Raw genomic sequence first — 72,089 nt, forward strand, 5'->3', positions numbered from 1 at the left:
ACTCACTTAGAAAACAAAGACTCTTATGTTAGAATGCTGTTCACTGACTTCAGCTCAGCATTCAATACATAATCCCACAACAGCTGATCAACAAACTAAACCTTCTGGGCCTTAACACCTCCCTCTGTAATTGGATCCTGGACTTCTTAACTGGAAGACCTCAGTCAGTCCGTGTCGGCCACAAAACCTCGAGCACTACCACACTGAGCACAGGTGCCCCACAGGGCTGTGTGCTCAGCCCGCTGCTCTTCACGCTGCTGACCCACGACTGCACTGCCAAGTTCAGCTCCAAGCACATCATCAAGTTTGCTGATGACACGACTGTGGTAGGTCTCATCAGCAGCAACGATGAAACACCCTACAGAGAGGAAGTGGCACAACTGGTTGAATGGTGTGGTGCAAACAACCTGTCCCTCAATGTGAGTAAGACAAAGGAGGTTGTGATGGACTTCAGGAGGAACTCTGCTGACCACCCCCCCACTGACCATCGACAGCTCAGTTGTGGAGAGAGTCAGCAGCACTAAATTCCTGGGGGTGCACATCACGGAGGATCTCACCTGGACCACCAACACCATGTCACTCTCCAAGAAGGCACAACAGCGCCTACACTTTCTCCGCTGGCTGAAAAGGGCAGGTCTCCCTCCACCCATCCTCACCACATTCTACAGGGGAACCATTGAGAGTGTGCTGACCAGCTGCATCACTGTCTGGTACGGGAACTGCAGTGCTGCTGACCGCAAGACCCTACAACGGGGACAGTGAACACAGCTGCAAAGATCATCGGTGCCCCTCTCCCCTCCCTTCTGGACATTTTTCTTGCACGATGCTCAGGTAAAGCCACCAGTATCGTGAAGGACTCCACCCACCCCTCCCATCATCTCTTCCAGCTCCTGCCATCAGGAAGACGCTACAGGAGCATCTGAGCCCGCTCTGCAAGACTGCTCAAAAGCTTTTCCCCCCAGGCTGTGAGAGCCCTCAATTCCAACCACCTCACCCCCCTCTGAAATCCTTATCCACAATGTAAACTGTTGAAAAACTCAAAACACAATTTTTGCAATTCTGAGTGTGCTACACACAGTTGAGTGGGCTGGACAAACCCACATTCTTTCATCTCTATATGCACCAGACACTTTCTTATTAACACTTATTAACATGTTACAAGGACATAATAAAGACTTAACAAATGTTTACTTGTCAACGCACCACAAATCATTTTGCACTATTTGCTTCTTAACCTTTACTGCACATTATCATGCACAGTTATTATGTAAACTACTTGTATAGTCTGTCTTACGTTATGTGTATGTATAGTCAATTATTTATAGTATATGTATAGTTACAAGTATAGGTTTAAAAAAATTGTTTCTACGTCTAGTGTATTTATGTTCATATTTATGTTTATTTATGTAGCACCGTGGTCCTGTGAGACACGACATTTCATTCCACTGTATGTCCACACATGTAGCGGAATGACAATAACTTCACTTGACTTGAAATATTATTACCGTTGGCTCTGAGAGCCATAAGACATCCTTATCTCAGCTTAGCTAAGCGTGAACTGAGAGAGGAAAGCGCGCCCAAAAGTTAAGTGTCTTCCAAAACTATGCATATCAGTGTAATTAATTCAAAAGAAAATACAATGAAATCAAGGAATTTAATACATTCAAATTAAAAGAATCAGAGATTTTTAAATACATTAAGGAAAAAAGGGGGATTTTGAGTGAAAATTATAATGCTGGTTTACACTTGTTACACCTAAAGATACAGAAATATGTTCATATATGTAATCAGCATCGTAAACTGTTGTTGTACTTGAATATGTCTTTAAAGTGCCATACTCTATTTAAGTTTTGCTTTTAAATAATTATGTCAACATTCAGTGATTATTTTGGGTTTATCTGGGACTCAGATGCAGGTTTATGTTATGAAGTAATGTTAATGATTTTTTTTAATATTAAACTAATGATGACATCAAGAAACACAAACTAGGCCCTAGGTGATGCATAACAATAACTGATTTAATAATTTATATTTTCTTGCTCAATATTTCAGGAATAGACTACATCAACAGCAGCACATAGATGTCTCCTGATGTTAGATCCAGTTCATCTGACGAGGATGACTTCTTCTCTGCCCTGCAGTCGTCTCAAGCACAAGATGGCTCCAAACAACTGGATCACATGGACTTGTTGAAATTCTTCCTAGCTGTGTGCAAGCTCTCTGTGTAGCTGAAGACACCTCTACCTGCTTCCGCAGACTGTGAAAGGCTATTTAGTATCGCAGGACTAGTCTTCAGCCCAAGCAGAGCAAGACTGGATTCTCACAATTTTGAAAACCAACTTCTGTTGAAAATGAACAGCAATTTTTCAGTTTCATGTAATGACTGGGTTTTACTGTAGGGAAGGGTGTGAGGAAGGAGAGAGAGACAGACAGATATATGAAGGAATGAGGGGGAAGATAAAACTGGATTTTGTAAGGAAGCTATTTGATAGTTCAGCGGACCCAGCTGCTTCGGAAGACGGTAAAGCCCCTTCCATTTTGGTGCTAACGTTGCACTAAATATGTGTTTTGCACTTGATTGTGGAAAATTTCGCAGCCATAGTCGGTCTTTGCTTTGAAATGTTAACTCTCTTCTCTTTTTGTTATAGTTCCTCAGTTGTCTCATCTTGGCTTTTTCACTACTTTATCACTTCCCTGTTGACTGGTGCGTTGCGGGGTCTCACTTGACTTTTAAGCGTTGCACTTCAAGATCGTCGAGTTTTAGTGAAGCCGTTCTCAAGACAAGTGATGGCTGCTTATCTCAGTGAGTAAGGGGCGAACGAAGACGAAGGTCAAAGATAAAGTCTTTTTTATAATCCAAAGGTAATTCCAAAACAGATAAATCCACAACAGGAGGGTCAAAACACACGTACACATTGACGAGACCGGATGACAAACACTGAACTAAAAGCAACTAATAAAGGGGTGCTAATGATACAAGGACAGGTGTGGTTGATTAACTAATAAGGACTTAACAATGACAGGAACAGGAAAAATCATGTATGGACACAGAAGGGAGAAACCAACATAAACAGTCCACAGGGGTGTGACAATTCCATGTTTCTTTCTTCCTTTTTTTCTCTATGGACAGTTTGTGAATGATTGTAGATGTGAATCTGCCAAATTGGAATCTTAAAACAGTGTGACAATTTCTACACAGATTTCAAACTTGAATTGAACTGAAGTGTTGAACTGATTTTCTTTTCGCTTGTTTTTTTATTTAATTTTTTTTTTTTGCTCCTTTTCAAACTATTTTTTAAATGGACTTTGGATTGTGGATTAAATCTTCCCTGGTGAACTGTGAACAGAGTTTTCCACATTTTTGTGATTTAATATAGAAACAGGTGTTTTTTTGTTTTTTTTGGCTATCCTGGTTTATTTTAAATTCGGACAGGATTAATCCTGGCTGGTGCCCAAACAAATTCTCCTTAAAAAGACTTTATTTATGCTTGGCCACCACCGTTACATGTATATTGTAGCGCTCATGCTCAGTTACTGATTATAATAGGATCTATGTGCTTTAACGCAATGTGTCGTGCCATTCGCGGCCAGTGTAGTATAGTGTTAGTGTTAGCTGCTAGTTTACACCATTATTTCCGGCTTCTAGACTAGACGGTGTATCATTTCCTTAGCAATGGCTTTTTCAGTGCCGGCCCATCCAAAAAGCGATACAGGCGGTCGCCTAGGGCCCTGCCTTAAGGGGAGGGCTGCAAGATTGTCAATTGGATTTTTAGGTGCGTTTGATTTGAAGAGGCACTGCGCAGAAAGATCCATTTTTAAAATCAAAGTTCTACAAGAACTGTAGACCGCAGACAGCTCTGCATGCTTTCAACTTGCTCTTGCGGTACTTTAGTGTCATCCGCCGATAGATTTGAAAAATATGGTCACAGCACTACAAAACGAAGAACATACTACAAGTCTTTAATGCACAATTATTAGCTCTCATTGTTTAATATTTAACATAACTGTTAATAATTATGGGATTCTTCAGTGGCACACCATCCAGTTTAATAGCTTTCCAAAGGAGGGTCACACCACTACAAAACAAGCGAACACAATTCTCATCTGGAACCAACAGAAGACATTAAAGCCCATTTTTTCCTGTTGTAACCTGTGTGTTTTGTTGTTTAATTGTGATAAAGAGATGTCTTGGACATGAATGGACTGCATATAAAAGATTTAGTTGTTTGTCATTTTCATTGAACATTAAACTCTCGCAATATCAACATCTCTGTGCATTGATTTATGTTTGCACTCTTGCAGAACAGTCCCTGTCCATGGTGCTGGATTCATGATATTGACTACTTTACATGCACACAAAAAAATACATTATTTACAATAATCAGAGTAAGGTCTTATTCACATTATGACGTTTACATGTCAAGAGAAAAGCTCTTCCCTCCCATTTACATGCAATTTCCATTCTATTCATATTATTCGCCTTGTGGTCATTTTTGTGTTACTGGCCACTATTTTAATTCCCCAGTAATGCAATGTTTTCTTCTCCGCCATCCTTTCTAATCAGCGTACTGCTGCTACTACTGCTGTCATTCATGTACGAGCAGAGCACATGCGCATTGATCCTTTCAGTGTGCACATGTACACTAAAACAGCCATTAACATTCTGCTACAACATCTACAGAAGAAGGCTCTCGTTACACTCTATCTGGATGCTACAGGCGGTCTGATGTCAAAACTCCCCTGTCAGCCTAAAAAGGTTTTGTATTACTCCCTTATGATTCCTTGAAGTGGTCGGGATGCACCTCCTCTCCTAGTTTGTGAAATGCTGTCCAATGAGCATTCTGTTCCACCAATCACATTCTGGTTGATGCAGTTTACACTGCAATTGTAAAAATACACCTGCACATCAAGGTTATTATAGTTTTGCATTTTTAAAGTTTTTATTATAATATCATTTTCAAATGTGCTGTAAATTTTAGTTTAGTTTTAGTTAGTTTCATTAATGGTTGTTAGTTTTAGTTTAGTTCTTATTTTGTGAAAACATTTCTATTTTGTTTTTATATATTTAGTTTCAGTTTTAGTTTTAGTAATTATAGTTTAGCACAGTGAACAGAACACTTCCTGTCACACTCACGCACACACAAGGGGATGGAAGAGACGAGAGATGAGTAGCAATATTATTCAGCCATTTATTAAACAACGTCTTATTTAAAAGACAAAGCATTAAACATGGAATGAGGTTCTTAACTGAAGGTTTAGGCAGATTGCAGAAGTCCCAAAGTCCAGTAGTTGAGCCACAGCATCGAAGGAGGGAGAGTCATATGCATGTGAACGGTAGGCCAGACAATGGGTAAGTGGCAGAGTGTCCTTTTTATAGGGCGTGGCTCAACGAGGAACAGGTGATCTGAGTTAGAACTCGGGTGACTGTGAACGAGTGGGTGGAGCTACCGGGTGTGTGTCAGATGAGGGTGGCAGTGGTGAATGCCTGACACTACCCCCTCCTCCAGGGGCGGCTCCCGACGCCCTAACACGACATCGAGGGCGACCTCGACCGCGAGGGGCAGGCTGATCCGGATGATCTCGATGGAAGTCAGAGCAAGGTGGGGTCTAGGATGTCGTCCCGTGCGACCCAGGATCGTTCTTCTGGGCCATACCCCTCCCAGTCGACGAGATATTCCAACCGGCCCCCTCGACGCCGAGAGCCCAGGATCTCGTGGACGGTGTATATGGAAGGTGGTTCCAGGATCTCCGGAGGAGGGGGCTCCACTTCAGCTCCCGGTTGTTCTGTGGCAGAGGGATAACAAGGTTTAAGAAGGGAGACGTGGAAAGTGGGATGAATACGATACCTTGGTGGGAGCTGAAGTTGGAACGTGACTTCGTTGATACGTCTCAGGATCTTGAATGGACCAATGTAGCGGGGACTCAGCTTACGACAGGGTTGACGGAGGCGGAGATCCCGTGTAGACAACCACACCTGGTCCCCTGGTTGGAATTCGGGGGCAGGTCTCCGTTGGACGTCTGCAAAGCGCTTATGTTGTCGTACAGCCCGCTGCAGATGGAGATGAGCTGAGTCCCACACTCTCTCGCTCTCTCGAAACCAGTGGTCTACCGCTGGAACATTTGAGGGTTCCTCCGTCCAGGGGAACAGCGGAGGCTGGTACCCGAGTACACACTGAAATGGTGTTAAGCCGTTGGTATCTTGGCGCAGGGAGTTCTGTGCGTACTCGGCCCACGGGAGGAACCTGTTCCAGCAGTGTTGGTCCGTGTGACAGTATGCCCGGAGGTAACGTCCAAGCTCCTGGATCTTTCTCTCTGTCTGGCCGTTGGTCTGTGGATGATATCCAGAAGATAAGTTAACTGTTACACCAAGTAATTTGAAGAAAGCTTTCCATACATGTGAGATGAATTGAGGTCCCCGGTCCGACACGATCTCCTTGGGCAAGCCGAAGTGGCGGAAGAGATGTTGGAACAGTGTTTCAGCAGTTTCCATCGCCGTAGGCAAACCCTTCAGGGGGAAAAACTTGCACATTTTAGAGAATCTATCCACCATGACCAGAATGCAAGTGTTACCTTCGGCTGCCGGGAGATCGGTCACAAAGTCCACTCCTATGTGGGACCAGGGCCTTTGTGGGATGGGTAGTGGAACCAGTTTGCCTGTAGGGAGTTGACGGGGAGAAGTAGACATGGCACAGACAGAGCAGCTCTGGACGTACCTGATGGTATCTCGGCGCATACTGGGCCATCAGTAACGAGATTGGATGAGCGAGAGGGTCCGTTGGCTGCCAGGGTGTCCAGAGCCCGGAGACCGATGAGCTGTGTCCAGAAGGTTTTGACGTAGGGCGAGAGGGACGTAGATCTTGCCTTCTGGACATTCCGGCGGAGCAGCTTCCTGGAGAGTGGCGCTACGGATGTCCTCGTCCATCTCCCAAACGATGGGGCTGATGATGAGGTTGGAGGGTACAATGGGTTCTGGCTCAACGGATTGTTCTGTGGAATGGAGTCGGGATAGAGCGTCCGCTAAGATGTTCTTAGAGCCAGGTCTATGGGTGATCTTGTAGTCGAATCGTGTGAAAAACAGAGCCCATCTGGCTTGGTGGGGTTTGAGTCTTTTGGCCTCTCGGATGTATTGAAGATTCTTATGATCAGTTATGATGGTGAATGAATGTTTTGCACCCTCCAACCAGTGGCGCCACTCCTCCAGAGCAAGCTTGATGGCGAGGAGCTCTCTATTACCCACGTCGTAATTCTGCTCCGCCGGAGACAGCTTTCGGGAAACGAAGGCACAGGGATGGAGGAGTGGAGGCTCACCGACCGCTTGGGACAGTACCGCACCGGCTCCAGTCTTGGATGTGTCGACCTCAACCGTAAAGGGGAGAAAGGCTTCGTGGGCAGAGGGGTTCCAGATGATGGACTAAGGCTTACCCCTCAGGAGGGAGGTTAACAGCGCAGTAATGGTGCTGTAATCCTTAATAAATCTACTGTAAAAGTTGGCAAATCCTAGGAAGCGCTGGAGCTCTTTGACGGTAAGAGGTTGAGGCCATTCCTGAATGAGAGACCTTTCCCTGATCCATTTGCATGCCCTCGGCCGATATGATGTAACCCAGGAAGTGTACAGATGGACAGTGGAACTCACATTTTTCCAGCTTGAGATAGAGGCGGTATTCTCTGAGTTTGTGGAGGACCTGCTGGACGTGGTGGCGATGTTCGGCCATGTTCCGGGAGTAAATCAAGATGTTGTCGATGTAGACAATCACGAACCGATGGAGGAACTCCCGGAACACCTCGTTCATAAACGTTTGGAAGACGGATGGGCTGATGGAGAGGCCATACGGCATTACCCGGTATTCATAATGGCCGGTAGGTGTCACGAATGCCGTCTTCCACTCGTCTCCCGCACGGATACGAACGAGGTTATACGCACTCCGCAGGTCCAGCTTCGTGAAGACTTGGGCTCCACGAAGCTCTTCGAGGGCGGCTGGGACCAGAGGGAGCGGATAGGGTTGCTGAATGACTTGGGAGTTGAGTTGACGGTAATCAATGCAGGGCCGTAACCCCCCATCCTTCTTGCCCACGAAGAAGAAGCTGGAAGCGGCCGGTGAGGTCGATGGTTGGATGAATCCTTGAGCTAGGGCCTCCGACATGTATTCCTCCATCGCCTGGCGTTCCGGGATGGACAGAGGGTAAACTCGCCCCTTGGGGAGCTGGGCCCCTGGCAGCAGATCGATGGCACAATCCCATGGCCGATGTGGTGGTAACTGGGTGGCTGCTTGTTTGCTGAACACATCCTGGAACGCCATGTACTCAGCTGGGACCTCAGGAACAGAGTCTTGATCCGGGCTCTCAATCCGAGTCGAAGAGAGGATGAGGGGACCTGCAGAAGGTCGGGGTACCTTGATCAAGCAGTGTTGATTACAGTAGTCACTCCAGTGCAGAACGTCACACGGGTCCCAGCTGAGCTCCGGATGGTGTTGTTGCAGCCATGGACGTCCCAGGATTATGCTGGCGGTGGAATCCTCCAGTACCAGAAATCTGATGTCCTCATAATGAAACAGACCAACTTGCAAGGTGATGATGGGTGATGAATGTCGTATTTTCCCACGCCCCAATGGTTTTCCTTGGATAGTTTTCACTGATAGAACTTGATGATGGGGTCGAGGAGTCAGTTGCAGTTGCTTCAGACAGTCTTGAGAGATGAAGTTGCCTGAAGAGCCGGAATCAACCAGCGCAGAAACACAGAGACATATTAGAAGTATGCAGCGTTACAGGTAACAGTGTGAGAGAAGATATTTCCACCTCTGTAAAGAGAGTACTCACCACGGGGCGTGGGGGTTTGATGGGACATTGACGGAGGTGATGACCAGGTTGTCCACAGTACAAACAGAGCCCGTTCATGATTCTGCGGTTCCGTTCGGTGCGTGACAAACGTGTGGAGTCGATTTGAATGGGTTCTAGTACTGGATGACAAGCAGCCACCGAGGCAGGCTGAGGAGCGGTAATAGGTGGCTGGCAGGCGGCTAGGTTTTGGGCGACCTTGGTGGTTCATTGTAGAAAGGCCTCTAATCCAATGCTGTCGTCATACAACGCCATCGCAGCTCGAAGATCGGGATTGAGGCCTTGTCTATAGGCTCCAAGCAGTGCTTTCTCATTCCAACCACTAGCCGCCGCCAGCGTACGGAAGTGAAGAGTGTAGTGATTCACCGAAGAAGTGCCCTGCTGTAGCCGGAAGAGTTGATCAGAGGTAGCGAGTTCTCCTGTAGTTGTACTGAAAACTTCAGCGAAATGATTAGTAAACTGTTCGTAGGAATGAATGATCGGATTCTCTGCGTTCCAAATAGCTTTAGCCCACAGCAGGGCCTTACCGGTCAGGAGGGAGATGAGAAATGCCACCTTGGTGTCTTCGGATGTAAACTGTTGTGGTTGCATCTTGATGAAGAGATCTACTTGAAGCAGAAAACCGCTACACTCAGCCGCCTCTCCCGCAAATGTTGCGGGCATGGCCATGGGAGATCCTGAGACGGATGGCGGCGTCGATGGACGTTGGAACGCCGCCTTCAAGGCATTCACCAACTCGGAGAAAGGGTTAGTAGCGGTGGGTGTTTCGGTGCTCATGCTGTGTATTTCTTGTTAGCGGTCTGGTCTTCTGTCACACTCACGCACACACAAGGGGATGGAAGAGACGAGAGATGAGTAGCAATACTATTCAACCATTTATTAAACAACGTCTTATTTAAAAGACAAAGCATTAAACATGGAATGAGGTTCTTAACTGAAGGTTTAGGCAGATTGCAGAAGTCCCAAAGTCCAGTAGTTGAGCCACGCCACAGCATCGAAGGAGGGAGAGTCATATGCATGTGAACGGTAGACCAGACAATGGGTAAGTGGCAGAGTGTCCTTTTTATAGGACGTGGCTCAACGAGGAACAGGTGATCTGAGTTAGAACTCGGGTGACTGTGAACGAGTGGGTGGAGCTACCGGGTGTGTGTCAGATGAGGGTGGCAGTGATGAATGCCTGACACTTCCAGAGTAGACCAAAGAAAGATATTTATTAAGGCAAAATTTAGTGTTTGCACAGTTAACATTTAACTCTGTGCTTAACTCTGAATAACAAAAATAACGTAAGTTTGAGATACAAAAAAGAACCAAACAAATGCAACTTAAAAGTATAAAAGAAAAGCATGAAAAAAACAGATAAGCACATAAGAATCATTACAATGAAATCTTAAATATGTCTATTTTCCTTTTTTTAGATGTACAGTATAGCAGTCGCAGTGTGACCACTGGTACTTCAATAAACATTTCAAGTCAGCTACAGCAAACAACCTGCTGTAAAGTGGAATTAAGTAATGAACAGTGTGTGCATTGTGTATTTATGTCTGTAGTGTGTTCGATATTACTTTAGCAAGAACAGACTAGAACACAACCTTCCGAAGTTTCAAATGCATGTATGCAGTTTTAATATTACTTGAACAGACTAGAACATGATCTTCAATTAAGTCAAGTATGTGTGTGTGTGTAAGTGTTTGATTTTACTCAAGCACAAATAACCAGAATACAATCTTCAGAATTTCTTCAGTTTTGCATAAGATGTATTGTGATTGGTGTTTTCTGATTGTATTTTAGTTACAGAATTTTCTGTTAACTTTTAAGAAGACTCTTTGCTCCAGGGAGGTGGTCATTCTGCTTCTCAGTCCAGATGAAAACTGTCCACAAACAGAAAATATTCTTTCTACAAAGGCTTGGGATGCAGGGGCACAGACCAAATCTATTGCAACAGGTGCAAGTTCTGGATACACAGTTACCCGTCCTTGCCAGTATTGTAGTGGCTTGACTCCAGTGTTGTCGTGCTTCACTTTGTCTTGGTACTTTTGCATTTCATGCACTGCATTAACTGGATTCACCTGGTTAGCAATGAAGATCTTTGTGGCGAGGAACGTGTATTTCTGAAGGGCTGTATTGGTGCCTCCAGAAGTTGATGGTATTTCACGTGCATCATATTCCATTGTGGCTGAAGTTTGGCTGTTTTCGCAGTGATTGCAGAGGGTAAGTACAGTCTACAGAGAGTCCTCATAATCCACATATGCTAGTTTGTGTGCAGGAAAGTTAAATATAAAATATAGGCCTTTGAATCATTCGTTCATTTGCCGCAAGACTTCCGTACAGCATGAACGATTGCCCTTGCCTTGCCTAGAATGATACTTGTTGTAACACCACGCCAGCAGAGGGAGCCCTCACCCATGGACTGACTGTTACCACTGCCTCTGTTGCATCTATGGTTACTTCCTGTTTGGCTGCCATATAAGGAGGGCCATGCCAAACAGGCATTGTGAAGTATTGTTTTGCCTGTGCGGACTCTACCAAGTGTTTTCCCTGTTTCCTTGCCTTGTTTTGTGATTTCCCCAGTTTTGTTTTGTTTCATAGTCATAGTTATACCTTGTTTCATTGCCATAGTTTTGTCTTGTTTCATTGCCTTGTTTATTTGTTACTTTGGACTGCTCTCTGGTATTTTGACCTTCTGCCTGTTTATTGGATTATGCTTTTGCCTTGCCCTGGATATTACTGTTTGTTGGAGATTGACTTTGCCTGTCTTGACTACAATCTGCATAGTAAAGCTCACACTTGGATCTATTCACACTTCCAACGAGTCCCGTTACAGCTAGTTACCTTAAATGAGACGATCAACAGCTGAATCGTAACTGGAACTATGGACTCGCACTGATGACATAACGTAAGGTAGGCACGCCCACAGCGGGTTATGATTGGTTGATCGACAGGCTCAAATCTGATTGGCTAAAGAGTACGAGTGACCCGCATGGGAGGAGTTCACTGCCAGGAAAGTCTCAAAAACACACACAAGTCTAAAAAATATACACGCAAAAAAGGCTATTCACACACTCACAGTCCGTGATACACTCGTGATTTTTAAACATTCAAAATTGTTGTACACAGTTGTAAATCTGTAAATTGTGTTTTGCAATTTGTGAAACGTATTTTATGAATTTTTATTCTTATTTTGTGCACGTGAACTGTTTTTTGTTAATATATATATATATATATATATATATATTTTTTTTTTTTTCGTGCACGTGAACTGGGACACGCACGCAAATATTGTTTTAAAGTCTTGCAAATTTGTGGCCCTTCACATTTTATGTGGTTAAATGTGGTCCCTTTGGCATCTGAACTTGAGTACCCCGTTCTAATGTATTGGAATTCAAATATTCCTAAGTGCTGCTTAAAGGAAAAGTTCACCTAAAACTGGACATTCTGTCATCTTGTACTCACCCTCATGTCAGTCCAAACCCACACACCTTTCGTTTCTTTTTGGAACAGTTGTGAGTCTATGGGGAGCACTTTTTAAGGTAAAGGCCTTAAAAAAAAAGTAAAGAGGAAAAGGGTATGTTTAGCATAGACTGCTCAGAAAAGACGAAGGATGCTTAGATCAAAAACCATGTATCTATGATTAAAGAATCTATACTTACCCAAAAAGTGCTTAAAGGGGTCATCGGATGCCCATTTTCCACAAGGTAATATGATTCTTTAGGGTCTTAATGAAAAGTCTCTAATATACTTCGATTAAAAATTCTCGATGGTTTTGTTAAACAACACCCTTTTTACCTTGCCAAAATCAGCTCTGCATAAATCACTTCATTCTAAGGGGTTGTTCCTTTAAATGCAAATGAGCTCTGCTCACCCCGCCCCTCTGTTCTCTCTGTGGAAAGACGGTCTTGTTTACTTTAGCCACATTTACCCGCTAAACTTCCTAACTACCACGTTATAAGGAAAGGCGATCGCAAAGATTCATAAAAAAACGCTTATACACACTTCTGCTGTAAGCGAAGCTGGATCATGAATCGACACCGACAGGCATCTGAGAACGGCTCGATTTGAAAAAGGGGATATTATTTTTACAGATTAATTAAAAACCACTGCATGGATTTTTATCATTATAGGGTAGATTTGTACATACACTGACAACACACATTAATGTTCAAACAACATGAAAGAGTGAACTTAGCATCTGATGACCCCTTTAAGTCATAACCCCAGTCATATGACAAACAAAAAAAAAACGGCCAGATCACTATAACCAATTACAGTGAAGAATGAGTGACATTGATTTTTATTCAACTACAAAGTATAAATGTTCATGTATCCTTCTGTTCAGAAGGTCTCTCTTGGGCTCCAGTGGGCTCCTGGCCATGAATAAAACTTTCATTCCTGCAAAGAGCAACTTGGGAGTGGTGTCATATGAGGAATAGAAGTACTAAAGATTCTATGCTCAAATCACCACTGCAAAGACATTAATAGTGTTGGAAGACTATAAGAGCCGTCCTCGGGCTGAGGCTTTAATATTCTGAGTTAGTAATAAAGAACCTGTGTCGGACCAGTGTGCAGCTGAGAGGGACCTGTGTGCTCATGTGTGACTGAGGTAGTAGCTTCTTGACGGGTCGCCGTCATCATACATCAGGGGAAGTACTGTATTATATTGTAAGTACTCAGTGAATTCAGAGAATTAGCTCGAGATACTGTAGTTATTATTTATTATATTAACAACTGGTAGTTGTTTGAATGGTCTGTGGTGAAGTCAGCTTAGTATTGGGAATCTTCATGACACCACCCAGTGAGAAGTTGGTAATTTTCCAAGTGGTAAACATAATATTTCACTATAGCTTTATATATTTACTTTTTAGTATATATTAATATGTGCGTTTTAATGGTCAATTACAGGCAATTTCTTCATTTTCCCTCTTCCTATAGCAGGGGTCACCAGATCCGGTCCTGGAGGGCCGGTGTCCCTGCAGAGTTTAGTTTCAACCCTAATTAAACACACCTGAACCAGGTAATCAAGGTCTTACTAGGTATACTTGAAACTTCCAGGCAGGTGTTTTGAGAAAAGTTGGAGGTAAACTCAGCAGGACACTGGCCCTTCAGGAACAAGTTTGGTGACCCCTGTCCTATAGGTTCAGACCAAATTGATTTGTCACGCTTACAATAAAAGGAAAAAATAGTGAAATGTATGCATTTGTGGACTTGAATTTGAAAATAGTAAAAAAAAATATCAATAATCAATCAATTATTTAAAAAGTATATACTAGATATTCTGGTAACACTTTATTTTGATGGTCCCTATTGAACATTCTGTTGACAATAAGTAACATTGCATTTACATGTCAACTAACTCTCATTAGAGTTTTAGTAGACTGTCTGCTTAATATCTGCTAACTCTTTATTATGATGGTCTACCAATCCAGAAAAAAAAAATTATAATATAAATTTATAAATTTATAAAATTTATAATATAAAATTATTTTCATTATTTGCTATTTTATCATTAAAATTGCAAATGCATAAATAATGTGATAAGATTAATGGTTTACTTTTTTAACATTAATGTAAAATGGGAAAAATGCAATGATACTTGCAACCAAACCACCAGTAGGTGGCGGCAAGTCACTGTCTTAATGAGTAAGTCTCTCAACCAATTACTTCAAACGGCTAATTCATTCAATAAATGACTGTCTTTATGAATTGCTCACTGAATCATTGACCGCTGGAGTGCTGCTTGGAGATGTGCTACTGTTCTGCTGTGGCTTTGCTTAGAACTATTTTCGTTAGCAAAAACGGTCAGTAATCTGTCTGAAAAATGAAAGTCAGTTACCATTACCTACTTGTTTATTGAACTACTGTTGTATAAAATCAATGTCAATTGTCAATGTCAATGATTTGCAATCGTGCTGGTGCTTGGTCGTGTAATGTTGCTTACCTATATTATGTTTTATACAATATTTATCTTTTTTTCTGCTGCAGTATGTTTGTTCATGTTTCATTGTGTGTGCTGACACAACCTGGATACTGTCCGTCCGTTATCCGTCACCGTTTACACTAAAAGTAATTAAATCAGAATCATTCTCACCAAAGTTTCGGTGCTGCCCTAGTTATTGTTTGTTATTGATGTTTTAATTAGGTTACTTGTTACTTGAAATTCTCTTTCACTTGCCCCTTCACAAAATCCACTTGTCCTGGACAAGGGTTAATGTCGAGCCCTGGGTACCATGTTCGATCTGTTAAATAGATGTGTCCACTGTGGAAAGAAACACATAACGTTGTGCTAGATACTCTTTTTCCAGAAGCTTCCACCACTTACCAAAGGATGAAATGTTACAAAATCTATGGGTTTGAACTGTGAGACATGAGAATTTGGTAATTAAGAAACTGGAAGCCTGTCTCCACGAAATCAAACTGTGGCTCACTAACAACTTTATATGCTACTTAATGATAATAAAACCCAAATCATCCAATTTTGCCAAAATGAGCACTCGGATGATAGCGGTATTGATCTTGGCACCCTCATGCATCATCTTACCGCAGACATTAAAGAACTAGGATTCTACAGAGACAATAGTAGTTAGTGCCAGTCTTTGTTAGTTTAAACTTACAGTAACTTGCTTAAAAATGAAAACAACTTTTGCTAGCCAGCAAAGATGGTAAACTATCATCTATGCTTTTATCTCTATAGGATTAGACTACTGTAATTCACTGTATGTCGGGTTACCTTTTTCCTTCATTTCTCCCCTTTAAATGGTGCAGAAAGCAGCATCCCATCCACTCACGGGAACGTGACCATATCACACCAATCCTACGCTTGGTTACCAGTCTGATACTGAACCGATTTAAAAATGCTGTTATTTGATTATAAAGCTGTTAATAATTTACCCTCTAAATAATCACACTGATCTGCTTGTTACAGCACTTACAATCCATCTAGATCACTTCAGTCTCCAAACAGCTGTCACCTCCTGTTTGTTCCATCATCAAACCTTCATAGAACAGCTTCTGCGTTTGCAGAATTAAAAATGTATCTATTTTATTGTAATTTTTCAAATCTATGTACAGCACTTTGGCCAACCAAGGCTGAGTTTAAATGTGCTTCATAAATAAACTGAATTTATTTAAAATTGAATTTTCAAAGTTTGTCTAACCATAATAAAAGGGCAGGAACTCTCAGACATTATTTTGTTGTGGAACAAATAAACTCTGTCCCCATCTAGCTTTCACCTTGTCAGGGAGATTAATTTGCATCTGTCGATCTCAATAAACCTGTTGATTTGTATAATATACCTCTGCTTCCTGGTGTGATTGCTGACACACCTTTAGTAAGATAAAAAATAAAATCTTATGAGATGTACACTAAACACCACAAAAGAACAGGCATTTGGTCAGGTTTTCATCAGACATCTGAACAGATGTCTGTGTATGTTTAACAAATCCACATTCCCAGACAACACAGTGTAAAGAAACAGAATGACAGCAAAAACACCAAGACTTTCGAGATTTAAAGTAGCCTTGTCAGATTTTATCATGAACACAACGTTTCAGTAATTGTAGTTACATCATCTGTTACTGAATTTGCTATATTAAATGATTCCAGAACCAGTACATGCATATATCTATATAATTGCTTGAGAATGTATAGTTAATGTATTGAACTGAAAAGCACTTGGTCATCCTTGGAGCTGAGCGATCCTGAAATGTTGATATTCATGGTCGTGCGGGTGAAGTTGGAGGGTTTGGCTCACTGGTAATCTTTAAATTACAGCAGAACAACACTGGTTCTTGACCAAGACACAGTTTGTGCTGCCACAGATAAAGAGACTCTTTTGGCTTCAGCTGAAAGTTGAGCAGTTCCTCCTCTTCAGTTGCTTCCTTCCAGCTTTCGTTTTCAGTGCCGACACGTGAACCTCCGTGTTCTGCAGAAAAGGAGAACTGCGACTTCGCAATTAACTTTGCAAGCTCTCCATATTCAATCGAGGCTGATGTTTCTTTCTTCCAGTTTTGAGTGATCTGGGTCATCTTCTCCTTATTGTATCCAACCTTTTTAGTGATCTTCTTTTGCCATGTCACTGGTACATTGCTGCCATTAGTTATAGTTTCAATATTCTCCCACATGCCAATGGCTGGGCCTTTAGTTACTGAGAGCCCACCAGGAAGGAAGTTAAGAACATTAGGATGAACAGCACAGACAGCAGTGTGCTCGTCGTTGCTGAGATCAACACCGGTGCAGAACTCAACTCCCCACTCTGAGGTGGGCTTGAGGAAGTAGCAGCCAGTTTTCTTGTAGTTTGCTGGGCCCCAGAAATACAGACCGTCACTGTAGTTGGGATGCAGGTCGAGTTCTTCAGAGTCTTTAGTCATGTTTGTTGTTCTTCGGTAGGTGCCTTTTTTTTGGAAGATGATGTAAAAATAGCCATGAGCTGCGAAGTAGTGATCTCCACCCTGGCAGCTGGGATGAAGGCTGTAAACTACAGTATTGTTTTCCGTCGTCAGGCTTGTGACTCTGCGGCAGGAATTGCCCTTGATGATGTGAAAGTAGCTATCTCCACCAATGTAATGGTCTCCATTTTGGCAGGCAGGGTGCAGACTGAAAATAAAGATATCTGAACCTTTACTCAAATCACTTGTTTGCATATAGCAGCCGAGGTCAGAGCGGATGATATAATACTTGTTGTTAAATGCACAGATGTCAGTGCCTTTTGCTTTGCTCCTGGGAATAATGCCGTTCATCGTGTCTGAACCTGCAACACAGAATAAGTCAAACATTCAGTCAACTGCACAGACCCGACGGAATACTGTTATTTTAGTCCTTCTATAGATTGGCTCTTAGAAATGCACTTTTGACTGGAGCTTGAGGATGCAGGATTACGTCTGTTAGATGTAAATTCATGTTCATTATCAAAAACCGTAACATCTGTAAATTTTAACAACCTAATTTTTATGTGGTGAAATGTAATTATGCTGACTGTTTGACTGTTTTGAGTTAATTAAAATTAACCCTTGGTCTTCCATAGTAGCATATATCATGATAACCAGTAAAAACACACATAGGCCTATGGTATAAAAATTACCTACATGGTTTCTACTGTAGGTATATGTCTGATCTATTTCTACCTTGCAAGGAATGCCGCTAAATGCTTTCACAAGTGTTTGCTCATTTTGCACAACTTCCAGAGGTGAAATATAGACTTGTTTTGTGACAGTTTCTTAGTTAATAAAATCAAAGTTGAATAAAGATGAATATTGTCTGTGCTTCTTACCTACAGGACTACAGAATGTTATCAGTATGTTTTGGCAATCTTTCCTGTTTATAGCTAAAGCTCGGGGTGTTTTTTTTTTTTTTTTTATTACCTTGTAGTAGTTGTGAACCTGGTGTATTTGTTTATGTGTGCTAATGTTGTGTGCAGGTTCTGGTGGACCACTGGCATTCTGCATGAGACCTGTGGACGCCTCTCCATGACCTATAAGGTCACCCTGTGCCTAAATCCATTGTCCAAGCATCAGAAACGTGATGGATGGAGGTATGAGTTCATGTGTGGAAAATTACGGTAACACTTTATAATAAAATTTCGTTAATAAATTATTAATAAACATTATGTTATGCTTAACGGATTGTTAGTTCATATATTTTCACATATCTAGAAACATGAAATAATGTGCTTGTTAATGTTCACTAATAAATGTATTAAACATTACTTAAAAATTAACATTTTTGTAAATTAAAATGCTTACAAATGTCGTTAAACTTCTAATTCATATAATCATGTACATCTTGAAAATCTACAAATGACTTTAACAGATGATATACAACGATTAAAAGCTTTTGGTTATGCACAACACATCTGCTGCTGTTGATGTGTGATATGGGTAGGGTTAGGGACAGGTTTGGTGGTATGGGCAGAGGCATATCAAAGGGGCAAGCAAGGCAGGAAAATGCCTGGGGCCCGTAATTTTCCATCGGGGCCCCTGATAGCCAACCATATAAACCAACAGGAATGTTATACTGTAGATATAACACGCAGCGACATCTCTCCATCCCCCCTATGGGACCCCCTCTTTCGTTATACTGGGTACGCTTTTGCCGCCTCGGCCGCCGGTTTCAAACAGGTGCAGCACATCCTCGCGATGCCGTAGATGAGAAAATGCACGAGACCTGAACGTTTTTTATCCATTCCTATGGAAGTTGCATTTGCGCAATTTAGGAATAAACTGAAAAGGTTCGCAGACACGCAAAAACATGCATGTTAAACATAAAGTGAAAAAATCTGTCAGGCAGCCTGAAGCGGAAAATAAAGGAGGAAACAGGACAACTGTAAGCATAGGTACAAATGTATGTTTCTGCCCACACTCTATTCCACTCCAAACCGAATATGAAACATTCTATTCATCACTGTTTCCATGAGCAGCCTAATTAATTAAAAATGAAATATATTTTTCTGATTGTTTTTTTGAAAGGTACTCTCTGTGTTATTTCATCAGTCAGTCATGGAGGTCTGGTGGTTGATAGGCTTCTGGCAATATTAATTCCAGGAGAGAAGACAGTTCTATAGATTTGAGTGCATAGGTTTGATTTTGAGTGAGAAAGAGTGTGCATCCTCTTTTGTGCATTTATATATTGTTAGGTGAGTTTTGTCCATATTTCATTTGTTGTATAATTACAGTCAAAAATATCGGCACCCTTGCAATTCTCTCAGAAAATTGTTCCAATTGTTTTGGTATTCACGTGCTTATTGTTTTAGTTTGCACTGCAACAACACAAAAAAACAGAGAAGAAAAGTCAAACTTGATAAAATTTCACACAGAACTCAAAAATGGACTGGAAAAAAAATATTAATTTGTATTTCGACACGCCTGTGGCAAGTAACAGGTGTGGGTAAGATAGTAATCACACTATCAAAAAATTCCAGTAGAGAGGTGTAAGAAACTCATTCATGGTTACAGGAAGCTACAGGTTACAGGATTGATTTCAGTTATTTTTTCCAAAGGAGGTGCTACCAATATTAAGTTAAGGGTGTCCATAATTTTGTCCGGTGCATTTTTTGGGTTCTGTGTGGAATTGTATCATTGTATTTAACTTTTTCTTCTGTTTTTTGTTTTTTGTGTGTGTGTGTGTGTGTTCCAATACAAACAAAAAATAAATAAATAAATAAATAAACATGTGAGTACCAAAACATTTGCAACTGCAACAATTTTCTGAGAGAAGGGTTGCATTTTCTGACAGAATTGCAAGGGTGCCGATATTTTTGGCCATGACTGTATATCACTAGGTAACAAAGATACACTAACAAAAAAAAAATACTTTAAAAGGCCCTCACTGATTAATTTTGCCTGGGGCCCCCACTTCATGTAGGAACGCCTCTGGTTACTGGTAGGTTTAAGGTTGGGTAAGGGGCCAACAAGTGTACAAGGGCCAGTTTGATTACTATAAGGGAACACAATTCAATTTGTTTATATTGCAATGTTTTGAAAAATTATAAATGAAGTGTTCCCCTTTGAGGAACTCGAACCTTTTCGGGGAATCTGGCGCATGGGCGGAGCATGTTAAACTCCCAAGGGAGCTGAATACATGCTACATGTTGCGGTTGTGGTGTTTATTTTCTGCCAGTAATCGGGTTTATGGACAGAAAATAAAAAGGGGACCTTCTTAGTATAGCCATCTGAGGGTGGTTATAGTTCAGCGTGATTATGTGATTAAGCACAGCTATCTGAAGCTAGGTTGTGTTAAGCTGCCTCCTCCTGGAAACATAGCTGTCTGAGGATAGCTATGTGTTGGCTGGGGCTGTGTGTGTGGTGGTTGCGTCTGATTGTTTGCACAGCCTTAGTGCTAGTTAAGACCCTTGTTTGGTGTTCTTAAAAGTAGCTTCCTGGAGCCTGCCGAGATGGTGCTGTCTTCCCTTATTGGGTTCATAGTTTGACGGGCCACTGCTGGTGGTTCTGGCAGTTGCATGGTCCCCTCTCCTAGAGCCAGCAATCTGAGAATAGCTATGTGTTAGCTTGGTGATCGCTCCCTTTTCTAAGTTTTCTAAGTAGCGGTCTCTTTGAGCTCTCACCCAGACAGTGCTGTCTCCCCTGCTAGGGTTATAAGTAGACAGCCCACTCTTTGTGGTCAGGTTAATCTCTGCTGGTTCCCTTCTGGTAGTCTTCCTATGCACATTGTTTAAGATATCCTTTTGCTAACATTGTGATTGCTCCCCTCTTAGAGTATTTAAGCAGCGGTCTCTCTGGGCTCCTGCCTAGATGGTGCCATCTCCCCTGCTAGGGTTGTAAGTAGATGGCCCACTATCGTGGTCGGGGCAGCTTCACAAGTAGGTCTACCTAAAGCCTAACTGGAGTCATGTGCGGGAACCACAGTGTGTGAGTACGACCCTGTTATTGTGTGTCTAGCCTCTTCTGCTGTATTTCTAGGACCTGTCTGTTGCTTTTCTCTTTCTTTAGGTAGGTCCTCTTCCAGAACTCCCTCTCTTTTGACTATGGTTATGGTCTGCTTGTCTAATTGGATCCGCCTTTGTTATATCCACCTGAAAACGATCTCTTGGCCTTCAGGTCCCCTCTACAGCACTTCATCTGGGGCTTCGGTCCTCTTAGCAGGTAAGCTCTTCGGAAATTATTTCTCGCAGGATGCTCCTGGACAACCCTGGCTGGACACACATGCCTTAGAGGCCTACTAAGACACTCTGTCTGCATTCTGCCCTGAGGGGCTTCCTGTTTCAGGGTATCCACCCAGTCATCATTCAGATCCATGATGCATTTGGTTAGTTCTACATTTATAGAACAACCTACTGAGAGTCCGGACAACCAGCGACGACCCGGATCCATGGTTTTGTGAGTTTGATCCATTCTCATCTTTTATTATTAGTTATGTTGTTCACTAACTATTCTTTTTCCGCAGCACTTCTTGGACCTGTTTCGGACTCTTAGGGCTAGGATCCTGACAAGCATCTACCTTCTGCAGTTGGAACCTCTTGCTGTCACTGGCTGGTTGACGATCTCACCTCATCAATATTAGATCCAGGTTGAAGATGGCCCATTTCTTCGGCTTCATACCTACTGGACTAGGCAGCTGAGTGGCTGGGCCTCTGCAGGGTCCCTTAGCCATCAGGTCCTCATTATTATGCTGCGATTTTGGGATGTGTGGTTCCCCCATTTGGTTCCCTGGCTGATATTGCTGTATACCAGTCGGGTTACGTTACTCAGGTCTCACCCCGAGGGGTTTGAGCCATTCACAGTGACGCTGCGGCGCTCCACCTAACATTTAATTGAGTAACCTGCCAGTCTGCTGCTGCCGCCGTCTGGTTGAGCTTGGAAGTGCTCCTCTTTTTGTAAGGGTTTGTCATGAGCATATTCCTCTCATTGTGCCAGGGGGATTCATCTCAGCTATGTGACTAAGAATTCTGAGCCTCCTAGACTATTCGTCCATTAAGCTCCTTATCAGGTAGTTTGGCCGCTTGCTGCCTCCCCCGATAAGTTGCCTCTATCTGGCCGAGCCTAGCTATGAAAGGTCCCCTCACCTTTGAGGGTCACCTTTGAGCATGACTGCTCCCAACTAAAGGGCTAGAGATCACCTCTTACTAGTGAGCTCTTCTAGGTAACAGTTGCAGGTTGTTAGGCCTCCTCCGGCCTCCCTGCTATGCTGGTCTCCTTGAGCCTGAGCAATGCTCCTCTCACTTTTGAGGGTCACTTAAAAACCTCCATGGAGAGTTGTCTTGGTGCACTTAGAGCACTTTATCTCACATGAGTAGTTTTTAACTAATTTCTCTAAGAACGACTCGATTCACCTCGATGTTGGATCTCGTTCTAATACGTTCTAATACCCCTTCTGGATGCTCATCTCAGGATATGGTAGTGCTCACCTCGCGAAGACAGGGTTTTTGAAGCACGCCCTCCTTCACTGTAGAGGGTAGGTCCTCCTCCTCTCCTGGGGGGTTAGGTACCTACCTTACAGCTGCTGATGCTCTATGACAACCTCATCGGATAAGTTGGCCGCTTGCTGCCACCCGATGTGTTTCTCCTTCCATCACATTAGGTGTGTATGGAAGATGCCCTATGTGGGTACTTGAGGCCTTGGCCTCCTGGAGCTTCATAGGATCAGCAGCCTAGGTCATTATTCCTCTTCTCTGCCCTTGTGATGTCTCTCCTGACATGAGATGAGCAGGGCTGTGCTCCCCTCACTTATGCAGGGTCATTAAAGCAAGCCATTTTTGGGCAGAAAGGGTTGTTCCTTCTCTCTATGTTAGGTTACGTACCTAGCCTTCAGCTGCTGTGCGTTCCATGGCTGTCACATTGGATAAGTCGACCGCTTGCTGCCGCCTGATGTGTCTCTGCTTCTGTCACATTAGTGTGTACAGAAGTTGTACTACCCCATTTGGGTATTGAAGGCCTCTGGCCTCCTGGAGCTTCTTAGAATCAGCAGCCTAGGTCACTAGATCTCGTTTCTGACCTTATATTTCTCCTGTCAGGAGATGAGCGTGGCAGTGCTTCCCTCACCATGTAGGGTCATTTAAGCACACTATTCTTGGGCAGAACGAACAGGTTCTCCCCACTGTTGGCAAGGTATCTACCCTGTGGCTGCTAAATGCTCGCCTTGGTTATTAGGACTGAGCTTTTGTTACAATCTCATCTGATAAATCGGCCGCTTGCTGCAGCCCGATGTGTTTTGCCTGTGCGGAGGCTGCACTGACCCGTTAGGGCTTTATAGGCCTTGGTCTCCTGGAAGCTCCATAGACAGCAGCCTAGGTCTTTAGGCCTCTTTCTCTGCCCCTGTGATGTCTCTCCCCTGACATTGCATGAGCTTGGTAATGCTCCCCTCACTGGGGTCTTCTGTGAACATGTCACTCCTAATTGGAGCTCATAGGTACCTCTCTATATCGAAAGAAGGGCCTTCGCTCCCTATGGCTCTGGCTCTTCCAGGTGGTAGCCTCTGGTGGGATGATGTTAAACCAGCCTTCTTTCACTCCTCTCAAAGTATGAGAGTCTCTTGTGAGCATGCTGTACCCTGTTGAGCAACTAAGATTCCTCTTGTCCTAAGAGAAGTTTACTTCCTTTGCTCCAGGGCAACCCATTCAGGTCGCTCAATATTGAGCTTTGCAGTGCTCCCCTCTTACAGAAGGGTCACTTTGAGCACGATTCTGCTCCCTGAGAGCTTAGAACCTCCCTAATTTGGGATTCGTGTTCTCTGCTTCCCAGAGCCTCTTTTTGTGAACGGTATTTCGGAGTCGAGGCTTGCCGGGCACATTCTAAAATCCATGTTGTGGTAAGAACGCACGCTACCTTCTTGTGTTCTTTCTAAAATTCTGTATGGTGGGGATCACGCTTTTAGCTTCGTACCCTTTCTTTCTTTGGCCCCGGAACCTTGGGCCACACTCGACTTATGTATCTTATCAATACCTCTGAACAGGGTGCCGATGACCTGCCCGACCAGCTCCTCAAGCTAGGTCACGCAGAGCAGTAGGTAAACCCCCTGTTGACAAGCCGAGGTCTAGGAACTGTCCTAGACTATAGGCTATATCCCTTAAAGGAATCTCTTTTCTGATTCGAAGTCTGAGCTCTGCTCTACGGTCAGGCATCTTTAGCCCTTCCCTTACAGGTAAGTTCTTGGGTATGCAGCTCAGGTCTTTGGCTGAAGAGATTAAGTCACTGACAGCCGCCTGGACGTCTTTGGGGCAGCTCCTTCTACTTGGGTGGAGCTGGTACTTAGTGCTCGCTTTGGTGTCTGGCTTCTAAATGCGCCCAATGGAATCAGTGTCCTTACTAGGGGGCTTTGGACACTGAACTTCACAACAGAGTGTTTTTAGGCTGCCGCAACATGTCAGGCTCGGTCTGCCGATCCTTTTCCCACTCCACCATCATATGCCCCTTTATCAACCCATCCATTCCCCCCTGCCCCGAACCATCTTAGCCCCAATCCACCAGCTACGTCCCTTGCCTTCTAAATACCTCATCCAACCAGCAAATGTTTCTTGTTTCAGAACTGCTTTATCACCCTGACTCTCATTTCACTGATTATGTACTATCAGGTCTCTCCCACAGCTTTCACCCCGGTGTCAGAAATCTCCTCTCCCAAAGCCTCATCTGCCCCAATCTTCAGTCCGCTGAACCTCTAACAGTCTATAGTGCTCTAATCTAGCTCCAAATCGATTTGAGAAAGAATCGCGATGTGTTCGGAAAATCTCGAGTCATTTCTCAATTCGCTTTGCAACGATTTATCATCACATCCCTAGTTAACAGCGTCATTCCGCTCTAAGTATTTTCTCTCAACCATCATTACATCGACCAAGCCATTATAGATGCGGGTCGCTGCGCTTGGCTAGAAGCCACATTCCCCTTCCGGATGTTGCAGCTGTACCCACTCCCGCAGGAGCCTTATTCGCTTCCAGATGCTGCAGCAGAGCAGTGCCGCTACTACAAGCAATGTCCAGCATCCCTTCTGCCCTAAGCTATGCAAGGTTTGGGGAGGATTATCAAGCCCCACTCTGGCTTCTGTCCTGCACTTTTATTCAAATTCTGAATATGTATTATATGGATTATATGTAGCCTAGAAGTGAGCAAATAGCCCTTCCTTGATAATCACTAAAAAGGTGTCACTTCAGTTCATCGTGATCTCACAAAGTTCCTTTATAATCAATGAACCTCTTATTTACAGTGAGAGGACTGGCAAGTGTACAGGGAAAGAAATCAGGCATTTAGAGTTCAGTGAATTCAGACAGACTTGAATGGAATGGCCCATCACAGGTGTTCAAGAAATTAACAAATATGTCTGTGACTGGCTACATTGCTCAGCGCTACGAAAACACATTGTAAATTGAATCTTTTGGTGATTTCCAGAGCACAAACACAAATATGCACTGGAGGCTTTACCAAATCTGTTTTGCCAGTATCTTATTATTACAGTTGTAACTGAGGGTGCTTTTGACTGCATGAGAAAATGGATTTGTGGCGTGAGAGTGTGACAAAAGTGACAATTGCGCGAATCTCACGCTAAGCTTTATCTGTACATCACAAGCAACAAGAGAATTATGGATTCTAATGTCATGTTTTTTACAAAAAAAATGGCTGAATAATGGCACTCCACTAAAGCTAACTTAGGCTAGTTAGCTGGTTTTAGCTGGTTTTAGCTGGAAGTAGCTGGTTTTAGCTGGTCTCCTAGCCTGGCCAGGCTGGTTTAAGCTGGTTAAGCTGGAAGTAGCTGGTTTTAGCTGGTCTCCCAGCCTGACCAAGCTAGTGTCCATTTGACCCAATTACAAATTAATCAGTTTGTTTCACTTACTGACAAGTTTCAATTCAAGGTAAGTTTAGTATCATAATCAGGTAGGCTAGATGATGCATCTTAACGTCCTGGGGCCGGCTAAGGCACCGGCGGGAGCACTCGCATATTTTCCAGATGTTAGCAAAAAGAACTTGAATTGCTCCCTCAATTTTAATTGGACACATAAAAGTAATACATCACCTGAATCTGTAGAAAGTTTACTTTTATTTGTGTATGCTCAACATATCAACAAATGTTTGTGGTTTTTGTAAATAAAGAAAATATACAGGGTGTCATTTCAGTCTTCTCAGTCCCAGTGAATATCCAGTTGAAATGCGTCACTAAAATGAACTGAAACTCAGCGAATACATGACACACAAACACCAGAGATATGTCTATAGAAAGCTTGAAATGTCTACTTTTAAATGGAGTACGTTTAATCGAAAACATATTCTATGTTTAAGTAATCCGTATGAAAACAATACCATGTCCTGTTTTTCCCATCTGACCTCATTACCGCTAATTAGATTATGCGCTGTGCGGCGCTATTGTTATTACAAACATCCACGTGAAAGATGCGCGAAATGACCGCCCACATCAACTCGTAAACAAAGCAGCAACGTATTTGTGTTGGATACTTTCGTTTTAGGAAGAAAGCGCTGAGTGTCACGGATTGGCCAGGCTCTTCCACCATTCACACCCAGCGATCTCAATCACCGGAATTCTAACTCACAGCATCTGCACCTAATCACCAGTCAACCTACTTAAGCACACACCACACTTCAGTCTCTGTCTGGGCTCGTTTATACGAAGCGGACTCATTGTGCCTATCGTCAAGAAGTCACAAACTATACCTACCTGTGAATACTTACCTGTTTTCTCTTGTGTTCTAGTCCTGTCGTCCTTGTCTCTCCAGTTCAGTCAGCAGTGTGTGTGTGTTCGATCAGCCATCGGATCCAGTCCAGTCATCCTGCAACAAAGTATCGAGTATCATCATTCTATCATCATTCAAGTCAAAGTCAAGTCCTACCAGATCCACTCACCTCTGCTTCACGTTTTGCTCTGCTGTGATTAAATAAACATACCTTTGTTGAAATACCTGTCTTGCCCGTTTGTGTCCGTGATACTGAGAGGAAAAATCCTTGTATTTACTCTGGATGAGGACGCGCTGAGAGGAACAGGCTGAGCTTGTTTATCTCACAAACAGAACGCGAGCGCGGCTACAGGCAGCTGACGAGAGGATCTTATACAGTGTAAGTAACGTTTCTTTTTGGCATTAGATAATGTGTTGTTGAGACATAAACTTGAATGCATTTACTAGTTGGACTTTTTCCAAAACTATAATTCCTGACTAAAATGTGTGAAATTGAGTGCAACATTTTGAAATATCATAGGTAACTTTTCAGGAATGATTTATATTTAATAAACAAATTGACATTAAAGTAGGGCTAATGTTTAGACGATATGAAAGTAATATCTAAGAATATCTAGACCAGTCTTTACTGTTGAATACTCTGCAAATATCTAATCAAACGTGTACATAATGTGCTTAATAATAAATTAGTTTCTCAGATGTTGTTTTTGTACTGTATAATAATAATAAATACAAAGCATGTGTGCATATGATAGCTATAAAATCACATGGGCAATATTAGTGATTGCTGAAGTAACAATATAGTTGCTCCAGGCCTATCAACATGCGCACTGATTTATTCATTTATTTATGTTAGTGACTAGATACCTATATGAATATTTTTTTTTGGGATAGAAATTATAGAACTAATGTTTTTATTTAGCAAAGATGCTTTAAATTGCTCCTGATATGAACATGCTCACATATGTTTTTTTGTTTTGCTTTAGTTGTTTGTGATCTGATACCTGCACAACAGATGAATCCTGCAAACTTTTCCTCTGAGAACACTGTACCAACATCAGATCTTCAACTACACTGATTTTCTATTGGTAAAACAAGTTCCTTGACTACTGATGATGAGTTTTGCAAGCACTTAAATATCAGGTATGATTTGCTTGTGCTACTTGTTGAACAGAATTCAGAAAACAGTTTTCAGGAATTACAGGAATGTATGTTTATATTATACTGTGTTGTAAATAAAATGCAGATAATCTAAAACCCCAATCTCTAAATCTTCTCACATTGTTTCTTACCTGACAGTCACAGTCTCATTGATGGGCCATTAGAGGAGGGCCTTTTGTCTCTCAGGTGTGAATCCCTAAATATTCAGTGCCTATTGTCACTCCCTTGCATATTCCCTTTCGATCACAAAACATGTCTTAGAAAATTTAAAGAAGTATATTGTTTTTTGTGAACGACTGTATGAGATGATTTTCACATCATTTCGTAGAAAAAACTCTAGCCTACCACATACAGTTCTCAAAAGTCTTGTGCTCAAATGTTCTGAATGCGTTTCTTGGTCTTATTTCAGTGACTTAAAAAAAAATAGATTTTTACTAACCACGCATAAACATTGTTTTCTCAAAAACACAAACATGTACATTCATGTTGCTTACATATTTTTGTAGCCCAGTTTGTGCTGATTACAGTGTAACCAGACTTTAGCCAATAATATGTTTTTAAGATACTGAAAAAAACACAAATATCAGGGCATGTCAAAACTTCTCCAGGGCCCCAAAACACCCTCAGACCCCAGAGGGTTAAATTATTCTAGTTGTTAATGATAACCCTGCTGAAAAAAACAGCTAAAACCAGCCTGATACATTATGTATCTGGTTAAGCTGGAAGTAGCTGGTTTTAGCTGGTCTCCCAGCCTGACCAAGCTGGTGTCCATTTGACCTAATTACAAATTAATCAGTTTGTTTCACTTACTGACAAGGTTCAATTCAAGGTAAGTTTAGTATCATAATCAGGTAGGCTAGATGATACATCTTAAATTATTCTAGTTGTTAATGATAATATATCTGAGAAGAGTCTAAAATAAATTGTAGTATAAAATATAGCATAAAATCAAGCTAGCACTCAAAAAATCAGCATAGAACTCAAATCAGATTAAATTATTGTCTGAAGAAATACATTCACCATAGTTATAGTCAAATATAGTCAGCTGTTTTATTTTTAAGGAGTGTTTCGGTATTAGATAGACTTTTACACAGAATATAAATGAAACAAACACAGTCTTTATATAACAAATGACAATCACCTGCAATTAAAAAACAATAGGAGAAAAAAAAAAACCCAATATCTTTAACAAGAAGTGCTTAAAGCATAATCTGATCACGTGGTGGTTTGACGCAAAAGTGCAGCATATTGCTGTAAATTTTAAATCTACAGAGGCGGGATTTTCTTCAACGGTCGACATTCGGGAGCAGCAGTAAGTACGATTCACAACTGCGGTAAGTGACTTATTTTACTTTTAATTTTTCATGCTTGGTAACTGCAGTAGTGTATTAAGGTGTCTACATTCGCGGTAACCGCAGATTAACGAATCCTCGGTCCGCGGGGCACGAGGGAGACTTGTGCCGGGTTTAAGAAGCGCGGTCGCGGGAGGATTTCAGTTGTGAAAATCTATATGTAACAGTTGTGATTCACGGGAACGTCGTGTTGTTCAGCACACTTTCTCGTGATTATTTTATGATGTAAATCAAATTTGCACAAGCAGTCATCTGTTACAGGGGCGCTGAAATGAAACTTTGGTTTAAAGAATGAGTTAATTCAGCCCATCTTCCTGTCTGGCCTTTTCGCAGCATATATTCACTCCGGAGTAACCTTACCAGGAGACAGACGAAGATTTGGAGTTCATTCAAAGGTAATGGTTGCATTCTAAGAACTTGAATACCTGAATTTTACATGTAGATGTGTTAGAAGATCTTTCTCAACTCCAGAAGAGAGATGATTTTTAAGGGAGAATGATTCAGATATCTCAAAAGCTAAAACTAATGTGAATTACATATTTCCTGACTGATTTGTAGATATTTAAGAGGAACAAAGAAGTCGAAAGGAAAAGTGCCATCTAAAACAACAGGACAAATGGTACAGAAGAAACCGGTTGAAGTGAACTCAAGTTGCCACTCTTATTTGCAAAGTGAAGGATTGTCAGCAGAATTTCTGAAATGTAAGACATATACACATACCAAGATCTCCTTTTTCCTTTTAATATATTCTTTTATTATCTACATTGCCGTTCAATAGTTTGGGATTAGTACGATTTTTTTTTTGTTTTTTTATTAAATAAGTCTCTTCTGTTAATCAAAGCTGCATTTAATTGATTAAAAATACAGAAAATTGAATTTTTTTTTAAAAAAGGTAATGTTGTGAAATATTATTGCAATTTAAATTATTGTTTTTTTTAAATGTAATTTATTTCTAAGTTTTCAGCATCATTACTCTAGTCTTTTCATTACTCCAGTGTCACATGATCCTTTATAAATCATTGTAATATGTTGATTTATTATCAGTTGTGTTTTTTATATATATATATATATATATATATATAATATATTTGTATGTGTGTGTGTGTGTGTACATACATACATACATACATACATACATACAAACAAATATATATGCATACATACAAATATATATATATATATATATATATACATATATATATATACACATATATATATATAATATATATTTGTATGTACGTATATTTGGGTATGTATGTAACCCTAACACACACAAACACACACACTTTAGCAACACACACACACACACTTTAGCAACACACACACACACACACACACACACACACTTTAGCAATAAAAGGAACAACTATCAGGGGCATGTTTCTAAATTATTGCAGGCTATGTCTGGAAAAAAAAGGAAAATTTGCAACAAAGACATTACACTATAGTTTGTTTGTTAAAGTAGTTTTACTTGTTGTTAAGTCTGTTTCAATGACTGGTGGAAACAAAAGGAGCCCGAAAGAAGAGAGAGAGAAGAGAGAGAAACAAACATTACATATCCCAAAAAAATACATTATATAATAAAAAAAGAAAAGAAAAATGAGAATGTATAATATATTTAGAATTCTGTTATTGTTCATCTTCACCATTAATTGTTAATACAGTTTTAGAATTGTAATCATTCCAATTATTTTGTAAATATTTGTTATTAAAGGGGCTGTAAGATCAAATAAAAATTGTTTTAATGGTTCCTTGTGGTCCTGCAGATTATTAAAGGTAAACATATTACTTATTTGTCGCATTATTTGTCAGGAAAATTGGGGCAGACACTATGTAATCAATCAATCATCAAACAAACATTTTTACCAGCTAAGACCAGCCTGGCTGACCAGCTTAAACCAGCTAAGACCAGCCTGACCAGCTAAAGCCAGCTAAGACCAGCCTGGCTGACCAGCTAAGAACAGTTTAAACCAGCTAAGACCAGCCTGACCAGCTTAAACCAGCTAAGACCAGCCTGACCAGCTAAGACCAGCCTGGCTGACCAGCTAAGACCAGCTTAAACCAGCTAAGACCAGCCTGACCAGCTAAAACCAGCTAAGACCATGTAGGGTATCAGAGCGAATCAGACAAATGGAAGATTCGATCAGAACATTTGGTTGAAACCAAAGAGCCAAATTCCACAAAGAGGCCCAGGACCACGTCATAAATCTGTCCAGGATACCCTGGCGCCAGCCAGCCTGAAGTAAGCCTAACCAACCAACTTTCACAGCTTTGAACAACTTGCAACATTAAAACAAATGAACACAATTATTGATAATCCCAACTCAGGAAGGAGATTGTCAATTTTGGGGCAAGAAACCCAAGATTAATGGTCAAAGATACAGCACATCAGGACCATCACATGAAGAAACTTTGTTGGGTGGTGCTCCCCCACCGAGTTCCTTCTAAATTCCTTTGTTCCTTGGAACATGCCCTTAGTTCACAGAATGGCAGAGAGACTGTCCCTTTTACCTAAATATGCACCAAAATTATGCTTAAAAGGACTTATGAATGAACATCAGACCATTGCATAACTCCCTACTGTGTATGTTACCCACACATTTGTCTGTTATGTTCTAATCACTCATTGTGTATGTCCTTTTTAATAACTATTGAATAGCTTAAGGGTTTATATTCGTGTTTGGTATGTATGAGTTTGAAAATTCATGCTTTGAATGTTTCCACCGATCAATTCATTGTCAAATGCATTGTATTCATGTTATAGGAATCATGGCCAAATTATACTTTGCAAGAGCGGGAAAATTCTGACCATGTGACTGATAAGATAACATGCCGATTTATGTTTTGGGAGGAGAAACATAGCAATATCCCGAGTTAAGACAACATCTAATTGGTCAAGACACCATTTTGGGATGTGTCCAAAACTGAGTTTAAAACCACAGGACACCATCAAATTTTGCTTTTAGCTATTTCCATTGCTCCTAGCCATGCTTTTAGCCTTTGCTTTTGGCTTTTAGCTATTGGTTGTAACCATTGCTTTTAGTCATGCTTTTAGTTTGTGCTTCGTGCCATCTCTTTTAGCCATGCTTTTTGCCATCATTTTTTGCCGCTGCTTTTTGGGTTCTTTGAACGTTTCCTGGCTTGCACGCCAGCCACTCCTCTAAACGAAAACATGAGGAGATCGTCACATTTCTTTCTTTTACTTTAATCTTTTCTTTCCGTTGAGAGTTTCGTGTTCTAAGTTAAGTTTTGCCGCTAAGCCGTGTCACAGACTTCGTGCCCGCCTCAAAACTTCAACCAGCGTACACGACTCCATCCTCCGGCCAACGCCCAAGACATCACTTGCAATGACCACGGACTTCCAACCAATCAGCAACCTTGGGGAACCCCTTTCTGCAACGACGTCATCAAAGGAAACCCCTTAACACAAAGGCAACGCAAGTACAACCTCCAGATTCTAGCTGAACTGGTGCATTTTATATAAAGTTTAATAACCTCATTGAGAAACTCAACGCGAGGGTTAATTAAATGATTGATGGTTGTTCAGGTCTAAGCAATTGCTTATTCTTTCCTCTTCTCTCTCTCTTTCTGCAACTTGTATGAATGTGTGAATGTGCATCTATGTGTTAGATTAGTTTATATGTCTTAGGTTTATCCAATAAATTCCTATTCATATTGAAAAGAGAAGTATCTTGTGTTTTGTGCTTATAAATAAATGTCTTAAACTGCCGACCTTGTTACCGTGCTAATAAATAGTGTTTTCACTATATTTTGGATATTAGTATCTGGTACAGAATTGATGTTATACGGCTCGCTCAATGAATCACTGGCCGGTTCATTGATCCGCTGTAAGACGGAGATTCTGTTCAGTCTTAAATGATTCCCTTTGAGCTAAATTGACTTCTGTAGATCCCCTACAACCAGCTTAAACCAGCTAAGACCAGCCTGCTAAAACCAGCTAAAACCAGCTTAAACCAGCTAAGACCAGCTAAAACCAGCTAAGACCAGCCTGGCTGACCAGCTAAGACCAGCTTAAACCAGCTAAGACCAGCCTGACCAGCTAAAACCAGCTAAGACCAGGCTGACAAGCTAAAACCAGCTTGACCAGCTAAAAAAAGTGGTCAAAACCCCTCTAAAACCAGCTTGATAAACCAGCTATGACTAGCCTGGGAGACCAGCTTAAACCAGCTTGACCAGCTTAAGATAGTTTAGGCTGTTTTTTTCAGCAGGGAGTGCTATTGAGTTAGCTGAACGCTACATTTTCCGGGCCAGGGTTGCCAGGTCTCAGAAAAATTTCCAGCTCAAAGCTTACTCAAAATATGCCCAAAAGGAATAAAAACTAGCCCGATTATTTTCCAGCTGGTTTATTCCATTAATTCCCTTTTAAAATGACCATTTTGATTTTATTTATTCTATGTTTTGAATCTTAGCAAGACTTGTTTATATGTAGTATGTGCATATTTGTTTTTTTTGTTTTTTTTTTCTTTTACCCTTTCTTTCATTTTAATTGTCAGTACTTTTAAAACTAGGGCTGGGTGGTATAGCCAGAAATATTATGATATTATATTTCTTTTCAATATCATATCAATATTTATCACAATATTCTTTTACCGTTATTATAGAAGGAAATGCTTTCCGTGTGTTTGTTAGACTTTGAGAATGCATGTAAACATAAATTCTTTTTTTTGTTGTTGTTGTTTTCAGGTTTTCTACAGATATGAACAAGTGAAACTTAAGACTTTTAAAGACTTTTTTAATACCACCTGGAAATGAAATTTAAGACCTAAACCTGTAATGGCAGTACACATTATATTACACACATATATGTAATATTTAATATGTTTCAAAACGCTGAATCATTTAGTAGCAAAACACTGCTGTGAGAATGTAATTGTAATAAAATTAAACTTAATAACTCACTCAAACTACAAGTTTATTGAACTAAAAATCAATAACATTTGCAATTGTGAGAATATTCAGCAAAATAGCTCAATTGGTATGTTACTGAACTACATCATGTTATAAATAAACTATACATTTAGAATTTTTACCTCAGTGTGTTTCTGAAGAGTTTCTTTATGTATGCTCTTTCACTCATTTGTTTTGAAGTCTCTCACAAAGAGACAGGCAGCGCGATTTTGATAACAGAAATACACTATCCATTTTCAGTCGCTGCTTACATTGAATGTATTAAAATCAGAAGAATCATTCTTCCATTTCGATGTTTTGCTTGTTATTTTTGTCTTTAGTTAGGTAGTAGTTAGTTTTAATCAGGCTGTATGTCCAGTTGGGGAAATAAAAAATAAATAAATAAATTAAACTAGCTTGAAGGCTGGTGGTCAGCTAGCTGTAGCTCGACCTATATTTATTATAATCATTATTGAGTACATTATATACAGAAAAAAGGTGGTTCGACCTATATTCTGCTACTGCGATTCTGTCTGATGATGACACAGTAATCACCGCAGAGGGAGAAAGAAAAATCTTCGGTCTGTCCAATGATTGTTAACAGTAATTAGGTGTCACGTATCGTGCAAGGAAGGGGCGAACAAAGATGAAGGTCAAAGATGAAGTCTTTATTATATTCCACAGGTAATTCCAAAACCGGTAAATCCACAGGAGGAGAGTAGATACAAGCATACATTGATGAGACCGGACACCAAACACTGAACAGAATGCAACTTATAAAGACAGGTGATAACGATGAACTTAATTAAGGCACAGGTGACACAAGGAAAACTAAAGATGATTAAACGAGGACAGGAAACAGGAACAACCAAATATGGGCACAAGAGGGAAAAACCAACATAAACAGTCCACAGAGGTGTGACATTACTCCCCCTCTTGGAAGGCACGTCTTGCGCCGTAACATATCCACCGGGGAGGGGGGGTGGACGCCCTGGAGGCTGGTGCAGGGCAGACAGGGCGGAGAGAAGGAAGGCCACCAGGATGGATCAGGGAGCTCAGGAAGCCATGGTGAAGCACACAGTCCAGGAAGCCATGGCGGATCAGGGAGCTCAGGGAGCCATGGTGGAGCACACAGTTTGGAAGGCCATGGCGGAGCAGTGAGCCATGGCGGAGCACACAGTCCGGGAAGCCATGGCGTAGCAGGCAGTTCAGGCATATGGTCCAAGTTCAGTGTGCACAATAATCACAACTGATTTTGCCAAAGCCTTCGATGCTGTGGTCATACAGTAGCAGTGCAGTGCCTGGACCTTGGAGTGAGACCTAGCCATATTCCATGGATTTGTCATTTTATGTCTAATCGTCGTCAAAGAGTGCGTTATCGGGGTTGACCACTGGAAGTACGTATATGAGCATGGCCCAGAGGTGGAGTTCTCATCAGCCCTGTACTCTCCAGCAGACATTACATGATCTTGGCAACTGGGTGGAGAAACATAAAATGAAACTCAACTAAAAAAAAATGTAATATCCTACATACATGTTACCCGCATGAAACCGAGACCAACCTGGCCATCACTTTCTATAGATCAGAACACAAATATGTGACTCTGTTAAAGTTTTAGGGGTTACCATCCAAGGATATTCCAATGCCTTCTCCCTTCTTGGATTGTGTCCACTAGCAGAGAGACGAGTCTTGATTTTGTTAGGAAGTTATACAGGTCTAGTTTTAGAAACTGGTTACCACCGCTCAGGGAGCAGTGGACTGGAAGCCAGACGAGAAACTCAGATAAACTGACAATCCCCAGGTGTCAAACAGAAAAATACAGGAGATCACCTATTCTCTATATGTGCAGACTTTTAAATGTCTATGGACTTTAAAAAAAAAAAAACGTGTGTATTTCTATGATGTATTTTAGTATCTTCTCTTTTTTAAATTTCCCATTTTAGTATGGAGTAAATTGGTATTGACATTTGTGACAAGTGGGGCGGGGCTGAGAGCCGTGGGAATGGAACGAGGCCGGTGGAGTATAATGATAATGAGCGACACCTGTGCCACTCACCAGTCTCGAGTCCCACAAAGGAGCTCCGGAAGGATAAAAGGAGGAGCGACGACAGGGGAAGACAAGAGAGGACCAGGCCTGGACTTTATTTTGTGTTTTGTGTGCAGCAGTCGTCCGTGAGGGGCTGCCGCTTTACTTTTGTGTTTGTTTATTTTATTATTAAAGTGTCTGAATGTTCGCCGGTTCCCGCCTCCTTCTTTCTGTTCTACGAACTTCGTTATATTGGTGCCAAAACCTGGGAGGAAGGAGGGACACACTGTCAGAAGAGCCCTCGTTGCTGAGCGGGATCGTGGTGCTAAGGAGGTCGGTGGTGCTGGAACAATTGTACAATAGGTGGGACGGAAGGCTCGCTGCCGTGCTCCGAGATCGAGTAGGGGTGGCTGCCCTCCGAGAGGGAGCGGAGGAGTCTGCGCCATTCGCCATGTTGGGGAGGAGCAGGGAACAGGGGGCCTCTCTGCCGGAGGAGCCATCGCCATCTGCTGGGAGGCGGAGGACTTTTGAGCCGTCCAGTACCATCGCATGGCACCGTAACTCAGAGACGCTCAGCTGGTTGAGGACCAGTGTGCGGCAGTGTGTCCGGGAACCGGACCAAGAGTTTTTTTTTTTTTTTTCCCCTCTTTACCTCTCTCCCCTCTCTCGCCTCTGTCTCTCCTCATCCTTCTGTCTCCTTTTCTCTCGCCTCATCTGTCCTTATGGATGGATGAAAAATATTTGGTTTTAATGATATTCCTTACAAGTAATAGTAAAAATAGTATTAATTTTGGTGCAACTGCACCACATGACGGTGCACTGCCCACAAGGCTATTGGCGCTGACATAAGCGACATCCTTTGACTGGCTGTTGTCGTGTTCATTTCTGCTGTGTAAAAGCCTTAACATCTATGCTCTGGGTGAAACTCAAAGATACTTTGTGACATCCGTCTCTCTGTTCTTAAATTGGCAAGTATAATCCAAGTATTATTCACATTAGTAAAAGGATTGTCATTTTTATTTGTTTATAGATACACTTTAGGCGACCGCAGTATATTATAAAAGTAGTCAAAAAAAAAAAAAAAAACAGCCCGCAGCTCTGTAATTTCTTGCACTTTCAACTGCATTTTCAAAATAGCCCAACTGTGCGGGAAAACCCCAACCCTGGTAACACTGCTTCAGGCAGACAGGATGACTGAAGGCTGTTCTCACTGGATACCCAACCTGGAATTTCTCATGGTTAAATGCAGACCATTTTATATGCCCAGAGAATTTACATCTATAATAGTTTCTGCAGTTTACATTCCACCAGACACTAATAGCAAAGAAAGAACTACATGCAGCCCCCTTTATTAAAACACTTGGAGGTGAGGAATAATACCAAAACTGACATAAATCACTCATTATTACTTAATTCACAAATATCTCAATTATAATTAAAGAGAAATTAATTGTATTCAGTTGTGTTTTAGGCACAGTCCAGTACTTTATAGTCAACACACATTTCTATAGCCTATTGAAATAATGAAGATTTCTGTGCCATCCCAGACGGGTTGCTGGCCCCACCCTGGCCACCCCTATGAAAACATCTTGGCTCTTGCACTGCATGTTGTGCTCACATCCTAATCCAAACTCTGCAGTGCAGCATCATCAAAATAGCACAACCTGCTTAATTTATTTCTTCATTATCTTAATAAGCCACATCACACGTTTTAAACGTTTTAGAATGTCTATTAACATAGCTTAATGACCTGCACGATTATGCACAACCTAAAAAAAAAACCAAATCAATAACAACAAATATTCTGAATATTGAAAAAGAACCTTTTAGCTATGTTCTGGGAATGATCTGACAAAATTAACATTCCCGATAGAAAAATGTATTGTTGTGGTTTGATTAAAATGTGTGCCAAGTGAATAAATGAAAACGTAAAGAAAAAGTCAAACCTTAGGGAGCTGACTTCCAAACAGCAAGCTGAAGTTTTCTGTATCGCAGTTGTCTTGTTTTCTTGAATTTCTTTGCTATATTCTTTTGTCACTGCATTGCCCATTTATAAAGGACAGTACATGATTATGCAAGACGTAATCCAATCAGAATGGATCAGAAGGTTACGGTGACGTCAGATTGCAGCTCTTTTTTTTCAGCAAATCACATGATCTTAAACAAACCTGCAAAGTCATGGGTCTGGATGGGGCTCAGATAAACGGGGGTGGGAGGGGCTTTCTAGCAAATTACACTGAGCCTTAGGGGAATGGAATACCCATACACTCTCAGTCTGCAATAGTTACGAATCTATTTATTAAAAAATAGGAAATAATTATAGGAAATCCAAATATATAAATGAAAATCCAAATATGTAGTGTAGAATTATAACTCTGAATATAAACTGGAAACACTGAACAGTTATATCCTACACTGTTTTAAAATAAGAAAAGAATTTTTACAGAGAAAATGTAGTATAATGTTACAGTAATTTGACATTTTTCTAGAAGTGTGTATTTCCATAAAAATACATACATTTGCTCCAAATTTAAATAATTGACAATTATTTAACTGATTGTGTGAGTTAAGGCATCTTTACACAGCCGATTTAAGGCTGCTCTAAAGCGGGTCTGTGTCTGCTCAGAAGTCAGTATAAAGAGGCAATGCCGCAGACCTAATTAAAGCAGACCTAAAATACGCCGGGTCTGACCCACCTCAGTCCCTAGTATCAAAGGCGACGCAATGCTGTCACAGCAGCAAGTCACCATCTGAAATCAATTGGCTTTCGCCAGTTTGCAACCTGCTTTTGGAGAGCTGGTTTGAGTTCATTAGCCAAAGACATGAAAGTATCTCGACACAACCTAAAATGCTTAACCCAGTCAGCATCACTGTAATTCTCCTTGCGGATGACATTTCACCCACACATGACGGTCTAGCGACATCTGCTGTCTTCCCTGAAAAGCTAACGCAAGTATCAATTTTCGTTTGTTGTGTCTACGCCTAAGTAACTTACTGGCTCTCTGAAACAAATTTCAGCCTCTTTTAATCGTGCGGCGATGCACCCGATGTAGTAATTCATAATTTCTTTTAAGTGTTCTTCCCAATTTTGTTAAGAAAAAGAAAATAACTGGTCAGTACCACAGAAGCTAACAATGTGACAAACCGTCCAGCGCAAATACACTGTAGCACGCACAGGAAATTTAAATTTAATGCCGTTACATTTTAAAATGTTGTATTTTTATTTATTTCGTATTTTATATTATTTGTTATTTTTTTATATTTGTTATTTAATTTTACAGCATTCATTTTTGTTAAAACTAATTTTAAAATTGTCGTTATTTTAAAAGATGTACATTTCCCACTATTTTAATTCCTGTGTAAATGCATTTATGCCGCTTCAGAACAGCATTAAACAGTTTGTGTAAATGCACAAATTTGCGGTTTTATGCCACTTCAGTTTTGGTTTCTGGGCCACCTTTGCTGTCTAAGGATGCCATTACTGAAAAAAGCAGGTATTTTGCTTAATATACAGGTGTAAGGATGCTTTGATCTCCTCATGAAGCTGACACTCAGGAACTCTCACAACACACATGCCATGAAACAAAACAATAAATTTGTATATATATTATATATTTATTTATTTATTTATTTATTTATATTTATATTTCGGGTGAAGAGAAATGGGTGGGATCAGCAAAGGACCTCAAGACAGGAATCAAACTCAGGTCAGCTTGAGCACAATTGCACTGCATGTGGGTGCACTAACCACTAGGCTATCAGCACCGACAGGTCACTGAAAGTAGACTTAGAAATGCGAAGAGCTCAAGTTGCTATACTTATATAATGCATTTCCTATATCTTCAGAATTCATGATCATAACCCTTTCATGTTTAGTATCTTTTTTACGGTCTCATTGTGGTTGAAAATGTGATCTCAGTCCCACATCAGTAGAACAGACCAAAAATAAAGATCTCAGATGTGAGGAAAATTCTGTTTCACTGGTGTGGGGAGTGCCCCTGATAAGGTCTTTGCCAGATGCTGTTTTTCTACCCCAGGTTAGATATGGATTTCAGGTCACCTCATGTCCCTGGAAAAGTCCTGTAAAGTTTTTTATGAATGAATGAATGAATGAATCCTTCTGATTTCCGTTTATCACTGATGTTAGGAAGTTGTACAGGAAAAGACTAAATAAACTACACTTTTTATCATGAGCAAGCAGTAGGCGGCAGACAAAACAGGTGTTAGTCAACCTATAACTCAGACTGGCGAATTTGTGAGTGAGACCTGCACGCAAAGCTAAAGGCAGGATTCAAACTTGTGACACCTAAGGCGCAACTGCACCATAAGGCTATTGGCACTGACAACTAACAATTGTGTTCAGTTTTAACTTCTTCCATGTTGTATTTTTGGGTAAGAATAAAAAGCACTTCATTCGGTACTAACAATAAGAAAACGTTTCTGGAATCTACATCTGAAATAGCATTAAGATTTACAGTTTTTATTTACAGTTTAATGTATCTCAGAGGGGACATGGATGCATTTAAAAAGCAGTTACAGACACATAAATAGGCCTAATGTTTTGTTTTTAATATATAACATTGAATACTGATACTTAAAACAATTTAAGACATGAAAAAAATAGTTGAAATGTGAATTAAAACCACCAGTAAGTGTCAGTTAATGAGGGAGTCATTGAGATTCAATCGATTCATTCAGGAACAAAGCATTTGACTGTGTTAAAGAGTGAATCACTGAATAATTTTTATTAACCGATTCATTCAAAAAAGCTGATTCATTCACTAATTAAACACTGTCCGTTGCCCAAAGTATTATTTTGCCTGTGCTGACTTTTTTCCTTGTTTCATTGAGTTATTTCCATGGTCATTGTTCTTGTTTTTGCCATTGTTCTTGTCATAGTTTCATAGCCTTGTTTATTTTGATACTTTGGACTGCTCTCTGGTATTTTGACCTTCTGCCTGTTTATTGGATTACGCTTTTGTCTTGCCCTGGATGTTACTGTTTGCTGGTGTCTGACCCTGCCTGTCTTGACCACGATCTGTACAATAAAGCTTGCACTTGGATCTATCCACGCTTTTGTCCCGTTACAGAATACTTCGCCACCCACAGATCCAGCGGCTTCTAGAATACAGATCAACCATGGATCCTGCATCACGCCTCTTCTGCCTCCATCAAGGTAACCATTGTATTGAAGATTATATCATGGACTTTTGTGGACTTGGTGGCTTTCAATGATGTGGCGCTTTAGGACATTTTTCGCCATGGATTAAATGAACCCATTCATTCCCAGTTACCTGGAGGAAAAATTCAATGGTCTCCTGAACAATACATTGACTTTGCACTCCGGTTGGCTGGTTCACCATTTACTGTGGGGTTTGCTGATGAGGAACCCTGCTATCCCCCCATATCTGCCAAACCTGGGAATTTTTCTGTCATGTCTGGAATTATTCAAGTCGCGTCAGAGCCCTCTCACGTCATGTCTGCCAAGCCAAGGCCTGCTGACTTCATGCCAGTCAAGCCATAGCCTGCACCCGTCACGTCTGCCAAGCCACAGCCTGCACCCGTCTCGTCTGCCACTCCAGGGCCTGTTCACTTCATGCCTGCCACTCCAGGGCCTGCTCACTTCATGGCCGCCCTTCCAGAGTCTGCACCTGTCATGGCGGCCGTTCCAGAGCCAGTTCACAAGATGACTGCCATCCCTAAGCCAGTTCACAAGATGGCCACCATCCAAAGGCAGTTCACAAAATGGCCACCATCCCCAGGACAGTTCACAAGACGGCCGCCCCATCTAAGTCCCCGGCCAAGATGGCTGCCACGCCTGAGCCTCACCATGCCAAGGTCATCTCATCCTAATCTTGTCCCGTCATGTCTGCCATACCCAAAACAAGTCAGGTGATGGCTGATCCTCTGGTGTCAAATCAAGTCAGGGCTGCACTTTCAGTGCCAAGTCAAGTTACAGCTGCTGTTCCTGAGTCAAGTCAAGTCACTGCTGATTTTCCTGAGTCAAGTCAAGTCATGGGAGACCTCCCGGAGTCAAGTCAAGTCACGGCAGACCTCCCGGAGTCAAGTCAAGTCACGGCAGACCTCCCTGAGTCAAGTCAAGACACAGCTGCACTCCTAACAGAGACTCTTCATGACATGGCTGCTATCATAGAGCCTCGCCGAGCCACGGCTGTCCTGCCAAAGCCTCTCCAGGTCCCGTCTGACCTTCCAAAGCCACGTCACGTCGCAGCTGTTCAACCAGAGCCTCATCACATCTCAGCTGGCCTCCCAGAGCCTCCCCAGTCTCATGTCACCTACCAGAGCCTTGCCAGGTCTCGTCTCATCTTCCAAGCCACACCGAGCCTACGCTCCCAAGCCACGCAGTCTTGACGCTCTCTAACCTCACAGCCTCCACACCCTCAAACCCGGCAAGCATCCCACTATCTACTGTGCTGCCTGTAATGGCGGTCGCAATTTTGAGCGTGTGGGCTGCGTGCTGCACTCCAAAGGACTTATCTGTCCACTGCCTGTCATATCATTGCCAAGAAGGCCAGTCCCATACTCTCCTGCCCAGTCACGTTCAAAGGGACTACCCCCTTGGGCTCTCTCTGCTCTGCCATGGGTATTTCGTACTGTCCTCTGCTCTGCTCTGGGGGTCATCTGTTTCACCGTGGAGATCTTCGGACTCATCTGTTCCATTGTTGGGATCTTTGCTCCTGTCTGCTCTGCTGTACTGGTTGGCAGCTCCACCCTGGCTCCCTGCTCTGCCTGCCCCGCCATGGCTCCCTGCTCTGCCTGCTCCGCCATGGCTCCAGGCTTCTCAGAATCTAACATGGTGGACTTCTGCCCCAGTGTTTCGCTGTCTGCCACAGCTCCACGGCCCAGGTCCTCCAGTTTTTCACTGTCTGCCACTGCTCCACAGCCCAGGTCCTCCAGTGCTTGACTGTCTGTCACTACTCCACGATGCAGGCCCACCTCCTCTGCATGGACCTGGCCCTCCATCCCACCCCCTGTTTTGCCACTGTTCCCCCACCCTCCTGGAGGGAGCCCTTGCCCATGTACTGTCTGTTACCGCTCCCTCTGCTGCTGCTTTTTATGACTTCCTGTTTGGCAGCCATTTAAGGAGGACCATGCCAAACAGGACTTCGCGAAGTATTATTTTGCCTGTGCGGACTCTACCAAGCGTTTTCCTTGTTTCATTGCATTATTTCCATGGTCATTGTTTCATTGTTCTTGTTTTTGCCATTGTTCTTGCCATAGTTTCATAGCCTTGTTTCATTGCCTTGTTTATTTGATACTTTGGACTGCTCTCTGGTATTTTGACCTTCTTTATTGGATTGTGCTTTTGTCTTGCCCTGAATATTACTGTTTGCTGGTGTCTGACCCTGCCTGTTTTGACCATGATCTGTACAATAACGCTTTTGTCGAGTCCTGTTACATTTCACATTACAACTTATCAAATGTGTTATCCTGCTGACATCTGCAGAAAAACGGTACTCTTTGTGTGATATAGATTAAGTTAAGTGTATTAAATTATATAAATATAAACAGCATACAGAAGCATTTTTGCTGTCTACAATTTAGAATGCCTGGAATTTTGAGTTTTAATAGACTAATAAATCAAGGTGCACACTCTGTGTGTAATTTGGTGATATGGCCTACTTAATAATGTCAGATTGCACATCATTACAACAACACTTACTATATTATCGCAGAGGATATACTGTATAATCGCACACCCCAGACTCGACTATAGTGGAAAATGAATCATCTGCGGTTGTGCGCACACTTGTTTGCACATCAGCAAAGGTGATTTTAGTAGTCTAACTTGCAAGTGCCAGACCACTGGTTCATCAAACCTGCTTTCCTGCAGTTCGTGTTAACTTCATGTAGCCTACGTTATTTTATATTAGCCTAGACATATAGCATGGTGTAAGCTGTTTTTATTCGTTTTGTTAATAAAAGTTATATGATTATTTATAGGCTAATTTAGTGTAACATTGTATTAACTTTTTGCTTGAATTGCATTTAAGCAACTGACGCCGAATTGCTGCTAATTTATGAGCTAGGCCTTTTTTAAAAGCTTAGGACAGTGAAAAAAAGAGGGGACTTAAACGAGCTAAAAACTAACAATTGCTTGACGCCAAATCGCCACTAAAATCATGCAACTGTCACAGTCACATCCCTAGCAGAATAGCCGCCTATTTTTTATTTTTTTTTACCAAATTCTTTCTTTCACTATCTTTTTTAATAAATTTTCAGTCAAATCATTCTCTGTGTGCAGTAGAGAAAGTTTTGAGAATCTGTCACATGCCACTGAAGATCGGGGCCAGTTTCCTATACTCCTCATAACTGAGAAACTTGTTTCTGATGTAGTCGATAAGTTTTGCTAAAGTCAGAAAATAACGAAAAGAGAGTCCTCTCTGTCACAAGTTGATGAGTCGTGACTATATGGATATGGGACTTCAATTGAAAATAATTTAGCCTAAAACTTATTCGATCCAGTAAAATAATAAGATAATACAAATAAAATGAGAAAATATGAATTCTTTAATTTTTCATAGTTCAGACAAAATCATGATTGGCTCCCCGCCACTGTTACTACAAAAACATAAGAAGCAGTTTCCTCCATCTCCACTATCCGTACTGCAGCTGTTTTGCGGTCGCACATTGGCTGTTGTGAAAGTACTGACGTAATCTCAGCCGCAACCATCCTGATTTAAAATCCTGAATATCAAACATGTTTGATATGATCAGGGTGGCCCCGATTTGTGCGAGAGCAGATCGGGAGGTGCAAGATTCAATCTGTGAACGTCTCACATTATCAGATAATCCGTGCCAAACATCGGGACCGATCGAGGTGCTCGACAAGATTTTTGCTCCGATTCTCGGGAGGGGAAAATCGGGGCAAAATCGGGCTAAAAATCCTGTAGTGTGAGCCCGGGTTAAGCCTAGGTAACTATAGCAAATCCTTCACGTTACATGGAAAGGCTATTTCCAATCTGTGAGAAGTTTGAGTATAAGACAGAAAAAGGATACATTATAGAATATTACCTGAAAGTGAGCACTGAAGAGAAAGAAAGTTGATTAGGTAAAAAGTATAAAAGTCAGGCAAAGGGTTGTTTTCATTCCTTTATTGCTGTATTTTTCTGTTTTGTATCTCTTTCCCTTTGTTTATTGAATTTATTTTAATTGTTAAAAATCTACATCTACAGCATTCATACAATTTTTGGCTCCTGCCAACTTCAGTTCATTCCAATATAATTTGAAAGTCACTTATTTAAAGGTGCAATAGGAGATCTTGGAAAATGCTAACTTTAGCCTGATAGCACTGAAAGTGAACGTCCCACCCTCCCTGAGTGAGTCATCTCTTCACCTTTTCAGAATGTACAGACACACGTTATGCACATGTGCAATTGTCAGTCTGCCACAAAACTACCGTAAATGCTCTAGTGGCCATTACAACATCATATTCCATTAACCGTGAGGACACTTTATAGTAGTTAGTAGAAGTATTACAATACCAGAAAGGAAGATCAGGTTGTTGATGTTTGCCTGCCATTCTCGCTCTGTCTGCATAGCGTTCATGAACACACTGATGACGTATGCTGTCTGTGCAAACAGGGTGCGCATATGTTGACAGGCAGGTACGACAGCCTATCATAATGTTCGAACCAAACATTTTGATTGGACAAACATTTCTTGGTCCTAGGCCTTCCACAGAATATATAAGTACATATAAATACATTTAGACCACTTAAGTTAATGATTGCTATCGGGATGTGAAGAGACTTTCAACCAGCATAACAAAAAATGTTTTTGAAGACAATCACCTACTGCACCTTTAATTGTGTAGTGTTTAGTGTTCCATTTCCTTTATCGAATTGTACAGTGAGTATTTGAAGTGAATGTAATTTAACAAGTAATCAGTTACAACCCAGTCTCACAGTAGTTCGTGACAGTCATGAAATTTTAATCTATTGATTCGTGTTCACTGACACAAATTTTCCTTTTTCGTGTCACTCAGCACGATTTTCAATCCAATGTATTTTAATAGGGATCGGTGCAGGGTACTCCTTCCGTGTTTAAATCTTCACAATTGCAAAACTAGAAATGACTTTATAAATATTTATTATTTTGGAGCACCTAACACCACTCCTACCCTAAACCTACCCACTTCTCAACTACATAAAACACAGCCAAATGTAAGTACAGGCACATGTATTTATTGCAAAAACTGACCACAAACAGTATAAAGATATTACAAACATCTAGTGGTGCAATCCAAATCTTCCGAAGCCATGCGATATTGTTATATAAAGAGACTGAGTGAAATGTAAAGTTTTAAATCGCTGAAATAATCTTGCTCTGTGGACACACGCAGTCACTTGTTCAAAAACACACATGACGCAATCAGTCACGAAACACGAGAGCCAATGCCATTTCACAATCAAAGCTGACGTAAGGCTTACTTCCTCTGGCCCCAATTTTGAATGTGAACAGTAAACAGACAGTTTTAATGGCAGATTCCGGATGGAGACGGTGATCATTTTGAATGCTTTCTTCGCACAAATCAATTGGTTTACCTCGAAACACTTTGTTTTGTTTTTTTTACTTTTAAATAAACAGCGTTCGTTGTCATGTGTGCCTGTTATAATCTTTTGTTTTATATAATATACAAATGGGTAGGTTTAGGGGTGGGGTTGAGTTAGGTGCTCAAACGTCTAAATTGTGCAGATATAAAATGTAAATAACATTATATGGTGGCTGATTAAAACAAAATCACCAAACGTGTTGCAGTGGCGGAAAGAAAAACGTGGTGCAGGCACGAAAATCACTCCCCATTGAAATACATTATATTGAAAATCATGCTGAGTGACACGAAAAAGAGAGGAAATTTGTGTCCGTGAACACAAATCAATAGATTACATTTCCGTGACTATGTCACGAATTGCCATGAGACTGGGCTGTCAGTTAGTAATGCATTTCCATCAGAAGACAGCTAGACATAGGATCAGTTAGTTGGCTGGCCAATCAAGCACAGTAATATCATGGTCAGAATGTGGTTTTGGCACTGTGGGCAGGTGCTAAAGTTTTGCTGGAAAAGATAAAGCTTGTCCGTAAAGCTTGTCAACAAAAGGAAGCATGAAATACTCTAAAATGTCCTGGTAGATGGCTGCATTGATTTTGGACTTGATAAAGCACATTGGACCAACACCAGCAGATGACATGGTACCCCAAATCATCACAGACTGTGGAAACTTCACACTGGACTTCAAGCAACTTGGATTCTGTGCCTCTCCACTTTTCATCTGAAAAGAAGACTGTGGACCACTAAGAAACAGTTCAGTTCTTTTTCTCCTCAGCCCAGGTAAAATGCTTCTTATGCTGTTTCTGTTTCAGGAGTGGCTTGATTTTAGGAATGTGACAGCTGTAGCCCATTTCCTGAAGACATCTGTGTGTGGTGACTCTTGATGCGCTGACTCCGGCTTCAGTCAACTCCTTGTGAAGCTCCACCAAATTCTTGAATCAGCTTTTCCTGACAATCTTCTCAAGGCTGGACCAAGCATCCCTTTTGCTTGTGCACCTTTTCCTATCACACTTTTTCCTTCCAGTCAACTTCTATCAATAGCACTCTGTGAAGAGCCAGCCCTTTCAGCGATGACCTTCTGTGACTTACCCTTCTTGTCGAGGGTGTCGGATAATCGTCTTCTGGACAACTGTCAAGTCAGTAGTCTTCCCAATAATTGTACCCAGACTCTTGAACTCAGTTTGTGTACAATGAATCTAGAGGGTAATTAAATTACTTTTTAATTAAATTACAAAAATAAAAGAACTTTCCATGCTAATGCACCTGTATAGTAGGCAAAAAACAGTAGGCGAGGGAATGAGTATGTTTCAATACTTTATTCATAAAAGAATAGGTGAGAATTATCTTGCTGGTGCACTAAATCTTGCAAGATTTTGACGTACATATACTTGAGTTGCGTTCGAATGTGCCTACTTACCTACTATATAGTACAAGAAAAGAGTATATGAAGAAATTTAGTATGTCCGAAACCTCAGTATCTATAAAAGAGTAGGCAGATGAAGTAGGACATATGCACAGGGCATGCGCCAGTGAAAACCCTGATAGCACATGTACATCTCGGAGACGTCTATTTGACATCTGCATTTACATCTGCAAGACATAGTTTGCTCATCTGCAATATGTCTATTCAGCGTTTCCCATCAGTCAAATAGACGTCTGTTAGACGTCTTTAAGATGTTTATAATTTAGAATATATGTAAAACTTACATCTTACAGATGTCTGCAAGACGTTTGTACACAGCAGATGCTTTCCAGATCAGGAGATCTTTAACAGACATCTTGCAGATGTACGTGTGGTATCTGGGAAGTGACGAACATGGAAGCGCAAAGGGGAGAACAAAACAAGTCACAAATTAGAAGGACAAAACGAGGATTTGTAAAGAAAAATGTTGGAGGACTTCGATATAAGCCAACACGAGACTGGTTTTCCTTTGCTAAAGCAAGGCTCAAAGCTAAGGATCTTTTCTACTGGGCTGGTCGGGCCAGTGGTTCAAATTAGTACTTGTTTGATTTATATTAGATTGTATAATTTCAAAATCTGAAGTAAAAACAGAATGGTCTGACTTCAGCTTTATGAAATGTTGCTATAAAAACATCTGCTTATGGAACCTATGGTGCTTATGGAACAAGTGTAATTCAGCGTTTCTTTGGTTACCGCTGTAAACACAGCAGCACTGCACATATTAACACTAATGTAAATGCATTATACTGAGGCAAAAATGAAATGAAAACGGCATGTAAACTATTCTGAAAACAGCCAGTTTCCATCAGTAACACATTCATATAAAAATCAATATTTTGTGTATCGTGAACAGTGATCCTGCTCTGCCTGCTACACTTACACTTGTGTGCAAGTGTGACTGTTTTGCCTGGGAGGCTTCTTTACTGTGTGGAGCTGCACAATGGAGACACAACAATAAGGATTTCGTTGTACAGAGAATAAATCAGTTCCACAGCATGTCTCATTAGCTCTGCTGTTTACTTAAAACAGTTTTCTTCTTTTTTTTAAATCTTTTTAATGAAATCTTGTAGTTTTGTGATAGTATAGTGAATGAGTTCCCTTTCAAGGGAACTTCGAACTGCGTCCTCTGAGGTCACTATGGGGAACACCTCCTACATGACTTGTGTCTGAAGCCTGCATGTAAAAAACTACAAAATTACACAGTACTGGCATTATGCATCATACCAGTGCGACCACACAGTATAAAAGGGTGCCAGTCAAACACATCATTCTCTTCTTCAGCGACTGTTTTGTTTAAAGCTGTGCATCTCCAGTAAGCGTTCTCTCTTACCTATTATGGCTGATGCTAGCAAGGCTGTGCAGTGTGCAGATCCGTGTCCCCGTTTTTTGACACCAGATGACACACACACGATCTTTGAGTCGTGTTTGAGTGAAGAGCACGCACCCAATGTCCTCGAGGGGGTGGTTTGCGTGCATTGCAAGCTTCTTCCTATGAAGCTCCGCTCTCGTTTGTTCCTCTTTTCGAGGAAGAAGGGACACCCATCGGCTCCTTGTGGTTCAGGAACTGCTGCTGTTGATGCATGGAGGAAACTGAGCTCATGGGGATCTCAGGTGGATCTCGGCGATAAGCTAGATAAGTGGCTTTCCCCTTCTCAATCGTCGGTCGGGGGCGAGAGTGAGCTGCTCTGCTGGGTTTTACCCAGGAAGAACAGGAGATGTTGGATGAAGAAATGGAATCTGAATCTTCTCAAACCTCCTGCCCCACGTATGATGAACTTTTAGAGGTTATGGAACAACCCACGGCAAGGTTGGATCTGCAGAAGCGGTGAAGGTGGTGCCGCAGGGTCGTCTCGATGAGCATTTTCTTTCTGACCATAACCTCCCAGCTCAAGTGAGCCTTCCATTCCTTCCCAATCTCCATTCAGAGATTGTGAAGTCATGGAATAAGCCATTTTCCTCGTGTATTTGTAGGTTCCAGGATTCTAGTTATGCTAATATTGAAGGAATGTGCAAAAATGGTTATGAGAAGATGCCTCCTATTGAAGAAACGCTAGCTAGCTATCTCTCTTTGGGTGAAACATCATCTCTTAAGGCTCCCTCCCTGCCATCCGAGCCCCTTCAGCGTACATCTTCCTTGAATGGCCAGGCATACACGGCAGCAGGTCAGGTTGCGGCTTCATTGCACATGATGGCGGTGCTTCTAGCTTATCAGGCTGACCTGCTGAAAGACCTGGATAAGAGCCAGGGGCTTTCCCCTGACTAGATAGTGGAGCTACGCCATACCACGGATTTGGCTCTCCAGGCCACCAAGCAGGCCACCACTGCTATGGGGAGGTCTATGGCAGCCATGGTGGTTACGGAAAGGCACCTCTGGGTAAACCTGGCAGACATCGGGAAGAAAGAGAGGGGCTTTCTCCTCTATGCATCAGTTTCACCCTCTGAACTTTTTGGTACTTCCGTTGAAACGGTAATCGAGAAGTTTAGAGAGTTAGCGCTGGCAGCTGCATTTACAGACATTCTAAATTCTATTGGAGTTAGACAACACGTGTCAGGTCCCACTCATTGTCGAAATCATACTCTAGACTTAATACTGTCACATGGAATTGATGTCAATGCTGTTGAGATTCTGCAGCAAAGTGATGATATCTCTGATCATTATCTAGTCTCGTGTATACTTCAGATAACTAAAACTGTAAATTCAACTCCTTATTACAAGTATGGTAGAACCATCACTTCTACTACAAAAGATTGCTTTCTAAGTAATCTTCCTGACTTATCTGAATTCTTCAGCATGTCCAATAGCTCAGAAAAACTTGATGAAGTAACAGAAACTATTGACTCTCTCTTTTCCAGGACTCTAGATACGGTCGCTCCTCTGCGCCTAAGGAAGATTAAGGAAAATAGTCCGACCCCGTGGTATAACGAGCACACTCGCGCCCTAAAGAGAGCAGCCCGGAAAATGGAGCGCAGCTGGAGGAAAACAAAATTAGAGGTTTTTCATACTGCTTGGCGGGAATGTACCCTATCGTACAGAAAAGCGTTAAAATCGGCCAGATCTGACTACTTTTCGACTCTTTTAGAAGAAAACAAACATAACCCTAGGTATTTATTCAATACAGTGGCTAAGTTAACAAAAAATAAAGAACCAACAGGCACTGACTATGCCCATCAGCATAGCAGTAATGACTTTATGAACTACTTTACTTCTAAGATCGATACAATTAGAGACAAAATTGTCACTATGCAGCCGTCAATTACAGTGTTGCATCAGATAGTGCGCTATAGATCTCCTGGGGAACAATTCAACTCATTCTCTACTATAGGTCAGGAAGAATTGTATAAACTTAAATCATCTAAACCAACAACTTGTATGCTAGACCCTATTCCATCTAGGCTACTAAAAGAGATGCTTCCAGATCTCATAGATCCTCTGCTAAATATTATTAATTCATCACTGTCATTAGGATAAGTCCCCAAAACCTTCAAACTGGCTGCTATTAAGCCTCTAATTAAAAAACCACAACTTGACCCCAACGAATTAACTAATTACAGACCTATCTCGAATCTCCCATTTCTGTCAAAGATATTAGAAAAGGTTGTATCCTCACAGTTATCTTCCTTCCTACAGAAATATGATATCTGTGAGGATTTTCAGTCAGGTTTTAGACCGTACCATAGTACTGAGACTGCTCTTATTAGAGTTACAAATGATCTACTCTTATCATCCGATCGTGGTTGTATCTCTCTGTTAGTGCTACTGGATCTTAGTGCTGCGTTTGATACTGTTGACCACAACATTCTCTTGAATAGACTTGAGAATTATGTTGGCATTAGTGGTAGTGCATTGGCATGGTTCAAATCGTATCTATCTGACCGCCATCAATTCGTGGCAGTAAATGATGAGGTATCATATCGATCTCAAGTGCAGTATGGAGTACCACAAGGCTCAGTACTAGGGCCGTTACTCTTTACGCTTTACATGTTACCCTTGGGTGATATCATCAGGAAATATGGTGTTAGCTTTCACTGCTATGCTGATGATACCCAGCTCTATATTTCTTCGCGGCCTGGCGAAACGTACCAATTTGAAAAACTAATGGATTGTGTAGTTGAGTTAAAAAATTGGATGACAAGTAATTTCTTACTGCTAAATTCTGAAAAAACAGAGGTGTTAGTTATTGGGCCTAAAACCTCAGCGTGTAATAACCTAAAACACTGTCTAATACTTGATGGCTGTTCTGTCAATTCTTCGTCATCAGTTAGGAACCTAGGTGTGCTATTTGATGGTAATCTTTCCTTTGAAAACCACATCTCTAGTATTTGCAAAACTGCATTTTTCCATCTCAAAAATATATCTAAACTACGACCTATGCTATCAATGTCAAATGCTGAAACATTAATTCATGCGTTTATGACCTCACGGTTAGATTATTGTAATGCTTTATTGGGTGGTTGTTCTGCTCGCTTAATAAACAAACTCCAGCTGGTCCAAAATGCAGCAGCTAGAGTTCTTACTAGAACCAAAAGTATGATCATATTAGCCCGGTTCTGTCTACACTGCACTGGCTCCCTATTAAACATTGTATAGATTTTAAAATCTTGCTAATTACTTATAAAGCCCTGAATGGTTTAGCTCCCCAGTACCTGAGTGAGCTCTTATCGCATTATAGTCCCTCACGTCCGCTGCGTTCTCAAAACTCTGGCAATTTGATAATACCGAGAATATCAAAATCAACCGCGGGCGGCAGATCTTTTTCTTATTTAGCACCCAAACTCTGGAACAATCTACCCTACAATGTTCGGGACGCAGACACACTCTGTCAGTTTAAATCTAGATTAAAGACCCATCTCTTTAACCTTGCTTACACATAACAAATCCACATTCTTATAATTCAAATCCGTTAAAGGATTGTTAGGCTGCACTAATTAGGTCAACCGGAACCGGGAACACTTCCCATAACACCCGATGTACTCGGTGCATCGTCAGAAGAATGGCATCTACGCTAATATTAGTCTGTTTCTCTCTTATTCCGAGGTCACATTAACCACCAGATCCAGTCCGTATCCAGATCAGATGGTCACTGCAGTCCCCCGGATCCAGTCCGAACCCAGCCCAGACGGTGGATCAGCACCTAGAGACGACCTCTACAGCCCTGAATGTCAGCGGAGTCCACATCAACTAGATGAGCCCCAGAGACGGATCCACATTAAAGACCACATCACCTAGACGGCTGTCGGCACAAGACCACGGGAACTTTGGCCAGAGGAGAACTGGCCCCCCGACTGAGCCTGGTTTCTCCCAAGGTTTTTTTCTCCATTTGTCACCGATGGAGTTTTGGTTCCTTGCCGCTGTCGCCTCTGGCTTGCTTAGTTGGGGACACTTTCTCTTAACACAATATTGCATTTTATTTTATTGTTTTTGATTAACTACCTTTACCTATAATGTGAGTGTTTAATGTTGCCTTTGGTTTGCCTTGATGTACTGTTTCCTATTTAATACTGTACAGCCGCCTTGTCACAATTCTGTATTGTTAAAGGCGGTATATAAATAAAGGTGACTTGACTTGACTTGACTTTTTTATTTTTAACAAAGATGCTGGTTTACCTTTAGATTACTGTAAAATGGTTTGCTTAAAATTAACCAAGTCTAACTAAGACACTACAACATTTGCTTTATGTTTTTACAACAAATTACCAGGGATTTTGACCATTACCAAGGATTCTGACCATGTTGTAATCTTGACTTTATATTATTTATCTGGTTAAAACACTTCAGTTTATTTACTAGTAGATCTAGCAAGTTATTTGTGATAAAATTGTAGATCTTGGGAGTGTAGATCTTGGGAGTGTGGAGGCTAGTTGGGAAATAAAACAGCCATTCCCATTGGTCTGGACATTGGGAAGGTGTGTTTTTAAATGTTTTACTTAAAAACACATTTCCATGTCACGCCTTCAGCTGACATCACATTGGCACACATTCAAATGGCCTCTTACCTCACGCTACCTTAATCAACTTCACGGAAAGCCACTGATTGTGTGTGTGTGTGTGTGTGTGTGTGTGTGTGTGTGTGTGTGTGTGTTATGAATCCTGTCCGGTCTGCCTGCCACCAGAGGTTGCCTGTGCATCTCACTGACATTTCACACTACACACCACACTGTTGCACCACACCCCAGACTACGTTTCCCATCATCCTTTGCGCTGATTACAAGCACACAGCTGTACCCAATCAGACACTCTATATAAGCCTTGGTCTTCCTCCTGCATTTTGCGGCGTATTGGATTGTGGACTGTGTATTTTGCATTTAACACTCTCCTAGTGTTAGTAACCTTTACAGAGCCAGTTTCCTGTGTTTTTGTATTCTCCCCTAGTCATCTCGGTTTGTCTGTTTCGCTGCCTGGCCTGTGGATATCTCGCTTGTTTTTTGGATGACCCTTTTGCCTTGCTTTCTGGATTACGTTCGCTGTTGATCAACCCTCGCCTGTTTCATGGACTAACTCTTATGTCTTGCCTACGCTGTACCTGTCTGCCATTGTTTGACTTCAAGCTTGTATATAACAATGTCTTTGCCATTTAATAAAAGCTTGCATATGGATCCGCTCGCTTCACGTCTCCCTCGCTCCGTTACAGTCTGCTAGCCAAGATTTGTTGCTGTGGAATCTCTGGGAAAGACTTTTTACAGTGACTTACAATAATGGTGAGTACATTTTAACTTATATGTGTGATTCTCTTTGTAAAATGTTTCTTATACTGTTTAATTTTACTGTTTAAGAGGGATTTAAATCATCTGTGTGTACAATTCACAATACTTTAAGGCCCAGACTGCATTTGATCATCTAGTCCAGCTATGTAAGTATTGATTTATATATTATTTTATATTTAAATTATAGTGAATACATTTGCAAGTGTTTTTTTTTTTTTCTTCTTATCCAGTTATTTTATTTGTTAATTTTACTTATTTGTGGTTAGTGGAGCTCCATTGATTAACAACTTTGATCAGTCTGCTAACAATAGCAGTAGTTCCTTGCAATGGATGTATGTTGTATTATATTATGATGCACATTCTTCTACATCTAAAACATCTGTTGCTGTATGTAGTTTAAACTTTTTAAAAACAAATTTTTTTATTGTTGTTTACAGATTTGTTAGCCCCTGATGTAGCTGTACTGGTTTCTCAGCCTGGGTTTGATATCCAGCATTAGAGTTGCTGGACCCACAGAGCCATCAGCATCAACCAGTTCAGATCTTGATTCTTCTAATATATCTGTTGCTGTATGTAGTTTAAACGTTTTAAAAACAAATCTTTTATTTTTGTTGTTTAGCAAGGCTGGCTTCTCAGCCCAGGTTTGATATCCACAACAGTGCTGCAAGCCTCACAAAACCAAGTGCATCAACCAGTTCAGATCAGAGACGATCTGTGTTAAAAGCTAACAGTGCATCTAAACGACCCCGGCTTGACAAATCATCAACAAGGGACACTGCCTCAAGGCTTAGTACTAGAAGACATCTTGCCAACCCTGACATATCGTAACCCAACGACAGTCCATGAACCAGTTGGTAGGTACACTATTTAATTTTAACACAGTATAATGGGGGGGAAATCTGCCATGCATTAATTTATTATCTGTTATTATCTGTGTATTACCCATAGATCTCTGCAGTGCAGACTTGTTGAGTTCTCTGGACAATGTTGCTAACTGGGACGATGCATTGATCAAGGGTTGGGATGCTTGTGATGATGCTGTGGTGCCAAATGACTCCGAGTCCGTAACAAGATCTGCAGTAACAGAGACCTTTAGGCATTACACGTGCTGATAATTTTGTGGCGGATATAGATGATCAAGAATTAATATCCACAATGGAGAGTGTGGCCCCCGCAACTTTTACAAGTAATGCGGCCCTGTCTGAACCAGTTACAAATCATCAGGCTGCACAACTTTTATTCTGTTGAGACTCCTACCGAACCTTATACATTGACTATTGATCAAGTATTACCGGCAAATCAACAATGCTTTATTCATGAATAACTGTTGGAGGCCTGTGAACAGAACCGTCATGTGGAGGAAAGGCTGAAAGATCAAGCTGAATATAAATCGCCTTGTGACTGAACATAATCGATGTGTGGAGCAAAAAAATGAAAGAACAAGCTGAGCATAACCTTCGTGTGGAGAAAAGACTGAAAGAACAAGCTGAGCATAACCTTTGTGTGGAGAAAAGACTGAAAGAACAAGCTGAGCATAACCTTCGTGTGGAGGAAAGACTGAATAAACAAGTCTTCTACGTATAGCCACATTGACCTGTTACTGACAAACTCTGTTGAACAAGGGCAGATACACAGACTGGTTCATGGTTGTACAGACTTTATTGCTGAACAAGTAAAGAAGATTGACAGTGGACATCGGGATGAATTCAGAGAACGTCAACTCACGGTAACGCTGTTTTCTAAAATGAGTAATGCTGTTTTAGGTGGAGGTCTTTTCTGATTATTTTGTTTACATGTGTAAAGAAATGTGTAGGGTGTTTTTTTTTTTTTTTTTTTTTTTTTTTTTTTTCCCCTGAACTGACAGATACCATGTGTTAATTGCTTTTTCATATGGTTTGTATGACTGCTGTATTTTGCTGCTGTATTTTGTAAGTGTTGCACTGCTGATACATTTGCGGGGGTTAATTTAGATTTAGTTATTCACATTGATTGTATTGACGCATTCTGCATAGATTTATTTATTTATTTTTAGTATTTGATGTCTTATTAATTTTTCAATTTATTCAGATTAATTACTATCTGCATAGTCGTGTTGTCAGTACTGTCTGGTGGGTGTTAGCATTTCCAGATTACTTCTTGATTGGCTTGCTTACTATACATCTGTAGTCAGACGTGTATAGTTATAAAAAAAAATATTGTAAAAAATGGCTGTTTTAGGTGGCGGAAATTCTTGATTATTTTGTTTAGATGTGTATAGAGATGCGTAGCGTTTCTTTTTCTTTTTTCTTTTTTCTTTTTTTTCCTTCTTTCTCTTTTATTCCTGAGCTGGTGGATACCTTATAGGGTTGTCAAAAGGTACGGGGTTTGGGACTTTCGGTACTAAAATTTTAAAAATGTGCATTTCCCGCTCACATTTGAGCACTGTTGAGCTGATTTTTAAACGTTGCTGATTGGTCATAGTGTTTACGCGCTCAACAGACATGAATGTGATTGGCTACAATGAACAGGAGCGTTTGAAAGCCGCATCTGTCAGCGGATCCGTCTATACCCTGGTGAAAAAAACAGCATATGCTGGTAGCTATGTTTTGATGCTGGGATGCTGGTTAGGTATGTTTTGGTGCTGGTTTAAGCTGTCCTTGACCAGCAACATGACCGGCATAAACCAGCAAAGGACCAGCATAGACCAGCAAAGGACCAGCTTAAACCAGCATCAAAACATACTTAACCAGCATCCCAGCATTAAAACATAGCTACCAGCATATGCTGTTTTTTTCCACCAGGGATGCAGATGTATTAGGGACCCGCTGACACATTTGGCTTTCAAAGGCCCCAGTTGTGCTTGTGTGCAAGCGCTCTGTGAGGAGCGCGAAGCGCTTATTGTTGCCAATCACAGTCATGTCTGTTGAGCGCGTGAACTATGGCCAATCAGCAATGTTTAAAAATCAGCTCAACAGCGCTCAAATGTGAGCAGGAAATGGAGGTTTTTAAAATTTTAGTACCGAAAGTACCGTGTGAAGGCGGCTCTAAAATCTGTGGGTTGTTATCATGGACGACTGTCGTTACAGAGCTGATTATATTAATCCCCAATTCAAAATTCCTTTTGGAACACTTATGGCTATGTTTAATGACAAGATTGAGGTTTTACACCGGGTTTACCATTTAGACACAGAGGTTATGTGGGAATGCCATTGGGCTAGTCTTAAGCAGACAGACCTTCATGTGTTTGATTGTGTGTTTACTTATTCAGTACCAGAGAGATTGAAACCACATGATGCTCTCTTTGGAGGTCGCACTAATGCTTACAAATTGTACCACAAAGTTGCTGATATTGAGAGGGTCAGATATGTTGATTTTACCAGTCTTTATCTGTATTGTCAGGCTCAGAAGAGCTATCCTATTGGTCATCCAGAAATAGTTTTCAGTGATTTTGAAAATCTCAAAGAATTACTATGGGCTTATAAGATGTTTGAAAATTACTCCACCTTGTGCGCCCCTACCGGTGCGCAGGGAAGGAGCAAAGCAAAGTCTTACCTTGCACTCACACAGATGATGAAAGAGCAAATTTCAGGAACCTGGGTGAGTCTTGAATTGTTAAACCCATTGAGAAGGGTTATGTAGTGGTTAATGTCCATGAGGTATGGAATTTTCACAGCGATCTGATAATCTGTTTTGTGATTATGTGAAAACATTTTTGCAGTTTAAGCAGCAAGCCTCTGGCTACCCCTCACATTGAAGACTATCATAAAAAAAGAGGGGATTAAACTTGATGCTAAAAAAGACTGCTCCCAACCCTGCTCAATGGTCAGTTATGAAATTACTTTTGAACAGCCTATGGGGAAGATTCTCTTTACGTGAAAACCTTCCCACTTCTAAACTTTTGAAAAACCCAGAAGATTTTGCTCATTTCATCTTTGGATGTCAGTACCAGATTAAGTACTTCACATTTTTATGATGACGGTACAGTGCCGTCATGCAGAAGGGTCTTTTTATGAGACTCGAGATGTTAAATGTCTTTTTATTGCCACTTTTACAACAACACATGCTTGACTAGAACTGTACAATTTCATGGACAAGTTGGGTGATATGCTTCTCTACAGCGATACTGATAGTATCATTTTTGTGTCCAGAGAAGGAGATTGGGAGCCTCAGCTAGGACCTTATTTAGGTGAGCTAACGGAAGAGATTGGCAGTGATGATTTTATAACAGAATTTTGTTCAGGATGACCTAAAACATATGGGTACAGAACAGCAAAGGGAAAAGTTTGCATGAAGGCAAAAGGGATAACATTGAATTTAACAAATTCAAAAGTTATCAGATTTAACTCTTTGATCAGCCTTGTTAACAGCTTTGTAAATTAATCTGATAGCACTCTGCACTTACTGGCCCACACAGACAGTATTGTGAGAAATAACAAAACACAGAGGGATTTGATCTGCGGCTTCAACATCCTTTTTCGTGTGTTATAAGCAGTCCTTCATGCTCTGGGAAGACGTCTTTTGTAAAAATGTTGTTACAAAATGCAAAAAGATGTTACAAACATTGTGTACATTTATGATTGCTGGCAAACTTTGTATGATGAATTGCTGAAAATGTATGATATTAAATTTTTGAAGGTATCCCACAGACCTTGAATGATGACCGTTTTTTTTCTACCCAACAAAGTAAATGTTATACTCGTCCTGTGTTTGCACTGACTTTCCAGCAGTCCACTACATCATAGACAATCTTCTCGCTGTTGGTATCCACAATTTTTTCTCTGACCTCACGAAACTTCTCCACAATGTAAACCTCGTCATGGAGTTCACACAAAATAGTGTCCACGGATCCCTGGATCCTCTGTAGGTTAATCCTTAAACCACACCAGTTCAGTGCTTGAGCATGATGTGTTTAAGCTCAGGCTTAACCAGACTATGTGACAATTCCTCAAAGTATGAGTCAAAGAAATAAGTGCCTGATTCAAACAAACAAAAGTTGACTAGGGTGATCCACTTCACAACCCAGACAGAGTTCCTTTAGCTTTTTGTTGATATGGTATTCCAGTTTAACCACAATGGTTGCTTTTATAATTTTGAACCAGTCAGTGGGGATGCATCTGTCTGTGTCATCAATCCCCGCACAGGCTGCGGCTCTAGCTAGCACTCCAGCATTACTGTATGTTTTATTTATCCAACAAACTGTTGTCACATGCCTGTGGGAGGGTCTCCATAGGAGTAGGGTTGTCATCAGGCATCGCTGGTACAGCGAAAAACCGTGTTTCACAGTCCGCATTACTTTGTCAAACGCAAATCTTCTCACATGATCATCAGACATGGAAAAACCGTGTTCACAACATCCACATCTTCATTAAGAAACTTAATCAGGCTACCAAAAAAAGCCTCTTCTCTAATTTTAACAGATCCTCTAGTTGGAGAAATTCTGGCTGAATTAGGGGTTTTTGGAGTCGCAGCAGTCATTGTAACAGTCGAATGAAGAATGCCTTCTGTGCTTAACTCTGTGTCCCTTAAACCTTATTTAAAGACCAACTTGAGTGCTTGACTGACCAACCCATCCGAGATCGCTGTAACACTAAGACACGGCAAAACAAAATGGCTGAATCACATCCTGATCACAAAATGGATGCTGCCATAAACAGGGTGTCATAAACATCAGCAAAACAGGAACAGGAGGTCAGAGGTGTCAGATCAACACCTGGGTGTCATAAACATCAGGAAACAGAAACAGGAGGTCAAAGGTGGCAGTTTGACACTTGGGGGTGATAAATTATAGGGTCATAAATGTGTATAGAACAGCCTAACTGATGGCCCAGACTAGTTCTCTGTATGTCTGTTGATGAACCATGCTGGAGAACCATGGTGGGTGAGTACAATCCTTTTTTTGTCCATGTCATTTAACCTGGTATTTGTTATTAAGCCACCTAGGCTTGTGTTGCAGTATGTTCGGTTGGGTTATGTGTTCTTCCTATGTTTCAGGGTAGGAACTCCCTGTTGACAAGACCCCTAGTTGTTGCTGAGGTCTCCATCCTGGATTGGATTTGGAAGGCTTGCCTTATTTCTGCAGCCGAACCACTAGGTACTATGAGGTAGTTCCAAGCTCACACAATCCTCATGCATTTAAGGTGTTTCTGGAAACCCTTCTCAGTGCTGGCTCTGAGGAGCAGCAGACTGCCAGGCATGGTTTGGCCCCTTTTTGTTCTCTGCACACCTGAGGGTTGGCTAGAACAGGGCCCACACTTTCTTATTTTGAGAAAGGAAGCATGGATCACTTGGGTTGATAATAGCTAATACCCCTCTTTGGCAGGGCATGGCGATGCTCCTTTCTAGCCACTATTGGTTGCCTTGGCAAGGCTCCCCTCCATGGAGGATTGGTCTTGATGCTTGCCTCAGCTGCAGGCTGAAGGCACTGGAGCACTTTATGCCACATGAGGTGTTTTGAACTCATTTCTGTAAGAAAAATTTAATCCCCCTCGATGTTGGCTCTCGTTTGGATACCCCCTTCTGGATGCTCATCTCAGGATATGGTAGTGCTCACCTCGCAGAGATGGGGTTTTTAAAGCACGCTATCCTTTGGTAGAGTGGGTAGGTCCTCCTCACCACCTAGGGAAGTCAGACACCTACCCAACAGCTGCTGATGCTCCATGACAACCTCCAGTTGGCCGCTTTCTGCCGCCAATGTGATTTATTGGATATGTATCTGATTTGGAAACAGCTCTGACTGGGAAAAAAAAAAAAAAAAGAAGGGGTATACATGTGTGCATCAAATTCCGATCTGTGTCAGATGTGGACCATGATCAAAAAAAAAAAAAAAAAAAAAATATATATATATATATATATATATATATATATAAGACACCACACAAAAAAGGATTTTTCTTCTGCCTCTGTAAACACAGCCTCTGCTATATTTGCTATATATTGTGCTGCTACTCTCAGCCACTCCCAAACAGAGCAGATGCAGATAGAGGTGTGAGCATGCTGGGAAAGCAAGACCTACTGACTGTAAGGAATCAAATAAGGTTTGTCCAAGTAGTTGCTAGATTTGATGCTAGGTGCTTTTAAATAAATAAATAAATAAATAAATAAATAAATTAAATAGTGTTTATAAGGGCAGCACTACTTTGTTTATAGCTGTTACTGTGGAAGCTGCTTCATTTCTGCTGCTGTATAATGCAGAGTTCATGCTGCATGATTTTCAAAGTTGTTGGATCACCTTTGTTTTTACACTGCACAACTATCTGGGGTAGCATTCAGTTGCTGCTGTGTTCACATTGCACAATGGATTGGCGACAGGAGATTACACACTGCATGACTATAAAATAGGAAGAAATCGCAGACAACTGTGTCTGGTCTGCAAACTACATTTCGTATAACTCCTCCCCAAACTTCCTGCTGCCCTGTGTCTTGCTCTCTCATTGGCTGTAGGTCATCACAGATGTATTTTTCAGTCAGAAGTCATTTCACACAGCGGGATTTTGAATCGTCAACAGGTCCATATATTTAGCATGCCAAATATATCATGGGTGTCAGTCATTCGCTCAGATCACGTCATAAAGGATCCGCAAATGGAACCATGACCACAAACACCATTAACTTAAGTCAGAGGTCTCAAACTCAATTCTTGGAGGGCCGCAGCTCTGCAAAGTTTAGGTGTGTTCAACTTAACGCTGCACAGCTCAATCAAATTCTGACTTGAAGCAGTGCACGCTGGTAAGAAATTCTGTCCGACTTAAGACGGCGCCGGTGCCATGTGAATGTCACGAGTGACATTGAAGTACCGCATTTGCGATTCGAGAGCAGCTGGCTGACTCAGTCGCCGCACTTTGTTCAGAGCGACTGCAGGAGCTCTGATGATTCACCACATGACAACGATCACATGCGTTTTGAGTTTATTCTAACATCCTCAATTCCAATAATGCTCACAAATCTGTGTTTTTAGAACACTAAAAGCTTTACTGTAGTTGCAATGTTATAGTGAGTCACATTTATTATAAAAAACTGATAAAAGCATATATACCCCTACATTATTAGTATTTAAATAGTATTGATTTATGTTGAACTTTACTCTTGTTCAGATGGTGCTGTATTAAGCAGGATATGAAAAGTGTTTCTGTTGCTCATGAAACGGTTTCTGAAATGTCTGTTTATTTGACAAACATTGCATTTAATTCACTTCATCTTTGACAGAGTATGCAAACACCGCAGGAGCATCACTAATGAAAGCAGAAAGTGCTCTGTTTTCAACTTCGCCCCTGACTGCAACCAGCTAATCTCGTTGACTGCTGTGTGTAGCCGTAGTTCAGGTCGAACACACATTTTAGCTCCAACTCACACCTGCTTGGAAGTTTCTAGTAATCATGAATATCTTGATTACTTGGTTCAGATGTGTTTAATTATGTTTGGAACTAAACTTTACAGACCTGTGGCCCTCCAGGAATTGAGTTTGAGACCAGTGACTTAAGTGAATGAAAGGAAATAATCAACAATATGCACTGACACAAATAACTTATTTAAATGTTTTGATACGTGTTGACACATTTTATTGATAAAACACAGCACTGAAATGGTTGAAGAAAAAAATAAAAAATAAAAAAAATGCATAGAGGCATCACTGCTTGATGGCATCAGGAACCAATGAATCAGCTTTTTGAATTGGTTCAATAAGCCAAATGGTCTGAAAAGAACCGGTTCATGGAAATGAATCGAACTTTGCACCATTAACAGAATGCAGGAAATAAATCAAACTAAGGCTTCTTGAGAGGACAAGACAATAAACAAAAGTATGCTTACTGGAGTTTTACAAAATAAGTTTCCTACCAAAAGAAAAAAAAAATAAAATAAAACACAGAGATCCTTCCCTGACACCCCCTCTTAATTAAGCACAGGAGAAAAACTACAATATGATAACTTAAAAAAAAAAAAAAAGGCATTCACCTCACTACAAAATAGTCTTATTTAAATAAATTATATATATAAAATAAAACGCCTGAAGCACTCAACACACTTAACAGTTTCACCTTAACACTACAAGCAAAGCAAAAATGGAAAACTTTAGGGAACAACAGCGCTGGGACCAGAAGTTGGTAAAGAAGCTCTGTACACAGAAAGTCTCAGTCTCTCTCAGGGCTGGAGTTCTCTGGGTTCCTTTGTACTTCAGTTACCGAGCCTGAACAGGAGTCAGGTGGCACTCATGAGCCTGTCAAACAGACAACAGGAGGCGCAAGAGCAAGAAAGAGGAACAGTAAAGATTATGATGTTTTCGCCTTTTTCAACAACATCAATTTTAAAGTTGTTTTTGACATAACACCTTTTGAACTTTTGAGCATATTTAAAGACACAATATGTAAGATTTTTTTAAAGTATCCAAAAACCACTAGAACACTGTTATATATTTTGTTGACTTGTGTACTTAGTTATCCCAAATGTTTTGTTTTAATAAGACGCTTTAATATGTTATGCATTTTATTAGACAGGTGACGAACACGCACACAGAGTAGCATTATAACAGAACTTTCAACGCACTATAAAGTATTCAGTAAGATTAAACAGTGCTGCTTTTTCCAACATACACATGACCAGAAGAAGTGGAAGCGTTCGACTGTGGCATAATAAAAGCTCCGCTGCTTTCAAGCTGTGTATTGCGCTCGTTCTGCATTTGCATCCTTGTTTCACTGCCATGGCTTTTAGCCCCACCCTTCTTCATACTACAGTGACCATAATAAGTCTTTGATACAGTAGCTCATTTATGGACATGATTTCTGCCCGAGTTCTGGCACACTGCATCAGCTGTGGGGATGAAGAATGATCGGTTATTTTCTAAAAAATGCAAAATGCAAGCTCTGTGACAATACTGTTAGTGTATGCCAAAAAACTCAATATATATATATTTTTTTTGTAAAGGGCATTTGACCTTCTTTGCACGTTCACTTTGTAAACACTGGGTCGGTACTTCTGCAGCGATGTAGGAAGTTTTTCGACATACCCAAACTGTATTGACCTGGATTAAACAGAGTTTGCATGTGGATCGCAGAGCTAGACAAAACAAGCATGCGGTTAAAAAGTACTTCTTTTTTTTCACTACAGAAGACACTTCTTCCTCGGCTGGGTTTGTTTACAGTCCTTTGAAGCCGCATTTAAACTGCACAGTGATGGACAAAGTACACAAATCAAGTACTTTTATAAAAGTACAGATACGTATAATAGAATGTTACTCCAGTAAAAGTACTTTTTCTTTTCAATTTTACTCGAGTGACAGTACAAAAGTACTTGATTTTTTTTATGTACTTAAGTAAAAAGTTCTGATAGATTTATTTAGCAATTTTATATAGGCTACTTACTTTAATTTTATATTACCATATATTTTTTAACCCTGCTGCTCAAAATACCTGGGATTTCCCCAAAAGAATCACTATATGGAGTCAAGATATATTTTTGTTGGTGATAAGGACTATGTTGATGAGAGTGATGTACACACATACAAATGTCACAGTTATATATATAATATAAGAATAAGGTCTGAAGTTAGGAAGAACATTTTATAATTATTTATAATTAAAATTAATTATTAATTACTTATAATTAATTAATTATATTTTCATAATGATTTTTTTCTTCTCAAACCTTGTTTGTGGTGTAAAAACACCCCTGGCCAAATGTCCTCATGTTGTTTTAATGTTTAGTTTTTTGACCTAAAACCAGTGGTGTACAGTAACAAAATTGTACTTCGTTACAGTACTTGCGTACATTTTTCAAGTATCTGTTCTAGATTTATTTTGAGTAACTTTCACTTTTACTTCACAAATTTCATGAAACGTATCATTACTCCTTATAATACATCACATGCTCTGGGACACAGAAGCGGTTCATTCATGAACAAACTGATTCTTTTCAACCTGTTAAATCATAAATTCGCAAATCTCACCACACGATTCATTCAAACTTGGGGCACCATATCAGTCCATTACATGGAGAAAAATGCTGAAATGTTTTCCTTAAAAAACAATTTCTTTGCGACTGAAGAAAGACAGACATGAACATCTTGGACGACAAGGGGGCGAGTATATTATCTGTAAATTGTTGTTCTGGAAGTGGACTTATCCTTTAAGTGACTTATATTGTCTGACAATAACATTGTTTGATTTTACTCTATTTCGTCAAAGAAAATTGTTTCAAAGTCACAGCTGAGCCGCTGTGCATCTCCATTCAAACACAGGCCCTCAATAAAGCGAAAACTCAAAATAATAAAATGGCTTTAAAAGAAAAAGTTGCTCACAAGCAGAGTAATCTACTCAAAATGTGGTCAAAATGTGAAACTGACCATGAATAGTATGGCTTCAGATGGATTTAACTGGCGAGTAGAGGAAATGTTTCTTCTTTTTTTTTTGGTATTATTCCTTTGCCTTATCATACAGAAACTCGTGCATTAGTACGTTAGTTAGTAATATGTATACGTGGAATTTGTTGTGGTTTGGACAAGTTCGGTAACTGCTTTGTGAGTTTATTAAACTCTTAGTCTAATGGTGATTTCGATTTCAGTTTTAAAAAATATTTTATTTGAAATCTTTATTTGAATTTTTCTGATTTAGTACCTTCAGATTACATACAGAAATAGCCTACATAAGAGTAGCATCATAATTTTCATAATTTTTCAAGTTCAACTGGACCAAGCGGTGTATCGTGAGAACCTTTGTTTCTGTACATACTGTAGCCTATTTGATGTTAGTCTTTTCTCGAATTATTAATTATTAAAAGAATTTAAAAGATGCTGCATCGTGTGAATCATACAGACCTATTGTACTTACGCTTATGTCTGACCACTAACGTTAGCTAAATTGGTGATAGAAGAACATCCAACAAGAAAGATGTGAAAAGTGTGAACTACCTGATATTACAGTTTTGATATTCCTGATTTATTCAGGAATAAATCAAGTGACTGTCATTATGAATGGGAAACTGAATCAATTATCGCTGTGTTTGAACGGAGATGCACAGCGGCTCAGTTGTGACTTTTGAATTTTTGAAGACAAAAATGTTGCAAAATCAGTGTTATAGTCAGACAATGTTAGTCACTTAACATTAACTTAATGAAATTCCAAACGTAGGTTCGGGAGGAGTCCAATCATTCAGTCCTGTCAATCATCATTACAAGCCTATACACTGTGTGCAGAATTATTAGGCATGTTGATATTCTGGTCATATTTTTTTTCCAAACACATTTTACCAATTCCAAACCACATCAGTCTTAATAACTACTGTCAATTTTGTATTTAATCATTTATATGTGATATATAATTGTCCGTGAAGGCTGGAAGTGAAAAACTCCTTATATTTAGGTGTGCATAATTATTAGGCATGTTTTCTTTTACAGATAAAATGAGCCAAAAAAGATATTTAACCCAGACTGAAAAGTCCAAATTATTAAATGCCCATAAGAAGAATGCAATACTAATGCATTACAAGAATTTGCAAAGTTAAGTCTTGACCATTGGACAGCGAAATGCTTGTTGAGTCTGCATGGTCAGAAAAAACAGGTGGAGAAGAAAAGATGGATGTTAACTGCAAGACTCCAGGTAGGTTGCAGTTCTGGAAAATGGTGGCGCTGGAGAACTGGAAACGGTTCCTGATGGTGTCACACCTAATTCTTCACCTTAATTCCTAATTCTTTTGCAGTTAACATGCATCTTTTCTTCTCCACCTGTTTTTTCTGACCATGCAGACTCAACAAGCATTTTGCTGTCCAATGGTCAAGCCTTAACTTTGCAAATTCTTGTAATGCATTAGTATTGCATTCTTCTCATGGGCATTTAATAATTTGGACTTTTCAGTCTGGGTTAAATATCTTTTTTGGCTCATTTTATCTGTAAAAGAAAACATGCCTAATAATTCTGCACACCTAAATATAAGGAGTTTTTCACTTCCAGCCTTCACGGACAATTATATATCACATATAAATGATTAAATACAAAATTGACAGTAGTTATTAAGACTGATGTGGTTTGGAATTGGTAAAATGTGTTTGGAAAAAAAATATGACCAGAATATCAACATGCCTAATAATTCTGCACACAGTGTATAAGCAGCCTCCGTTCATCCGGCATACGACCCCACCCTGTCCCATGAACAGCCTCTCAGCCCGACAAACCAATGCCAGCTTGTTTCTCCCCCCTGCTAACTATCGACCACCTACATCAGCTGAACGGCTATTTTGCACCATCTTTACAGCCTCTCACATAGCAGCCCCAACCCTCTGCCTGTCTGGGTGTTTTCTAACTTTATTATTTTAAAGGGGTCATCGGATGCTAAGTTCACTTTTTCATGTTGTTTAAACATTAATATGTGTTGTCAGTGTATGTACAAATCTACCCTATAATGATAAAAATCCATGCAGTGGTTTTTAATTAATCTGTAAAAATAATATCCCCTTTTTCAAATTGAGCCATTCTCAGATGCCTGTCGGTGTGCCGTCAAATGACAGAGGCCGCTCCCACCATAGTTGATTGACATGAGCGTCTTACCTTACCCAGCTGTAACAGTCCAGTAACTTTATTTGTTTTGATGCCGGAGCAGGGATGTAAGTTACACAAGAATATCTCAGACTGAGTGATTTAGGTGTTTTGTTGCTGGATGTAATAATGAACATAGCGGCTAAATGCGGCTAATGTAAACAAGATCATCTTTCCAGAGAGAGAAGAGAAGGGCGGGATGAGCAGAGCCCATTTGCATTTAAAGGAACAACCCCTTAGAATGAGATGATTTTTGCAGAGCTGATTTTGGCAAGGTAAAAAGGGTGTTGTTATCTTAATCTTAATCTTACATTATCTTAAACGAGTCTACTCCTCATGATTACTGTTATAAACATGAGCCACGTCTAAAAGGTAAAGGGGGAGGTGTTTCTACAATTTATAGCAATATTTTTAGTGTTTCACAGAGAGCGGATTTCAAGTATAACTCATTTGAAGTAATGGTGCTTCATATAACATTATCCAGAGAAACAATTGTTAATGATAAATCCCCTATGACGTTTGTACTTGCTACTGTATACAGGCCACCAGGGCACCATACAGATTTTCTTCAAGAATTTGCTGATTTTGTATCTGAGCTGGTGTTGGCTACAGATAAGGTCTTAATAGTAGGTGACTTTAACATCCATGTTGATATTGAAAATGATGCGCTGGCAGCTGCATTTACAGACATTCTAAATTCTATTGGAGTTAGACAACACGTGTCAGGTCCCACTCATTGTCGAAATCATACTCTAGACTTAATACTGTCACGTGGAATTGATGTCAATGCCGTTGAGATTCTGCAGCAAAGTGATGATATCTCTGATCATTATCTAGTCTCGTGTATACTTCAGATAACTAAAACTGTAAATTCAACTCCTTATTACAAGTATGGTAGAACCATCACTTCTACTACAAAAGATTGCTTTCTAAGTAATCTTCCTGACTTATCTGAATTCTTCAGCATGTCCAATAGCTCAGAAAAACTTGATGAAGTAACAGAAACTATTGACTCTCTCTTTTCCAGGACTCTAGATACGGTCGCTCCTCTGCGCCTAAGGAAGATTAAGGAAAATAGTCCGACCCCGTGGTATAACGAGCACACTCGCGCCCTAAAGAGAGCAGCCCGGAAAATGGAGCGCAGCTGGAGGAAAACAAAATTAGAGGTTTTTCGTACTGCTTGGCGGGAATGTACCCTATCGTACAGAAAAGCGTTAAAATCGGCCAGATCTGACTACTTTTCGACTCTTTTAGAAGAAAACAAACATAACCCTAGGTATTTATTCAATACAGTGGCTAAGTTAACAAAAAATAAAGAACCAACAGGCACTGACTATGCCCATCAGCATAGCAGTAATGACTTTATGAACTACTTTACTTCTAAGATCGATACAATTAGAGACAAAATTGTCACTATGCAGCCGTCAATTACAGTGTTGCATCAGATAGTGCGCTATAGATCTCCTGGGGAACAATTCAACTCATTCTCTACTATAGGTCAGGAAGAATTGTATAAACTTGTTAAATCATCTAAACCAACAACTTGTATGCTAGACCCTATTCCATCTAGGCTACTAAAAGAGATGCTTCCAGATCTCATAGATCCTCTGCTAAATATTATTAATTCATCACTGTCATTAGGATATGTCCCCAAAACCTTCAAACTGGCTGCTATTAAGCCTCTAATTAAAAAACCACAACTTGACCCCAACGAATTAACTAATTACAGACCTATCTCGAATCTCCCATTTCTGTCAAAGATATTAGAAAAGGTTGTATCCTCACAGTTATCTTCCTTCCTACAGAAATATGATATCTGTGAGGATTTTCAGTCAGGTTTTAGACCGTACCATAGTACTGAGACTGCTCTTATTAGAGTTACAAATGATCTACTCTTATCATCCGATCGTGGTTGTATCTCTCTGTTAGTGCTACTGGATCTTAGTGCTGCGTTTGATACTGTTGACCACAACATTCTCTTGAATAGACTTGAGAATTATGTTGGCATTAGTGGTAGTGCATTGGCATGGTTCAAATCGTATCTATCTGACCGCCATCAGTTCGTGGCAGTAAATGATGAGGTATCATATCGATCTCAAGTGCAGTATGGAGTACCACAAGGCTCAGTACTAGGGCCGTTACTCTTTACGCTTTACATGTTACCCTTGGGTGATATCATCAGGAAATATGGTGTTAGCTTTCACTGCTATGCTGATGATACCCAGCTCTATATTTCTTCGCGGCCTGGCGAAACGTACCAATTTGAAAAACTAATGGATTGTGTAGTTGAGTTAAAAAATTGGATGACAAGTAATTTCTTACTGCTAAATTCTGAAAAAACAGAGGTGTTAGTTATTGGGCCTAAAACCTCAGCGTGTAATAACCTAAAACACTGTCTAATACTTGATGGCTGTTCTGTCAATTCTTCGTCATCAGTTAGGAACCTAGGTGTGCTATTTGATGGTAATCTTTCCTTTGAAAACCACATCTCTAGTATTTGCAAAACTGCATTTTTCCATCTCAAAAATATATCTAAACTACGACCTATGCTATCAATGTCAAATGCTGAAACATTAATTCATGCGTTTATGACCTCACGGTTAGATTATTGTAATGCTTTATTGGGTGGTTGTTCTGCTCGCTTAATAAACAAACTCCAGCTGGTCCAAAATGCAGCAGCTAGAGTTCTTACTAGAACCAAAAAGTATGATCATATTAGCCCGGTTCTGTCTACACTGCACTGGCTCCCTATTAAACATTGTATAGATTTTAAAATCTTGCTAATTACTTATAAAGCCCTGAATGGTTTAGCTCCCCAGTACCTGAGTGAGCTCTTATCGCATTATAGTCCCTCACGTCCGCTGCGTTCTCAAAACTCTGGCAATTTGATAATACCGAGAATATCAAAATCAACCGCGGGCGGCAGATCTTTTTCTTATTTAGCACCCAAACTCTGGAACAATCTACCCTACAATGTTCGGGACGCAGACACACTCTGTCAGTTTAAATCTAGATTAAAGACCCATCTCTTTAACCTTGCTTACACATAACAAATCCACATTCTTATAATTCAAATCCGTTAAAGGATTGTTAGGCTGCACTAATTAGGTCAACCGGAACCGGGAACACTTCCCATAACACCCGATGTACTCGGTGCATCGTCAGAAGAATGGCATCTACGCTAATATTAGTCTGTTTCTCTCTTATTCCGAGGTCACATTAACCACCAGATCCAGTCCGTATCCAGATCAGATGGTCACTGCAGTCCCCCGGATCCAGTCCGAACCCAGCCCAGACGGTGGATCAGCACCTAGAGACGACCTCTACAGCCCTGAATGTCAGCGGAGTCCACATCAACTAGATGAGCCCCAGAGACGGATCCACATTAAAGACCACATCACCTAGACGGCTGTCGGCACAAGACCACGGGAACTTTGGCCAGAGGAGAACTGGCCCCCCG

General features: G+C 40.8%; 1 protein-coding gene across 1 annotated transcript; it reads right to left on the reverse strand.

Annotated features, from left to right (window-relative positions):
• Nucleotides 1-16,332: 16,332 nt before the first annotated feature.
• Nucleotides 16,333-38,465, reverse strand: LOC127171050 (uncharacterized). The gene is made up of 2 exons (XM_051119471.1): nt 38,343-38,465; nt 16,333-17,573 (listed from the first exon to the last, which is right to left on the reverse strand). Exon 2 carries the CDS (start codon nt 17,560-17,562, stop codon nt 16,540-16,542), a length of 1,023 nt encoding a protein of 340 aa, XP_050975428.1. The 5' UTR covers nt 17,563-17,573; nt 38,343-38,465; the 3' UTR covers nt 16,333-16,539.
• Between the last annotated feature and the right edge of the window lie 33,624 nt (nt 38,466-72,089).

This window comes from Labeo rohita, chromosome 9, assembly GCF_022985175.1.
Source record: "Labeo rohita strain BAU-BD-2019 chromosome 9, IGBB_LRoh.1.0, whole genome shotgun sequence".
Lineage (NCBI taxonomy): Eukaryota > Metazoa > Chordata > Actinopteri > Cypriniformes > Cyprinidae > Labeo > Labeo rohita.

Bases quoted from the DNA above. Each gene is read 5' to 3' on its own strand.
- LOC127171050 (XM_051119471.1), bottom strand. From the start codon at position 17,562: ATGAACGGCATTATTCCCAGGAGCAAAGCAAAAGGCACTGACATCTGT.